The sequence below is a fragment of the Myotis lucifugus genome, unplaced genomic scaffold (genome assembly GCF_000147115.1).
Source record: "Myotis lucifugus unplaced genomic scaffold, Myoluc2.0 scaffold_11, whole genome shotgun sequence".
In the NCBI taxonomy this organism is placed as follows: Eukaryota; Metazoa; Chordata; class Mammalia; order Chiroptera; family Vespertilionidae; genus Myotis; species Myotis lucifugus.
The window spans coordinates 13564172-13636260 of record NW_005871059.1 but is presented as its reverse complement, the minus strand read 5'-3'; the positions used below and the strand labels follow the sequence as shown (position 1 = coordinate 13636260).

General features: G+C 39.3%; 1 long non-coding RNA gene across 1 annotated transcript; it reads left to right on the top strand.

Annotated features, from left to right (window-relative positions):
- The first annotated feature begins 38433 nt into the window (after nt 1-38433).
- Nucleotides 38434-67827, top strand: LOC106696303. Its single transcript, XR_001347227.2, has 3 exons — nt 38434-38555; nt 62807-62941; nt 67574-67827. It is a non-coding gene; the product is annotated as an uncharacterized LOC106696303 (long non-coding RNA).
- The last annotated feature ends 4262 nt before the right edge of the window (nt 67828-72089 follow it).

Below are 72089 nucleotides of genomic sequence, written 5' to 3'. Positions count from 1 at the left end.
GTTTCTCTTTCTTTCTCCCTCTCCCTTCCTCTCTGAAATCAATTAAAAAATATAAATAAAAAGACAATGATGGTTTGCACCAAGACCCTGGAGATCAATAGAAGGGGATTTTTTTTTAATCTGTTTTAGAGATAAACTCAGTAAGATGGGTCGATGGATTGCATTGATGTTGGAAGAAAAGAAAGAAGGATATTTGTAGGTTTCTGGTTCAAACAAGTTAGTAAATGACCGTTTTATTTATTGAGCTGGGGGAAACTGGAGAAAGAACAATGCTAGGTAGGGAGGAAGAACAGTGCTCAATTTTGGACGTGATGGGTTCAAGGTGTCTGTGAGACATCTGAAGGGGGAAATTAAGTAGACAACGGGGAATAGGCATCTGGCATTCAGAGAACTGATGAATTTATGGAAGTTTACGGATTGTATTTAAAGTGTGGGAATGAATGAGCCTGTGTGTTGCTGGGAAGGAGGCAGTGTCTGGGAAAGTGAGAAAGGTGGAGAGCCAGAGTAAGAGGGAAAAGAGAGAAAGAGATGGTGGGGGAATGGGGCTCATTAGCCAGGGCTTGAGCCTCAGACACTCCTATAATGGAGGCAGGATAGAGCAGAAGCCTGAAAGGAAACTGTCCAATAGCCCGGAGGTGGGAGAGCCTGGGGAGTCTTGTGCCCCAGAAACCACACTGAGTTTCCATGGTGGGAGTGATCCCCCAATGAGGCAGGCAAAAAAGGGAATCCTGAGGGGAAAAAAAGTGGATTTTTCACCACTAAATTTTGAGTATTTTGTCATGAAACAATAGATAACATAAATTTAGTACAGTTGATACAATTTGGAAAAATCGACTAGATTTTGGTGGGACAAACTGAAAGCATTCCTATACTTTTTACTTTGAGTCCAAGTGGCTTATGTTGTCTATCTGAGATAATAAGTCTACAGGTTAAAAGTTAGCTCTGCTGCAGTAGTTAATTTCATCTGGTCTGAAATAAGCATTTTCAAGAAGAAAAGTTAGTAGAGAAGCACTTCATACTTTAAAACTACATTTTTTCTATGTGTACCTGTTATCATAATGGTAATGCATTAGTATAATGATGAACTACTTTTAATATTTGCAACTAGACCTTCATAGTTGCTCTTTGCTTTTTTAACTAAATGCCTTTTACATTATTTTTAAAAACATCAGAAGCAGTTTACAATGAGATACACATTAACAACAGAGTTAATAGCACAAGATTAAAACCAAATTCAGCAACTGAGAGTTATTTCTAATGATGTGTCTAATTCGTTCACTAAATTTCCCTTTAAATTTAGCGTTGAGTTTCCTGGCAACTGAGACAGATGTGTGGGATTATATCAGGCTAAATGTAATTTCCTTCAGAAAAAAAAAAAGCCTTTAAAGAGGAATTTATTATGTGGATCTTTTCACGAGGGACAGTAAATGATAGAAAACAATGGCTTCAATAGAGGTCTCATTCTCATTTAGAATACAAAGGTTCCTCCCACATGGAGTCTTAGCAGATGCCCCTGTTTAAAACAAAACAGAACAAAATTTAAAGGACTTTTAATTTTTATGTGGGATTTTAGATCAACTCCCTTTCACTCTCCCTTTTAGATCAGATTTTCATAGATGTCCTCTTTTTTATTTGTTTCAACAAAAATTTATTGATGACCTTCAGGAGCTTGACCCTGGGGTGTAAATGTACAGAAAAGCTCTTGTCCTCATAAAGACCATAGTTTAAAAGGATATTGATTAATGTTAAGGATATTAATTAAAGGCCTATAGCAATATGTGATTATAGATTGACTGGTGCCATAAAGAAAAGTACAAGGACCTATAAAGAGTGTATAACAAGGAGATGTGATCCAAGTTCCTAGGGATGAGGTAGCTGGGGAGAATAAAGAAAAATGTAATTTCTCATACCCCCACTCCTATCATAATGCCTGTCACATGTAGGTGCTCAATTCATGTTGGCTGTCCATGCTGCAAATAAAAAAGAAAAAAAAAAGGGAAGGGGTGGAGTTTCAAGACTAATTCTGAACCTGCTGTTTAAAAGTTAATGACTTTAGGAAGGAAGCCACTGTTATAACTTTTCATTGCTCTATCTTTTGGAAAAGAATGAAGTGTATCACACAAGAACTGACTGTCAAGATATCAGATGAAAAAAATTACACATTCTGAAATTCCATCTGAATGAGGTCAGGTCTCAAGGGTTACTCTTGACTGCCTGATTTAAGGTGTGGGCCCTTTTACATAAAAGCTGGCTAGTAGACAAATAGATATGACTACTTCATCAAAACTGATAACTAAGGCCCCGAATACAATAAGTGCCGGCTCCTACTTCTTACTATGTAACAGTTAATCTTTGAGGTCAAGTAGTTAAAGGAGAAGGCAATTTTTTTTGTATGTTCTCTACTGATGCTCTTTAGAGAACTTCTTTTACAGATTGCTATTAGTTAGTTGCAAGCTCTTAAGTGCTACATTAGACATCTCATCAATGTAGCTCCTAAAGCTTCATTATATAACATGGAGCAGTGATCTTTTTCCCAATTACTATTCACTTCCCCTTGAACCACATTACCGTTTTTAACATTCCCTTGCCTGCCAAACCTCTGTCTTACCTGATATTCTGCAGTGTTACAGATTTTCTGCAATAATGTTTCCCAGAACTTCAACATTTTTAACAAAGTAAAAAATACTACCTTAGAGCCCATTCTCTTGGGGATGCTCCATTTCAGATAGAAATGAGGCTTCAATGGCAAGGATAAACCTTTGTTAATAGTTAAATTGTTTCCACCTCCAAATTTATATGCATTTGACCCTTGAACAAGACGGTAAAAAATCCGAGTATAACTTTTGACCCCTTCTCACCAAACTTTATTTTTTTATTATTGTTATTTTTAAAAAATATCTTTTTGTTTATTTCAGAAAGAGGAAGGGAGGGGGGAGATAGAAACATCAATGATGATAGAGAACCATTGATCAGCTGCCTCCTTCATCCCCCCTACTGGAGACTGAGCCCACAACCCAGGCATGTGGCCTGACTGGGTATTGACTCGTGACCTCTTGGTTCATAGGTCAACACACAACCACTGAACCACATCGCCTGAGCAATACTCACAGTTTTCTTTCTTATGATTTTTTTTTTCTGTATATAAACCAAATTAGTACTGGTCTAAAAAGATTCTGGGTTAAAAGGAAATATGGTCTTTTTCAGAAAAGATTATATTTGTGAGTAATAAACATTGAAAAAATATTTATACCCAATGAACATCCCCCTCCCTTGGCATATTTTAATGTTGATCCTATAAAGACTTGCGTCTTAAAATGTTTTAACAGTTTTGGGAACCTTTTCACCTTGCTATTCCTAGAAACAAAAATCTTTGAATGGCCAAGGTGTTCTATATTGGGCGATTTCACTCTAACAGATTCAGGTGGTAAGATGTTCCTGAAACCACTGGGTTAGAAATAACACAAGCTCTCTGTTTTCTAAGGAGTAGGAGTCTCGGGGTATTTCACGTCAGGATTTTCTCTGTTTTGCCTTAATGTGAGCTTATCCTCCAGAGATGGGGTGGGGAGGGGGGCTGAGGGAAAGACAGAGAGAGAGACAGAGAATGGGGAGGGGAGATATTAAAAAGAGGAGAGGAAGGAAAAAAAGGACAGAACCATATGATCAGTCATTCCCCAAGCAAATGGCCTTTTGGGTGAATGCCCTGACCTAGGAAGGGAAAAGAAACCAAGGTGACCCCAATGCTATAAAAATAGCTAAGTGGACTCTTCCCAGGAAACTGTCCCAGCAGGCTCTGGAAAGCAAATAGAGGAATTTTGGCATCCTGCACTACCAAGGGGAAGATTCTCCCACTGCCCTAGTTACAGCCGTGCCTTTTATTTTCTTCTGCTGTAAATACTTACAAAATTGTTATAGAATGTTGTGAATAAATAGGTGTGAAAGTAAACAAACTCTAACAGAAATCCTTTCTCCAACTGTCGGAGCAGTTGCATGAGGAAGCCAACGTGGACCCTAATGTGACTTGCTGTTTGCTTTTGTCCTCCTCCTGCCTCCTTCTCCTCTTCCTTCTACACATAATCTTCTAAAATTTGCCAGCTGCACTGTGCGGTCAGTCTGCCAAAGAAGCCTGGCCACTTGCTGGGTATGCCTGCTCTTCGACCAAGGGCAAGAGTAGGTGGCTACAAATGCCCTTCTAATTTGGGGGCCAGGAGGGTGCCCTGAGGCTAAGGGCCAGAGAGTTTGCCTTCCCAATAGGAAGAACTTCAAGAGATCCAAGTGCTTATTCCTTTTGCCCTGTGAACTTCACTTTCTTAATCCCCACAGAAGGAATAAAAGTCTTCGTCCCCGTGTTGGTGTGGAGCCAGCAATTCCACACTCAGACAAGCTGACAAGCTAGGAACTGAGTCTTGAGTCAGCAGGCAGGAAACAGCATTCCACTGGCAAGTCTGGAGTTCTGGCCTGATCTGCCGGTGTTAAGAATGCTGATATTTACTATTTAACTTTTTGAGCTTGCTTCTAAAAAAAGCAACTGGTATGCATTTAAAGAAAACACCACACTTTAAAATATGCTTTCACATCTGTCTGTAGCTTGACCTAAATTTCTAATTAATCTTTTCTATTGACCCATTTCTAATTACAATTCTAACACTTATGCTTTTCTAATCAGAAATCTCCAATTGAGGACATGTATTTTAATGGCTCTCCCCACCTTCCTCCATTTTAGATTTGCTTTGTCTTAGTAAGCATTGACAAAGCATCAAATATGGGTGAGCTCAGGCTATTTCTTACTCCTGCGTTACATATGAAACCAATACTTCAACACCAGTTCTTAAAAAAACAACATAGAACTTTCAAAGAACTCTGCTACAATTTTCACTCAAAACATGTCCCAGGTACTACAGCAGAACGAGAGCCTACCTCAGACAGCTGTCTTGAGAACTGCGTAGGTGACAGAAGAGCTACTACCCGAGAATGGCTTCTCACCAGTGTTCCCAAGCAGTGCCAACCCTAGCCAGACAAGGTCACCCTGCTCTGTCCATCCAAAGCCCCCAAGTCTTAGTGGTGGAAGTGGAAAAAGCATCTGGAGTTCAAACTTTTTTCATACTCGGTGGCTCCTAAGACCATGTTGAAAATGAGCGAAAATAATCATTGGAAAGATGTTTTTAGAACTCTAGGTAGAATACATAATGCAGAGCTGTATAGGATTGAAGTCAATGATTTGTGTTAATATAAAGCAAAAAGAGATGAATGAATCAATATTATGTCTGTCTTGCTTGGCCTAACAGGAAACACATTATCGTGAAGTTGTGGTATGGGCGTTGGATGAGCAAACAAGCTAAGGTCAAAGTCTCCTAAGTACTTGCCAGCTATTAAGAATAGTGACATTTGTCTTTGAATCAGATTTATTTTATTTTTCAAAGCCTTTCTTTATATATAATCCATATCCTAACATCGAGAGAACTAAAATGCATTAGATTCCTAAGCCATTTATTTGTTTCAAGAAGGAAGAAGGGAGAGGAGGAAGACAAGACAATGACTTAGGGAAAATACAATAATTCATTCATTCATTCATTTAATTCATACTTTCATTTAACAAATGGGGTTTGACAAGTATGGGATACAGTGGACAAGGGAACAGGGGACCTCTGTCCTTAGGACTCCAGCAGCAAGCACATGGCCCCAGTCACACTGTACTGTGATATCAGAACTGTTGACTCACCTGTAGCTCCCACAGGTGTGCTGTGCTGTTGGAGCACATACAGGAGGGACTCAGCTCAGATTTTAGCTACTTCTGAAGAAAGCACAGTAGAAGCTATTGAAGTAGCCACCATGGTTCCAGAAAGTATGATCAACTATATCTTGGAGAACTCTAAGACAGACTTCTGATTTGTTGGGAAGCACTGTTACGGCCCTCAGGAGTCCCTCGGGAAATGTATCTCTCCATAGCTGTAGCTACCAGCCACCTCCACCCTCAGTCGCCTCTGGATCATCTTCACAGGTAGTTTCCAGTGGTGAGAGCCAACCCTGCTCCTGTGTTAGCATCATAGAAGTTCACTCCTATGATGCAAATGTGAAGATTGGTGGTGCCAAAGCTGACCGCCTGAGTTTGAATTCTGGCTCTATGGATTCTAGCTCTCCCTAGCACTATGATCTTGGACCACTTACCTCTCTGACCCCCAGTTTCTTTGTCTGTAAAATGGGCATAATGCAGTGATTATGAGGGTTACACTAGTAAAGTACTTTGAACACTGACTGACCCTCAGTAAACAATAAATTCTAGAGCCTCTGAAAAGATATGGAGGATTTCACATAAGTAAAGGACCTTTGTTATCATTCCAATTCAGATGCTTTTAAGCAGACATAATAGAACAGAAAGGAAAAATAAAATGCAAGGGCATGCTACTGTTCATGGGACAGTTATGGAAAATAACCACTTCAGAGAGCTTTACTTCATTTCTCAGGTCTGTTAGAGTGAACGTCATAACCGGGCTGAAAACCTTTGCTTGCTTCCCCATCATGTTTAGAGAAAGGAGGAAGCTGGAGGCAGTCATACCTTTTCACTTCCCTCTGACCAGGCGGGGTTGTATAACGTCAACAGGCAGGATAGACAGTGGTTAAGAATATGGACTCAAGCTGGGCGCTTTGATTTAAACCCCAACTCTGCCACTAACTAACTGTGTGAATTAGGGCTAGTTCCTCCACCTGATACGTCTGTGAAATCAGGACAACAATAATATCTACCTTCGTGGGTTCTATTTTTTTGTTTGTGAGAACTTAAATAAATAATATACTTAAGCCTCTTAGAACAGTGCCTAGGAATATTAGTGCTATATAAGTGATTGTTATTAGAAAATTTATTGTCATTAAAGAATAATACAAAGAATTGTTCACAAAATCATAAAATACCACCTCAAGACAGAAGTGTCTTACCGAAGTTGTAGTCACTAGGCAATTAGCTCTATGAAGACAAGAACTGTACTTTCTTTCTTCTTTTTGTTAAAAAAATGCATGAGGCATTTTTTGAGAGCAGAATGAAGAGCAAAGCACACCAGATCTGGAAGTGAGGTCCAATGAGAGGATTTCTAAGGTTCATTCCAAATCCAAAATTCTATGTGGCTAGATGCCCTTTGACATTTTACAAAAGCTAATGTAATTATGGCTGTGGAAGTCTTTTTTACCTACTGTGTTTACAAAATGGATGATCAAGTTGAAGAGAATGTCATTTGTTTGTGTTTTCTGAGTTACTGTGCAAGAATCTGAATCACAAACAAATCTTTAAACCCATGAGAATAAATTATTTGTAGCACAACTGATAACTTTTAAAGGGCTTGGATTGTGACACTAAAACTGTTAAGGACATTTTCCCATTCATCTGAAATGATTTTTTAGAGACTCCAGGAATAAAACATAATCCATAGGTATCCAGTGCTTATTAATGCGTTAGAGAATGAAAGTAGAACTCTTACCGAGTTTAGCTTAGCAATTCTCAACCATATGAAAATAAGCTGGTTTAGTTGAGCTTTTAAGACATGAAGGTGGAAAGCACGAGGCTTTGGGGGAACAAGTACCAGGACTGCATTTCTTCAGACTGTGTCCCAGTATGCCAGGTTCCCCAGAGCTGCCTGGTCATGGTCATTGTCACAGTCACTACTAGGGCTGAAAGGAGTGTCCAGAGGCTTGTCTGCCTTCACAGGTCTGATAAGCCAGGTAGTGGCACAAGAATTTTAATTGGGGGGAAAACAAGATTCTGTTATGGAAAAAAGGAAGAGAGGGTGATTTGAAATAAAAGTCTGGATTAAGAATATGGGTTTTGGATCAAACAAGGTTTAAATGTTAGCTCTTTCTCATTTTGGCTTATTTCACTTAGCATAATACAGTGGGGCCTTGACTTACGAGTGTCCCGACTAACGAGTTTTTTGAGATACCAGCTGTCTCTCTGCCGATTTTTTGCATTGAGTTGACAGAGTAATTTGAGTTAACGAGCTCCTTAACAAGCTCGGTCTCAGAACGAATTAAACTCATAATTCAAGGCCCCACTGTACTTTCCAGGTCCATCCGCTCTGTTCCAAAGGGTAAGAGATCCGTTTTTTTATAGCTGCATAGTATTCCATAGCTTTTTTATCCATTCATCTACTGATGGGCACTTGGGCTGTTTCCAAATCTTAGCTATTGTAAACAACACTGCTATGAACATAGGTGTACATATATTCTTTCTGATTGGTGTTTTGGTTTTTTTAGGATATATTCCTAGAAGTTCCATTTTTAATTTTTTGAGGAGACTCCATACTATTTTCCATAGTGGCTGCACCAATCTGCATTTCCACCAGCAATGAACTAGTGTTCCATTTTCTCCACATCCTTACTTCACATGATCTCACTTATTTGTGGAATCTAATGAACAAAATGAATTGACTAATAAAATAAGACCCAAAGCAGGGAGGCATGGAACAGAATGACATATCTCAATGTGGGGTTGGGGGGACGAGAAGAGATAAACCAAAGAACTTATATACTTATATGCATAGCCCATGGACATGGCAATAGGGTAGTGAAGACCTGGGGCGGGGTAGGGGTTGGGAGGAGAGGGGGGAGGGGAGAAAATGGGAGATATCTGTAATACAATAACAATTAAAAAATACATTAAAATAAATATAATTTATATCCAAAAAAGTAAATGTTAGCTCTGCTACTTTTTAGCTACATGACCTTGCTCTGGTTGTTTAAAGTCACTAAGCCACACTCTTCACATACAATTATTTCTTCCTACTTCATAGGGTTACTATGAAGATTAAATAAATAATACATGCAAAGCACTTGGCCCATGATGTCTAACACAGAATAAACACTCAATAAATGAATGGTAGCGTCCCTTACTCTCCTAAATGAATGACAGGGGCAGATAGTCCATATTCTCTTTGGGTGAGCTTCTCATGTTCCCTCTGGAATGTCTCAGAGGCATCGGAAGCACTATCTAAGCTTTCTTTAATCAAAATTTGGGTTCAAACCTCAGTCTTTTTAGTAAGTCCTAAAAAAGCTATGATTTCCCCCTCACCTCCCCCCCCCACCCCCAAGATCCATTCACGGTTTTATGTGGGCACTGAACAAAGGGTTCATTTTGTAAGACTGTCCAGCTAGGTTAAAAATAAAATATGCAGAAATGTGTGTAACTTTAACAATGAAATGTAGGAAAAATGGATTCTTCTTAGCTGAAAACAAAGGCATCCTAGAATGTGAGTGAGTATGTAAGTTCACAGACAAGGTCTGGAAAGCAAGGGCACCAACATGGTAACAGCAGTTACCTCTGGGGAAGGAAGGAAGATCGGGAGGAAGATTGGTATTATCTTAACAGCTATTTACATATTATTTGTGTAACTAAAAGCCAAAGCAAACAAACAAAAAAGCAAAACCCAAAACAAAGTAATGGTTCAAACTGAACCAGTAGACAAAAATCGAGGAATTTATCCCTGGGGTTGTCATGACTGGACACAAAGTCATATTTTGCGTAGTTTGCCATCCTTGAGGAGTAAGAAAAGCAGGAAGAGGGATTCCTGATCCTATCTCTAGCAAACGACAGACACAGGTTCAAGGCAGATGAAGCTGCCTGTCAGATCTTGCTGTAAACTTCTTTCTCATGTACTCAGATCAGACCTCAGCACCCAGGCTAGTTCTTTGCAAAATTCAATGTCTACAGAGGCACCAACTGAAGGCTATTGGTAAAATTATGCTTTTAAGGGGGAGGGACAATGATAAATTGGTATATTAATTAGAACATTTCAATAGGAAAAAAAGAAACAACTTTTAAAAATCTACTTGACAGCCCTGGCTGGGTAGCTCAGTTGGTAAGAGCATTGTCCTGATATGCCAAGGTCGTGGGTTCAATCCCCAGTCAGGGCACAGAGAGGAAGCAACTGATAAATCAATAAATCAATAAATAAAATTTTGAAACAATCTACTTGACAAACACTTGGTCAATTAAAGATCCCTACTGAGGAGTTTTAAATTATCACACATCCCTGTGTGATAATCCCCCCTCCCCCAATACCACCAAATAAATTCATTAATTAAAAGAGTAAAGAGTTTAAGTACTGAAGTATGGGCTATGACAGTTTTTATCCACAAAACATTTGTTTGCCATTGGAACTTACTTTTCACAAAGGGCCCTTTCCTTGGAAAGAACTATTTGGGCTACAGGGAAAACTAAGAAACACCGGAGCTCTGAGAAGTTGCATGGCCTCGCTTTGATTCGGCTTGCTGTCGGCACCAGAGAGACCGACCTCGCCTGGCACTCAGGCTCCTGTCCGTGAGCAGCCGCCAGGACAGGGTGGTGTTTGCTTTGGTTTTAACACATACGTTTTGGCCATGGACCTGAAGGAAGATTTTGATTTACTGAGCAGAGCTCAGTCAAAGGCATGTGGGAGCCTGTGCTGGCCCTCTGGCTGGGCCTGACCTGCTGTTGCCAGCACGGGTCCATTTAGTGCAGGGAGGGTGTCCAGCCCAGTCCGTAACTCACTGGGTCCTGCTTGTGGGTTAAGTGAAGGACTGTGTCAGGAGCAGCATAGAAAGAACCTGAAGGAAGTACCAATGAATGGAGAGAGCCATTTGGATGGAATTGCCCTGGGTATTAAATAGGCCGGGCAGCTGGGGGCTGAAGGAAGCTTCTGTTGCTTAAGAAACTCTCCATAAGAGTGTCATTCATCAGCCCATTAACAGTTATTCATTTCGTACCTCCCACTAGTGTATACATTTGTAGATGTATGCAGAGCGCCAGTGGGACCATGACAATGAACTGTTTATTATGAAAAATCTTTTTTTCCCTCCTTCATAACCAATGTAACATTAATGCTATGACTGGACAAACAAGGAATTTAAGTCATAAATGTATACAGCAGCATGACCTGATATTACCACTTGAATTCAGACCGCCCACTGCTCTCTCTAAGAGATAGGCAGTCATACTAGACAACATTAAAGCAACTTGAGATAGAGGTTTTAAAATGCTGGATCCCATCCTTTCTGGAAAAGGTCATTCCAGTCCTCTGTTATTTTTACCGTGGATACACTCAGCAAGTTCCTGGCGAATGGATTTGGGAAGCCAGAAGCTGCTGCTTCTGACAATGAAGATAATGCAGCACTTGAGACTGAGTGAATGAAAGGGGTGGAAAAAGTTGAATCCTTCAAAGATAAGAGAGAGAGCTGCTGAATTAGTCCCTGACTAAATTCTAGCCATAACTGTATCCAGGCCGTCACTTTGAAGCTGCCTGTAGTCTTGGGGCTTTGATTGAGAAATTCCCATTCGCAACTCAAATCCTCCTTAAGGCATCCCAGTCCAACCCCCTCTCCCCAAAGCAACTCTTCCTGGGCATCCCACCCGACGCCCCCAAATTTGCATCAAGGCAGGTGTAAGTCCCTGCTGGACCCCTGCCACCAGAAGCAGGGCTTTCCTTCTGGGCTGGGCAACAAAACCTTAGGCTTCCCACAGGCCAGCAACCAAGGACGTTGAAGAGAGGAGCAGAACACAAAAGAAACAAACAAGACCTGCCCTTACCCGCTTCTTAAAAAATTGGAAGGCTGAGCATTTCTTGACTGGGAATCCATTCATGTCTTTGTTGACCATTTTCCACAGCGGGAAGTTCACAGTTACGGATCCAGGGTGGCACTCGCCCGGTTAGTGCATCTGGTTCCCGAGTTCCCTCCTGGAGACCGCGAAGGAAGACGGAGCGGGATGGAGACTCCAGCGGGGCCCCGCAGGTTGTCACTCACACATTCTACGGCAGTGGCGACTGCAGCAACCTCTCCCCGCTTTCAATGGCCACCGGCAGAGGCTTCTCTCTTTCCATCATTGTTACGAAACACACGCATCATTGCTACGGGACCCTGGAATGCCGCGGACTCCCAGGAGATGCTGTGGCTGCTGCAGAGAGCGGGAGAAGGACCCCCCCACACACCCCTGCCGCGCCCCCAGCTACCTGGATGCTCTGCGGCGGGTGCAAGCGGGCGATCGCCCTGCTCCAGGTGATGCGCTTCTGGATGCTGCTCGGGAGGAGAGCTGTTTTTAATTGTGCAAGTTCCACTGGGAGCCGTAGTTAAGCAGCTGAGAGAAGGAGTAAGAAAAAGCAGATGCCAGAGGGAGGGAGGGAGGACCGCGCCAGAAAGGCACAGGGAGAGAGAAAGCGATGCTGGAAGACACCGTGATTCATGAATATCTGAGTAGCGGATGGAGAGAGGGCATCAGCTCAGGACGTGCTGGCTGAAAAGCACTTGACTCCCCGCGGGCGGGCGGGAGGGCTACTTTAATAGCTTTTTTTTCTTTTTGTTGTAAGGAACCATTGACATCAGAATTTCTTATAAAATGCAGATCGTTTTTATTTCGTGCTCATTCAAATTCTTTGGATACCGATTCCTGGAGAAAAGCCTCTTGATGGAAATTTCATCAAATTTATTCCTGACCTGTCCGTAAATGGAGAAAAATGAAAAGTGCAAGCATAGGCATGACAATGGACGCGCTCTCTATGTGGAGCCTTTTCGAGCATCCCTCCCTACTTGTCATAACAGTAGCAACAGTAAAGGCGATTGTGTCTCTTCCAATGAAGAAGCCTGTTAAAAAAAGAACACGATAGGCATATCCAAAACTGTCTTATGAAGAAACACAAAGAGCAAAGTCCATTTAAAGGAGGACTGGTGAATAAGAGGAAAGTATTCTTCTTATCACGTGGAAATCTGCCCCTAAAGTCCTTACCTGTGTTATATTTGCACACTAAATTCGTTTTTTGAAAAGCCACTTCATTTGTGCCTGTCCTATTTTTCCATGTTTCCTTTTTAATGTTGATATTTTATGGGGACATTTAAAAATTAGCGCTGGTAGCTAAATGGAAAGAGCAAAGAAAACAAACTTGGCATCCGATCCGGCACTGCCCCCAGGACAGCAGTGTGTGGCTTTCTGCCAGTCACCTGACCTCACTGCCTCTCAGAAGTGCCTCATCCATAAAATGGAGGCAACCACTCATTCATTCCTTCATTGACTCCTTCATTCATTTAGTCATTCACTTGTTTGCTGTGTCATTCCATTTGCCTATCTGATCCAATCCAAATGTAGCAACTGTTCCCAGGCTGTACAGCCTTTTCACAGTCACCACAAGGGAATATAATCAATAAATAAAGGGTAAGCACAATGCCTACTTGATAAAAACAACAGCCAGCTCATTAAAAACAAGCTACCTAACATTGTTAAAATATTTATACAACAGTCTCTGGTAAGAAGAGAAACCTACAGGTTAACTGGGAAAGAGATGTATTGATTTTATTAAATTGGAATATAAATATTTATAGTTGGACCAGGTATTTTTGTTGTTGTTCCTTTTTTTTCTTTAAAGAGCAGTGAATTCTTATTTGCTAAATGCTTTGAGGTTTCCAAGAGAAAAGTACAATACAACCAAATGATGGCATTATGATCAAGGGAAAAGAAACTATTCATTTTGGAGAAATATGTTAAGTTGTCCAAGATGCAAGGGTCTGTTAATCTGCAACATTGATAGGTTTTGTGGTTTTTCTAAAGAATTCACTTAAAATTCTGGTAGCTAAAGAGAGAATTTTTGGGTATAATAGAAATGTTCTCCATAACAACTATGGTGGAGGTTATATAACTATCCATTTGTCAGACTCATCAAACTTCATACAAAAAAAAAAGAATTTTTTTCTGTATGTAAATTATAGTTCAATAAACCTAATTTTAAAAAAAAATCATGGCCATTCAAATTCTTTCCAGTTCCCCATGTTACCTTTAAGATTTATTGAGTTTGAGTGATAGGTAAGAGTGGCTCTTTAAGCATCTGGTAGGAAGCCAGTGCTGGGGCCTTGTCCTGATTCCACATGGCCTTAGCAAGCATATTGGGATTAAGTACTGCATGTTAATTCAGGGTGAAGAGGTAATGGTTAATAGAAATTATGAGGGAGGAGGTTATATTTAAATTATATTCCTCCTTCTCCTCCTCCTCACTATATGCCACCCCTTGGAGATGCTGCCACTGTCACCTAGTCTATGCAAAGTCCTATGGAATATCCTGTGAATGTAAACATCAGTAGTTTTGTCACTAAGAGATTCACATCTTAGAGAAGAAACATACTGTGATAAGAATAACGTGTGTGTGTGTGTGTGTGTGTGTGTGTGTGTGTGATATATAAGCATTAACTCTATCTTGGCTTAGTGGGGGGGGGGTATGGTGGCTTAGAGTGGGTGGGGAGGCCCACGGAGGTTTCCCCAAAGTAGAGGTTAGAGGTTGGCAGATGAAGAAGCATAGGGCAGGGGCTCTGACCAGATCAGGTAGCCTCTTATTTTGGGCTATATTTTGGTCATTGCAATCACAGAGAAATGTGTTAAGTACAGTGTGTTGGCTACTCAGGGTAAAAAGGCATCTCTCATCTCACTCTTACTTCTATTTTCATAAATAAAGCTGCCTGCACATAGGCCCAGAGTGACTGCTATGCACTAAGTGCCTCCGTGACCAGGTGTGTTAATACTTACAAAGAAACACAGACTACTGCTGATGGCAAAACAGAAAATTGCCTCTGGACTCTGACAACATCCTATTTGCACATTGAACTTGTTTTAATTTAATTAATTTATTGACTTACTTCCTTTTCTCATTAAACACCCTTATTCATTTTTGTAGTCCCAGCATGCAGTGGAGTGCTGGGGCCATGCCAGGTGCTCAATGAATGCTTTTCAAATCAACTAAATAAAAACTATGTAGAACTACATAGACCTGGCACCAGACCATTTGTAGGAATCATTAAACATCTTTGATATTTTTTTAAACAATCAAGTAAACTTCCATCATAACCAATGTGCTGAGCTCTAGTAAGAGCAACTGACCCTCAATCCTTACCATTTCTTCTTTAGGCTTCAATGACATTGCTACCCTGGGAGGATACACTGTTTTTATGGAAAACTCTAATGTTAAAAACAATCCCTTGATTCTTAATTTTTTTTGTAGTATATTCACTTTTTCTCCCAACAATATTGTTTAAACTTTGACACAAAGAGAAAAATGAGGTAGCTAGGTAGGACTGAGAGAGTGCTAAATTGATTTGGAAGATCTAGTCACGGAACTCTCTTTTCTAATTGTGTGACCTTGAACAAGTTCCTTCAGGTTATTGAGCCTCAGTTTTTTCATCTGTAAAATAATAATAAAATGCATCCCATCTACCTCATAAGGCAATTGTCAATACCAGGTTATACATGAAAGAGCCTTGTTAAACAATGAATAAGATTACATTTTGATTTTATGAAAACAAGAGACATATACAATACTTTTATAAAAAGTTTCTTTCCTTAGACTAAAGTGTTTTTACATTTAGTTATTAAGTGGAATAAAAGCTTTTTTTTCTTACAACCTGGAAAACATATGAGATAATAAATAATAAAATATCTATGTAGTGGCAAATGTCCTTAAGGAGAAAGGGACACAAATAGACCACATCATAAGAAATGTTTTATGTTCCCCTTTAGCCTGGATGACTGTGACTTGATCATATGCTTAAAAAAAACAGCCACAGTGGGAGTGATGGTTGTAATTAGGAATTAGGGAAGCTCATTGGGGATTCTGGGTTTCTTTTTATACATGTGAAAGATTTCTTAAAAAATTCTTTGGTTTAACCAAATTAGATTTAATTCATGTATATATCAAGAAAAGTTACAAAAGAAAAACCAAACTTAAAAGATCAGTTCATCATATTTTTTCTTTCAAAGAAGGAATTACGTACAAATAAAAAGAATCAATGGATTCATGACATTTTTCAGAAAAGATGCAAGTAGCAATGGCATGTCTTCCCTTTTGTAGATGAGATTAAGTGCTACATATTTGTAATTTGTTTCCATTCTCACTATGTTAAAAAACAGTCCTTCATTTTATAAATATACAGCTTCCTTATAGAGTCAGTATTTATCAACTATCTTCTAACTGGCAAAAGGTAAAAAAATAAATAAATATTTCCAGTGTTAACTGACTTGATACTGTTTATTGAAAGTCAAGTATATGCTAGTCATCACACTTACAAGAAAGATAATAAACCAATAAAAAGACCAGAATTTGTCTTGGCAAATACAATTTGATAGTAGCATTTAATTCATATTTAAGGTATTCAACTTTATTCTAGGCCAGTGATGGCGAACCTTTTGAGCTCGGCGTGTCAGCATTTTGAAAAACCCTAACTTAACTCTGGTGCCGTGTCACATATAGAAATTTTTTGATATTTGCAACCATAGTAAAACAAAGATTTATATTTTTGATATTCATTTTATATATTTAAATGCCATTTAACAAAGAAAAATCAACCAAAAAAATGAGTTCGCGTGTCACCTCTGACACGCGTGTCATAGGTTCGCCATCACTGTTCTAGGCTATGGTTTTAGCTAGATTACCAAATAAACTGAAATTTTATTTATCTCCATTATAAAACATCCTATATAATAAAAGGCTAATATGCAAATTGTCCCCTCAACCAGGAGTTTGACCAGGGGGTGGGTCGGCCGGACCCCACTTGTGCACAAATTTGTGCACTGGGCCTCTAGTTTTATATAGAATTACAAAATTTAGTTCCTCAGTTCAAGAGAAGCTGTAACAGCTGATTAAAAATTCATCCTGCCTACTTGTATCTCTGCTACTTTCTTTTTACCTGGACCTACTCACCCACACGGACACCTACATACACACCCCTCTCTCTTTGTCTTTTGTCTCATTGGTACTATATTATAAAATGTTACAGAACATATTTATGACATGGTCTCTTTTGACAGAAAGACATAAAGAAATCCTCTTTCTGTGGCAATGTGACAACATGTAGCCCAAGGGGACAAATCAATTTGAATATTAGTGATAATTCATTCAACATAAACAGTGAATTTTACAGCTTTTCCACATTTCACATGTATGCATTCATTTCCATTCTCTTGTTTAAATCATACAAAGGATTTAGAACCTGAAAAGATAGTTTACTTTGAAGAAAATATATTATTTTGAGCTCTTTTTTGAACCAACTGTCCTTATTATAGTGATATTTTATCTCTTCAGTCTGGGTATTTCCAATGTTGTAGCAATATTTTGACATTATATAAATCTCCTTAATGGAGACCTGGCAAACATAAAGATAGACAATTCCATACACAATCACACATGTACATGGTCACTGGGAATGAAGAGAGCAGGTCAGCAGAGCATTCTACAAAGGTCATTTTTTTATTATTGATTTCAGAGCCGAAGGAGAAACATCAATGATGAGAAAGAATCATTGATTGGCTGCTTCCTGCACACCCCACACTGGGGATCGAGCCTGCAACCCAGGCATGTGCCCTGACCAGGAATCGAACCATGACCTCCAGGTTCATAGGTTGATGCTCAACCATTGAGCCATGCAGACCGGGCTACAAAGGCCATTATTATTTACTAGAAGCCCGGTGCACGAATTCATGCATGGGTGGGGTTGGCCGCCCACCCTGATCATGGCTGATGGGGCAGGGCAGGCTTGGGGGAGGGGATATGGGAGATTGGCCAGCCAGCCCTGCCCCCGATTGGGGTGAGAGGGGCAATTGGGAGTGGGGCCTGGTTGAGGGGACAATTTGCATATTAGTCTTTTATTATATAGGATGAACTGGATTGCCTTCTGAATGACTGAGAAATGAAGGAGAAACTAGGTTGTAATGAATTTTATAGCCTTTTTATAAGATGCATTTTTTTTGGTATTTTTACTGATTTCTCTCTCTCTCTCTCTCTCTCGCTCTCTCTCTCTCTTTTCAACACTCAATCTTTCAGATCAGGTTTAATATAATTCTTTAAGTGAGGCCAGGAGGTCACATTTTTAACTTGACTTGTCCATAAGATGTTCATTAACTACTTTTTTATGTACAGCACAAATGAACTGTGGTGTGGGAGGGCTGCTCCTGTCACTGTGTCACCAGGCTGTGCACGTGATAGAACAGGCTATTGTGATTAGTATTGATTGAAAAGACATTAGAGGAAAATTGGTAGCCTGGTACCAGAGTCTTGTTTTCTATAAGCATGACCTTTGGCTTTATCTCTATGTGCACCATGAAATGAAAAGCTTATTTTTATAATACCTATGTAACAAATTTTCATGAGGAGTTACAGCTACTCATTTTGATGATTCTCCCCATTATTAATTATAAAATCAGTCAAATAGCCTCTCCCTATAAGTAACCTTCATAATCAAAAGAGATAAACTCATCCAGACCTGATTCTGGTAGAGATGAAGAATTTGATTGAATTTGAGTCATGAGATTTACATTAACCTTTCCATCATTTCCTAAAGTAAAGAGATCTATCTGTAAGGAGTTGGATGAACAGTTTACGCATTTCCAGATGAATTAGAAAACATAATTTTTAGTTAAAAATAGAATAACATTCTGAAAAGAAGCTGGCTACTTTGGAAAGTTATGTGCAACCAAAGTGATTTGAATTGTGAAAAGGCAGACATTGTAAATGATTAAACACATTTTAGTAATGTGTTTCTCCTTCAGTTTGGCTTTTCCTTGCACATTATCTTGTCATTGAAGTACAGACTTGACATTTTGGATGGAAGCTGTTGAACACGATAGGGGAAGACCAGTATGTTCTTCTAAAATTCTCTTGTTTATTTAAATTTAAAAATACTTAGTCCTTATCTAGCCTATCATTTTATATTTCTATTTTTAATTTTTAATATAGGGTTTCACTAGATAGTTCTGCCTAGAATTCCTTCTCAGCTTTGGCTGAACAGAGTACCAATATTTTAGCTCTTCTGGAAGGGCTGAAGGTGTACTTAAAGTAGAATGTTCTTATTTTTATTCAGTATGTGCTATTTTTATAATGAAGTGGGCCATTGAAAGGTTCTTAAAATGTAATATAAATTAATGCTTTATTGAAGATACTCTATATAAGAAACAAACATGAAATCTTAAGGAAAAAGAAAGAATCTAAAGTAAAACTTCCCCTCTATTTGTAAGGGTCTATGTGCTAAGCTGTATTTATTTAGTTTATTAGGTATTTATTACTACTGTTTGGATGAAAAAGGAGAGACAATCTAAATAAAGGACATGAGTTTCACCTCTTCATCTCAAGGATTCAATATGCATATTTAAATCAATACCAGAGTAATAATAGCACAGCGGGTTACTGCATTAGAAGCAGTGTGGTCTAATGGCCAAGAATGATGATGCCTTGGTTTGAATGTGTCCACCACTTCCTGGCTATGTGACTTGGGACACATTATGTAAGCCAAGTTTGTTTCCCATCTTTAAAGAGGTGACAATAGTTGTACCTATGTCTCTGAGTTCTTATAATAATGAGAAAGTATACTTTGTGCAAGTTAAATTATTTAACAGAGTGTGTGGCACACTCCAGGATAGCAGTAAGGGTTGGCTATTGTTATTGCTACCTGAAAACATTCATAGAGAAGGTTCTCATTGAATCCAGTGACTGGGAAAGAGCATGCGGAGTGTGGAAGGCATGAAGAGTTTTGAATGTCCTGCCCAGTGTTAGTACTTTCAGAGGGCAGTGGACCTAGTTTCCAAAGAGGTCTTAGGGTATTAACCCACAATAGCCTCCGTAAGAATTTTCTTAAATAATTATGTTTTCTCTTTTGAAAAATTCATGCAAATTTTGAGTTATAGTCCATAATATATGCTGGTAGTTGTTACTATAAGAGTAATGTGCCTCCACCTTGCGCTCCAAACCTTCAAATACAATTTCTGCTCTTGGGGCTGAGACCTACTTATTCTGTGGCTTCTGGCACTCTGTACTTTATGCCAGATGGAGAAACACAAGGAAAAGCTGAGAAAGGGGTCACATGCAGGTTGGAGGCAGGAATTTCAGATTTGTGTCTGGAGGTAACTTTAAAAAAAGATGTTGAATGAAATATTGTAGTACCATTTACAACAGTAGGTACTATGTTGTGAGTGCTTTCTGCATGCCAGACACTGGGTTAGGCACCTTATAAATAACTCATTAACTACTCACAATATCTCTGAGCAAAAGTGATTGTTTCTGCATTTGCAGAGAACATTGCATTGGAAAGATGGGAGTCCAGAGGCACTGTGATCATTTAGTAGGAGGTACTTGGCCAGATTTTGACTGATAATAATTTAGCTCAAGAGGGTAACAATACAAAGTTTTAAAAGCATAAATTTTATTATCTTATTCAACAAACATGGGTTAAATGTTAATGTACCTCATAATGGTGAAAAGGATACTCTCCTTGCTTTGCAGAAAGGTTGACAGTCAATTGCAGGGCTGTTTGATGAGTGTTAAGAAGCATAGGGTATCTGGGAACCCATAGGCAAAACCAGTCCAACTTTGGGAATCTAAGTGGCTTTAATAGACAGATGTTGTGAAGAATAAAATTTTTAACTGAGTAGATGCAGAGCATGGAAGCACACTGGAGTCAGACTACTTGGGTTCAGTCTCTCACTCCACTGCTTACTAGCAATGTGATCTTAGGTAATTTCCTTAACCTCCAACCCTTAGTTTCCCCATCTGAAAACAGAAATCAAAATAATCCTTGCCTCATAGGGTTGTTGTGCAGATTGATGTGAGGTAATATATGAATTGTGAAATAGTGCCTGACATAATAATAAGTTCTATGCAATTGTTTGCTTGTTTCTATGGGAAGTAGAAAGAGAAGGAAGTTATGAGTGCAAATAAGCAAGAAGCCGATGCTACAATCATTGATGCATTCATTGATATTTTTGAGGTTTCTCTCACTATTATAAACTTCACACTCTCACCTCCAGTGTTTGGGCCAGAACTTAAAACTTGTTAAGGCCAAGGGGGTAAAGGAAATGACTGGAGAGTTGGGCACTGCCAGGAACTGAGTTGAATGGGGCCGTCTGAAAAGGGCAGCTGCTACTCAGCTCCAACCAATTATTGCCACACGGAAATGTCAGTCCAGTGATGCCAGAGCTTCTGACATTTTAGAGAAGCTGCAAAACCAAAACTATGAGTCAAAAAAAAATTGTCCATTGGCTGGATTTAGCCTTTTGAGACTCTTTTTAGGTTCTCTGTTGCTTCGGGGGATATATAATGGCCTTTTCTTTCAAGTTCTGCACAACAAAGAGGGAGGAAGAAAGAAGTTGCTGGGCTCTGGGGAGACAATTTCAAACAGGCTGTGGTTTTCTCCGGTCTGGGTCCTCCCTGGGTTTGAACCCTACTCCTGCAGGTCCATTTTCTACCTCACCCCCAACAGAGGGTGTGTGTGTGTGTGTGGGGGGGTGGCTGGTTATGTTATTGAATGGCCCACGATGGTGATATTTATTATACTTAAGTGTCAGGGAGCAATTCATATTTGTTACACGTGTAAATGACTAGTTTTAGTACCATGCAGACTCCTATCTTTTCATCCTCAGATATATTTTGCAATATGGAAGAACCAAATTTAGCTTAGAAAGGATGACATTTATGATAACTGCTGCCAAAAGTAACATTCAAGTCTGTAATTTCAACCAACATTCATTCTATAACTCTTTATTGAGCATCAACTGCATGCTGCTCTCTTCATGCTCCTTCATCTGGTCTTCCTGTGCCAAGCAGTGTGACTATGTGAAGGTACAATGAGTGACAGTGAAGGCATGTGGATTTGGGTGCATAGACTTTGTCCTAATGAGTCCATGGCTTTGTCAAATGATCCAGTTAGCAAGACCTCATTCAGAAAACTAAACACCAAAACTGACCATAATTTTATTACTATGTTTCAAGTAGAGAATAAAATGAACTACCTATTGGTAATTATATTTACCCTGGCTCTAGAAAGAAATCAACAATCAAACCAGGTTGAGAGTTCTATACTACTTTAGTTTTTTTCTTATTTGATTGAGTCCTATAACTCCTTAAATTTGAATTGCCAGGAAAAAATCAGATTAAATAACAACATTTAATAATCCTATAGAATAAAAGGCTAATATGCAAATAGACCGAATGGTGGAACAACGAAACAACCAGTTGCTATGATGTGCACTGACCACCAGGGAGCACATGCAGAACATGGCGGGTGTCAGCCGCGGCAGGATGGTAGAGCAGGTGAGCAGGGGCACCAGACCAAGGTGGGGCACTGGTCACTGTCATCAGGGTGAGCCTCTGGTGGTTACTGAAAATTCTTTATCTCATGCAAAAACGGTCCCGTCCAGCACTTGCACCTGCTGCTGGCACTGGCGCCGGCCCCACTAACACCCGCTACTGGTGCCGGAGCCGCCGCTCGCACCAACTGCCGTACCCTGCGCCAGTCCTGATTGCTCGACATCGGCAGTGGGTGCCAGCAGCGGCTGCCGGCCCTAATTGCCCCTGAGGGCTTCTCCACCTCACACCCACTGACAGCGCCAGCCCCAATCACTCCGTGCCTTCAGGGGGTACAAGTGGGGCTGGCGCCATCAGCGCATGGGAGCAGTGGTGGTGGGAGTGGGGCTGCCAGGAGACAGGGGACAGGGGGCTGTGGCAGGAGGGGTCGGGCGGAAGCATGGAGGATGGGCTGAGACCTGCCCCTGTGCCTACCACAGCCTCGTGGCCCACAGTTCCTTTCAAGGTGCACGAATTCATGCACTGGGCCCCTAGTCAACAATAATGACAGCATTTTTCGTATCCAAATTTACACCTTTAATATGTTTTTTGAGGATACACTGTGTTTTATTTTCCCCTACCACAACAAATTCATCCTGCTGCCTCTCCACTGGCTTGTCCCAGATCTGGAATTTAATTTACATTCTAAGTAAACACAGTGCTGACATTAGACCATGCATGACTCAATAATCAAACCCTCTAGACTTAGCTAGCCACTTCCAATTTGAGAATGTGTAATTCATTTCTACTATAAATGAGTTATACCATACAAAACAGCCGTATGAAGGAACAAAGGAAGAGAAATACCTTGACTGCTCGTAACAGACACTATCCCAGTGCTAACATATATCACAGTATAGTCCTTCTTGTCTTCAATTAGTTTCTCCCTACACACAGTTCCTTCGAATCTTGTACATCTTGGGACTCAAACTGCATTATCCTCTGCTTCATCTAATTGAGTGGAAATCCTTTTCCTTGGCAATGGAGAGCTTTAGAGCACTACAATATGCAAATGCCCTTTTAATATTACACAATGTGCTGTTTCCCCTGGGGTGAGTATTAAGACTTTTAATGGGAAATGACACTAACTGGAAAACTTTTATCTTTTTCACTTTCTATTTTGCTCTTTCACTTTGAACCTATTCTTTTGTATCATACACAAATGTTTTCTACATGAATATAGAACACGTAGACTATTTGTTGTAAGGATTAAGTTAGCTTATACATGTAAAGGACCTAGAACAGTATCTGGTGGCATAGTTAATAGTCAAATATTTACCACCATCATCATTATCATCATCACCACTGTCAATGTAAACTTCCCTCTAGACTCAAGAGTTTTGTCACTTTGTTTCTTTAGGCAGTGTAATTCTCATCTTGCATTTTGGGTCATGACCTCTAGTGACAATACTCAGGATAGGAGGGTTCCCCTATCTCAGACCTCTGGAGCTAATTTCCCTCCTCTCTTAGCCATGTGTACCTCATAGATGCTTCCAGACTGGGACTTAATCAATGCATCAGCAAATTTTTGGTGACTATGTGTTGATGTAAGGCACAGTGGCTTATAAAATATCTTTAGAAACCTTCCTTGCTCTGAAGGAGCTGATAATGTGTTAGAAAAACTAAATAAAAAATTTATTAAAATACAACAAAACAAAAATTGTACTAAGGCCGAGTGTGCTCAAGAGAGACAAATGAGTGGTGTAGACAGAGTGATTCTGAGGAATCACCTATTAGAATTACTGCTATTAGAATCACCTTTACCTATTATAGTAGAGTGAGAAGGTCTCAAGGAAGAAGTGAGTCTTAGAGTCAAAGATGTGGAGGATTTCATTCAGCATGCTAAAGGGTTACGTCTTGAAATATTAATTTGTGCATTTTCTAGATGTATTCTTCCCTGTGGTAATTTCTTTCTCTTCCAGCCACAGTGAAGCAAAAACAAAGGCTAATAGAACACTTCATCCTAGGCCAGAGCCTTTTAGGGTACATGGAACAAAGTTTTATCTCACGCTTTTAATAGAACTGGATCTGCAGAAAAGAGAGGAGAGTGCTGATGAATCATTGAAACTAGAGAGAGAAGAGAAGGAATGGGGCAGGGAGCAAAAGAAGAACCTTCAACCTGTACAGTCAGGGAGCTGAGAAGAAGCTGATTTGGTGCAGGTTATCATCTAATGAGGACTCCACAGAGCCTTTGAATGGTGGCCTACTGTTTCCCCTCCTGCTCATTGCCTGTGAATTGCCTGCCATCTTCAGGTGCTAAACTCCTGTAGCTCCATTTTATACCTCACCCCCAACAGAGGTGAGGGGGCATGGACATCTTATGAGGAGGAAGAGTATCATGTAGGACCCTCAGATCAAAGTAGGACCCAACATGACCAATCAGGAATCCCCCTTTGAGTGAGGACATTGGTGGCCACAGTGACCCTGATACATATAGAAAAGAACAGGTATAGGAACTAGCCCCTAGTCCATTTAGAATAGGTAAATTGGAATAATTCTTAAGTTCGTAAAAAAATGCCACTGACAGTTGGGCTGTTAACCACATACAGAGTCCGCCCCATTAGGCAGAGACTATGTTCAACCACACATAAAGACTTGAGACACCCTCCTCCCCCGCTTCGACACACATCTTTATTAATTCCTTTAATCTCTTCTTTTAACCAAATCATAAAACAGTATTCTTTTAGGATTGCCTCTAAAGATCAATACCACATGGCTATCCTGAATAAGTAAAGAAAATTAACAGGTAGTGTTATTATCAACACAGGATTTCAGGATTGAAATGGTAGTGTTGGCTTGTAAAGCAGATTTAAAAACTGCCACAAGCAGAAAGGGAAGAGCTGAGAAGTCAACTTGTCCTTTGTTTACTTCTGGACCTGTATTCTCTGGGTCAGATTCTAGCCAACTGAAAAAATTCATGAGTTCAATGATTATCCATCCAACTACCCATCTATTCATCTATCTATTCAACCATCCATCCATCCATCCATTCATCCATCCATCCATCCATATACACATTTATGAAATGACTACTATATACTAGGGATTCATTGAAGAGCAGAGATTTTAGCAGTGAGAGGAAAAAAAAAACTCCCCCATCTCATGATGCTTATATTTTAGTGGGGGCAGATAGACAAGAAACAAAATAAATTGGTGTAAAATAAAATAAATTATGGAGAAAAAGAAAATGAGAAAGGGTCATTGGAATTTCAGGGTCGGTAGAGGGAAGGCTTATTTTTAAAAAAAATTTTAGGTCTATGAATTTATTAATAACTGTAGATTTCTTTCAGAGCATGAACAATACTGAAAATAAGCAAATTTAAATTCTTATGATAAAACATTTCCACTTCTCCTGAATGTAGTTTTTCCTCACTGGTATTAAAATCAGATGATGAGTTTAATGGTTCTTTAAATTGAAACCAAGCATTGGTTTTCATCACTGTGGTAATGTTCTTTGCCTTAGGATCATATTCAAATTGCTTTGATCTCTGAAAGAAACAGAAGAATTCTTTATGCTGGGAAGCAGCATCAACCAGGAGACCAATTCTTGGGAAGTATTTTATCACCCACCATGGGTACCCTTTGTACATGGTTTAGATCACTTTGTCAAGGCTTCCATTTTTAAAAAATGGTCAGGGAAGGCCTCTCTGAGAAGGTGACTGAGTGAATGCCTGAAGGAACCATGGAGGGATAACTTGGGGAAGTATTCCAGAGGGGGATTCAGGGACAAAGGCCCTGAGCTAGTTTATGGTACATGAAGGCTATTATGTAGGCAACAAACTGAAATTTTCAGATTTTCAATGACTCTAGTAGATTTATAACAGCAAATGACACTGATGAATCTTTTGGTCAAAGCAAATTTATATTTCACTCTATGTGGATATAAATTATCTACTGTCAGAAAATGCTTAAGCTAAATATTGACTAATTTTTCTACATAATATATTCTTGTTTGGGGAAAATCTAAATCACTCCAGTAGGATTGGCAGTTTCTCTAATACTGGCTCCTAGGAAGTTGGTGATGATGGCAGTCATTTGTGATTGCCTATTGATAAATTAAAACAGAAATTGTCATGACCTGACCTCATTCTAATGCAAACCCTTAACTACCAGAGTAACAAGGAAACTCTTGTCAGTGTCATTGCCCTCTTCCCAATTCCCCCTATTAGATTTGCATAGTTTTGCCATCTTTCATGGAGGTCAATACTCAGCATGTTTGGCTTTTAACTGGCATCATTAATCAATGTGACATTAATCCAGGAAGAATAGCTATCACCCTGGGGCAAGTGGTAGGAACTAGCCTTGTTAAGGTGACACTTTTGATTGCAGAGTTTATTCATCCTTATGCACTTTACTCCCTTGTCAGGTCTCATGAGACCTTTTGCAAGGGCTATCTTCAAAACCTTTCTCAGCCTCACTCCTGCTAATAGAATGCAATAATAGCCGGGCCTTCGGGCTAAGTGGACATTTGAGATCTTCAGATATCTAGAGACAACATATCATACCTCAGAGCAAGAAACAATTGTCTTCATTTGAAGCAACATTCCTGGTACTAGCAGGGAATTTTGTTTGAGTGCTTTTATTTGTGGAGCAAAAATTGCAAAGACATTTGTCTTTTCATAATTGTAATCTATACATTAGAACAATGGAGGCTAGAAACCAAGGCAGAACTCAGTCGTCCTTCCTGTGAGCCAATTTTGGGACCTACCAGACCTCCTAGTTTGTAGTTACATTATCAGCGAGTGATCATATAATTTATTTCTCACGGTGCCTGGAATGTTTATAAAGAACTCATGTCATATAAATTACACATCTGGCTCCACACGAGCTCATTCCTCATATATCTTTTTTTCGGAAGTGAAGCATGTGTGTGTGTGTGTGTGTGTGTGTGTGTGTGTGTGTGTAAGTGAATGGGCAGAGTTCAGAAGAAGGGAAATGGGTTTTTCCCCACCCTCACCACATCGTTACTGGAGGTGCATTTCTTCATCCTTCACTTAATCTCTCTGTCTCAATTTCTCATCAGTAAAAGGATATCTTTTTCTTAAAAGGAGATAAAATGAACCAATATATGTGAAAAATGTAGATTCTCTAAATATTATCACAGTTTTAATAGATTGATGATCATGAGTGCAGACAATCTTCAACACCCTTACCCTCAGGGGTTAACCCCAAACTGCTACTCACCAGGTATGGGAAATTCATATTAAAAATTATCGCAGTTACTCCACGGGGCGAGGAGGGCATGTATTATGCACATATGCAGCACATTGCCTGACAACAGCTCAATAAATAGCAGTATTGTGATTTGTAGGGGATGTGAGGAGTGTGCCAGAGATCGGAACAAGCCAGAGCCCAGGAACCCAACCTTGGGAGACCTCAAGCTGTGCTGGAAGGGTAGTGGTGTGGCAGTCTCCTGTCCCCAGGGGCTGTGCATCCTGCACTGGCTCCAGTGCTGAGGACTCCGCCCTTTCCTGGCCTGGCGAGGACACTGGCCTAGGCGGCAGGCGCCAGGGCGGAACCCAGCAAGGCTTCTTGGACAACCCCGCCCTCGGAAATGAATTGCAATGCTTAACTGCAGATTTCATTCATCTTTAACAAAGGACTACTCCTATTCAGTTTGATTAAAATAGAAAACGGACTTCCTAGGAATTATCAATGTGCAGTCATATGTGCCACACATTCGCATATGTGAGAAGCCTGAGGAATAGCGAATTACTATTTGCAGTCAGTGCCTGGAATACTTGCCCTTCCCCTGGTATTTCACACCAGGACTGTTGTCTGATCACGGAGCTAAAAAATGAGAGACTTGTGTACACTATAGGAACTTTAAAAAAAAAACCCAAGTTGTTTCCTTTTTCCAATCTGTGCAAATTTATTGAATAATATGTAAATAACTGCACAGGGCAAAAACTTTTTTATTATAATTTGGTAGTAAATCAGTTATCAGCATTTTATTTAACCTATTATTGGTCAGACAAGGGCTAGATTGCACACAAAATCATCATATGTTTAGCATGTGGACAAAAAAGGGGCTCTGTAGACAGTAACTTCACAGGGCGATCTGCTCATAAGTTCCTAACTGAGCAGGTCATGGTAGTCATACCGCAGGCATATAACTTTTTTAGTAAAAGGTTTATCTTTGCCTTAAGCAAGCCCTGTCTGTTTTTCCTGTGTATCTAGTTAACACAGCTTTGAATGAAGAATAATCACCCCCAAGAGATCACACAATCTTGTTACTATACTGTAATCTGACCCTTCCTCCCACCTTCATTTTCTCTTCCTACTTCCCTTCTTAATCTCAAATTCATAAAAGAAACTGCAAAACTGTTAGTCTTCAGATCCCACAAGATCTCGCTTCCCAACAATAGTCATCAGTTTTGGCTCAAGTAAACTCATGCAAATTCTCTACAGGCTTGGACATTTCTTACCTCAACAAGTATATTTAAGCAAACATTTATTGAATGCCTGCTCAGTAACAGGCACTGTGCTTGGCATTGAGGAGACAAAGCTTGTGAAATGCGTTGGGGGTGGAATGGGTGAGTGGGGCACAGCAAACCGATATTTCATACGTAAATGTGCTGGGAGAAAACTCAGCCGGCCATGGAAGCCAGAAGTGGAACTTCCAGTCTGAAAGTTCTGAGAAGACTGCCCTGGGGCCTGAGTCCAGTCTCAGGAGATGAATGGGAGCCTCAAGCAAAATTGACGGAAGGGTGGGGGAGAGAGGGAGGAGTCTGTGGTTGGGTGGTGGCGGGGTCACAGCATAGAGATGTGAAACAATACCATGCCTGCAAATAAATGTACGAGGAAAGCAAGAGGCAGAACGTGGAGAAAGATGAGTCTGGAGAGGAAGGTAGGCAAAGTTGGGTCTCGTGCTAAGAAATTTGGGCTTTACTTTAGGACAGGTGTTGGTTGGAAAGATTGGGAGTGGCTTCCTTCGCTTGGCCCCATCCCTAGAGGATCTAGGAATTTTTGAGATAAAACTCCTAAGGCCACGAAGTGCAAAGGAAATGTCGGAAGGGCCCACACCTAGGAAGTATGCATTGATTTTAACAGCTGATAAATATTGTGCCTTCCACACATTGCTTACGTACAATGCTTGCTAACAAACTTTTTTTTTTTTTCAAGTTTCAACTCCAAGTTTTTATAAGTACTGGGTTGGATTCTTTTTAACACAGTGCTTTACGATTTTTTTTTTTTTTTTTTTTACAATTTTCATGTTAAAAGGATGACAGCCCACACTAGGATGAAAAGATAAAGCTGCTCTGAGCTGAAGAGAAATTGACCCTTTACACACCCTTCTCTGGATGCTTCAAGGACAAGGGTGGAGGACAAAAGCCATGTCTTGGGTGGAAACCATTTGAGGTGGAACCAAGAGTTTGGTTGGAAGGCTTTATTTTCACATCTATTCCACAGTCCTCTAATTCTTCAACTCTAATGTTTAATAAACAAGTACACATTGTACTCAAAATGACTTAGTAAGTACCTACTATGTTCAGGCATTGGACTGGGTAACAGGGATGCAATGGGGAGCAAGATAAATTGGGTTTCTGTCCTGAAGGAGCTTAAAGGTCAGTGATGCTGGTGGTTGGGGAGTGAGGTGGACTTGGGGAAGTACATAGGAATTACTACGAAGCACGCCAACACCATGGTGGGAGCACTGTATCTGGCAGCACATAACAAGAGCATGATCCTAGACTGGCCATCAGAAAAGACTTTGCCAAAAGGTACATTGGCAAGGCAGGTAAAAGTTAGGCAACTAGTCCTTAGTCCCTGAGAAAAAAGCTCAACACATGCTTTAGTCACTGCACCTGAGGGCATGGGAGCTGAAAACCACTTCCTGTCAATTTGGGGCTGAAGACCACAGTGGGGCGGTGTTCATTCTCCGACACTTTCAATCAGCTACACAGGTGGGCAGGTGGGTTTTTGGTTCAGAAAATACCCTCAGGTAAAGGAATGCAGTGTGGAGATGCGGGCATTTGGAAGGCTGGTCAGTGTGCACTAAAGTGCAAGGGTGAGGACTTGGGCCCACACCACAATATCTGCTGCACTCTTCTAGGGCCCCCAACATCTGTGCCCAAATTCTGAGCCCTTAAACCACACCACATTGATTGGATTTCCATCTGGCTGGCAGGTGGAAGACATACAGTTGTAAAGTCACAGATCAATCTAGAATTCTATGCTGAAGCCTCAGTAATTCTTAGGCCTATGGCTCTAGGCCAGCTGTGGGCAAACTACGGCCCGCGGGCTGGATCCGGCCCGTTTGAAATGAATAAAACTAAAAAAAAAAGACCGTACCCTTTTATGTAATGATGTTTACTTTGAATTTATATTAGTTCACACAAACACTCCATCCATGCTTTTGTTCCGGCCCCCCGGTCCAGTTTAAGAACCCATTGTGGCCCTCGAGTCAAAAAGTTTGCCCACCCCTGCTCTAGGCCCGTATCTCCTTAATCACAGCACAGACTCCAAAAATTCTTTTCTTCACTCTGGAGTCTTGATACTAAAGGAAAACATGCTATTTTGAGGGGCCTAGTAATTCAAGAATGTCAAGTTTAACTGGGGAAATAAATGAGACTCCACAAAATTAGAATTTAGTCAGGCATGGGGTATTGAACAAGGTCAAACACTTAGCTTCAAACAGCTGGGTTAATTAGGGTAAAGTCATTTGGTTTGGGATTTTGGGGGCAATATGACTCAGAATTTTTCCAGCAATAAATGAGTCATAAGATTTGGAAATCTTATATTTAATAACTCAATTTTTAGAGCTAAAAAGTTCATAGTAGTTTATCTTAATGACAATTTTTCTTAATAAAAGACTGGGACAAAGGGAAGAACAGTTTCTGGTCTTTCCTTTTCTTCTTGGATTTCTCTCCTGATCAAATATTCATTGTAGTAGGCAATGTGGATTTAAATGTCAGCATCATGGTTGAAGTGCTCAAGGGTTTCATAGTCTAGAAGAAGACAAACAGATTAGGGCACTCTAACTAACAAGCTTTGGGACCCTGGGACAGTCTGTCAGCCTCTCTGGGTCTCAGTTTCATTGAGAAGAATTTTGATGAATGAGATCAGTGATTCTCAACCTTGGCCATCCATTAGAAACATTTTGGGGAGCTTTGAAAGAACTCCAATGCCTTGGGTGGCCCCACTCTCAAAGATTCTGTCTAACTTGCTTTGGGGTAGGGCCCTGGCACTATGTTGTTTTGTACTTTTCCTTTTTCTTTTAAAGCTCCTAAGGTGATTCAAATGAACAGCTGAGATTGAGAACCACTAAAAGATAACTTTCAAGGTTTTGGAAACTGTAGAACTCATGCTTTTTCTGAAGAGGGTTTGCTTCCTGTGTAAGTCAGCAGAAGGCGGAAGATAGTAGCTAGAATTTACATTCCCGAGTAAAAACAGCATGAGGGCAGTGAAGCTCTGGATTAGGTAACCTCATGTTGGCCAGTACTTGCACTCTGAATAGTTTACCTCAAGAGGATGCATAGAACCCTCATTCCAGAAATAACAGGTACCCACATTTCTTTTTCCCCCAGAAGACACATCCATAAGGCCAACAACTAATTATCATACCAAGAAAACAAAAACTGTGAGGGAGAGCAGAGGCGGTTGGCAGCACCATCGCGTTGTACAAACCATGACTCACTCTTGTCCTAGGCTAAAGCATCTTTGTAGCATTGCTCTGAGAAGTACCTGGTGGTTGCTTTGCAAAAGAAAGAAGGCAACATACTTTGCTGTGGGCCAAAGGAAAAGGAAAATCCCCAATCTCCTATATCCTCTGATGGGCTTCAGACCATACCTCTCAGTGAACTTTCCATGGTCGGAATAGGGATGTGGCTTCCACATCCCTGTTCTGGCTTGTTCACTACACTAACAACCTCTTCTATTATGTACAAGGCAATTAAAGGATGAGCTTAGAAGCTGGCATCTTTCCTTTAAAGTAAAAGCCAGAGCTTATGTTGTGCTAGTGACAGTTTCCTGTAAAAGCAAATTTCTTATTAGTGATGACATAAGAGCCATTGGAACAATCTCAGTTCATGGTTCACTTGGAGCCTGCCCCACGCCCTTCTGAGGCTCTCTTTCTGATATGTATATGGCTGACAAAACCTCTCCCTCAGAGTGCCAACACCAATACAGTTACCTCACCTTGGAAGAGTCCATAGTTCTCAAAAGGGACTGATTCCTCAGAGCATGTTGAGGAATGACTTAGAGGCATGTTTAAGTTGCTTGTATTTTTTGCCCGGCCAGCGTGGCTCAGTGGTTGAACGTCAACCTTTGAACCAGGAGGTCATGGTTCAATTCCTGGTCAGGGCACATGCCCAGGTTGTGGCTCGATCCCCTGTGTGGGGCCTGCAGGAGGCAGCTGATCAATGATTCTTTCTCATCATTGATGTTTCTCTCTCTCTCTCTCTCTCTCTCTCTCTCTCTCTCCCTTTTCCTCTGAAATCAATAAAAACATTTTTTTAAAAATTGCTTGTACTTCTTCTTGCTGGATGTGAAGCCATCATTGCTCCATCTAAAGCAGTGGTTCTCAACCTTCTGGCCCTTTAAATACAGTTCCTCATGTTGTGGCCCAACCATAAAATTATTTTCGTTGATACTTCATAACTGTAATGTTGCTACTGTTATGAATTGTAATGTAAATATCTGATATGCAGGATGGTCTTAGGCGACCTCTATGAAAGGGTCGTTCGACCGCCAAAGGGGTCACGACCCACAGGTTGAGAACCTCTGATAAAGGAATGTCTACAAAAAGCCAATGGAACTTCATTCATTCATTCATTCATTCATTCATTCATTTATTGGCAGATACACTTCCTATTTTATCTTCTACAGCAGATCTTGTTTGAGAGAACTTTGTAATGTGTAGTGACCACTTAGAATGGGCTTGAATTAGTCAGTTGACTAGAAAGGGGCCCTTAATTTAAAAGAGGGAGACCGATATCAGCTCCATGAAGACCTGGGTGGGTTAAAATTTGGAGTAACATAATCAGCAAAAATTAGCTTTGTAATGTGCCATGTGGGTAGGCAACAAGGACACTAACAAATTGAATATATATATATTTTCTATTTAAATTATATTATTGTTTGATTTGAAAAGCAATGTATATTCCTATGTAAAATACAGAAAATGCAGGAATAAGATTTTTGAAATCACACATATTCCCCAAAATAATGAGGAGGGCAGCAGCTAATTATATTTTTTCTGGTCTTAGTTATTTATTTTTCCAGGCTAGCTATTCTAATCAAATTATAATGAAATAAAACTCAAGTCTTCTTGAATGGCTTGCCAAATAAAATGCAGAATTCCCAGCTAAACTTGAATTTCAGATAAATAACAAAAATACTTTTAATATAAGCATGTCCCAAATATAACATGGAATATATTTATACTAGAATATTATTTGTAGTTTATCTAAAATTCTAATTTAACTTGATCGTTGTTATTTCTATTTGGTAAATCTGGCAACCCTATGAGTATGGTGAGAAAAAGGAAGAGGATCTGTCTATCCTGAATAATTGATACTAATTTTTCACAAATAAAACGTTCGTTTTAATTTCTTACGAACAATCTACCATTTGGTAACAGCTAAGTGAAAGTGAAAAAGAAAAAAAAGGAAAGAAGAGAAAAATAGGCACATGGTATTTATAGTATCAAAAAGGTAAACTGAAGTAATCATATTACACCTAACCAAAGTTATTTAAAATGTATAAAACAGCAGAAGGTATTTATGAGTAGCTATTAGTTTTATGTGTTGAAAGTACTATAGGAAATTCATGTTGGTTTTGTAGATGATCATCAACACTGTTTATGTTTATGGAGCAGTTCCAGGCTTTTGCCTTTTCAGATTGAATATAATTTATGGTAGCTCAGGCTTGAAAAGACTTGGGAAATTCAGCTGAGAATTTAGCCAATAGCAAACCATCTGTTGTCAATTCCAGGAGCAATGGTACTAATCAGTGAGGAATGGAGACTCTCCCTAGGCCTCACCTGCAGAGGCCTCTCCCCACCATTTGGACACCAGTGGGGTTTCCCATAGAGCTTTACACAAGAAGGCATTGTGAGACCTGTAAAGCCTGGAAAAAACACAAAGGATCATTTTTGAATCTTTTGCTGATATTCAGTGGGTGCTATAGAATTTGCATATTGGAGGGGCTTCTAAGAGCCGCAGGAAGCTGAACGGGGCACTTTGTCTTGTCTTGAAGCTGCCATTTAGAGCAAACACAATGCCTTTACTTAGATGCAATGTTTATGTGGACTAGCTGAAGGAGCAGGTGAAAAGGATGTGGTGACAGTCTTAACCACCTACCCCCACGCACATATTCCATGCCATTGCTGCTGACATTATTGACAGTTGGCATGGGGTTTGAAGCATCAGAAGAAAAGAGAGGCTAGTGCTCTTAAATATGACTTAACTGATTAAAACAATATTGGGGAGAAACATTTCTAACCAGACGGTATAAACTTCATGATGTCACTATAGTTTCTCTCATTTTGTTTGCAACCAGAGACATCTATCCAAAATGCAATTTTGACCATGGCTCTTCTGACAGTAGGTATAAGGTGGCCCTGGGCAGCTGATGACCTCCAGCAGTATCTGTTCCCATTGTGCCCAGCACCTGCTTGCCTCCTATCATCTTGCCCATCTACTTCTCTGATAATACTGACTTTGCATTGTATAGGATAACATACTATTTCATGCCTCCATTTGTACCAGCTATTTTCTTTGCTTCCAAGAAAGCCCTAGCCCCCTCAACCCTCTCCACTTTCCCTTACTCTAAAGGCTGTCTGGTGACCTCCAATTCCTCCTTCAGAATCACCTCAGATGTCAGTTTCTGCAAGACCGTCTCTTTAGGAATCTGACACCCCCAGGGTTAAAAGCTCTCTCCTTTAAGGTATTTCTGGATCCTTCTCACACTCTGTGACATCAGATTGTTCATTTTGTTTACATGTTCTCTTTCCATTCTTAAAGTTACCTTATTACTTGTCTTGATTTCCCTCATGCATCATAAACAATCGCTATGGATGATTTGTTGGATAAATAAATCCTAGAGTTTAGGTTTAGCAATTATCCAATATTCAGTTGATGTCAGTTTATTAAATTAAAATAAATTATTCAATACATTTTAAAAACCTGAATTCCCATCTGTACTGAAGGGACAGTAGTAGTGATGCCCTTCCTAGGTCTATACTTTTGAGATGGAAAACAGGGCTATGCACAATCATTTTAGCTCCTGGCTAAGCCTTTGACTCTATAGTTTATGGATAATTACATGTTTTGAATTTCCATTATATTGCTCTTGTAAACTGTTCAGCTTAATCAGGCAAAGGAAGCAAACACACTGAAGTCTGATTTAAACCTTTTTGATCTCTTAGGACTGGTGGTCAGATAAAGAGAGGTTATAGGACAGGGAGATTTAGTAGGGCATGAGATTTTCACAGACAGTGGTTAGACAACACAGTCAGTGGTAAAAGAGAAACAAGAAAATTCTATGTCAGAAACATCACAGTGCTCACATTACAGAGAGCAGCTGCTTTCACACTCTCTATCAACACAAATCTTTGGGTGCCTGCTGATCTTCTGATTCAAGTCTTGTTTTGATGTGAAGTGTTATAGTCATCCTCTCTCCTTAAACTCAAGCATAAAGAAATCCTTCCTTGGAAACAGAAACGGATTGCTTGTCAGTACCCCTCAGAGACTTCCCTCAACGGGGAGTGATTCATTATATGTGGCATCTACTCTCTTTGACTAATGCTTAGTAAAGTTGTGCAAGTGACTAATCGATGGGAAAGTTCTCTGAGAAAGTAACTTGATTGTTTGTCTTGAGTCTGTGTGAAGAATCCCTCTGAGCTGTTTTTGAATTGTTGTGTTTTCCATTTTGACCATATGTTGTTAATTACAAAATGGCTTAAAAGTGATCTACAATTTTAGGTTTGCTCAAATTTTAAACAGAATTTCCGCCTTTAAACAAATTTTATAGATCAAGAGTATATTCCAAAATTAAGCAGCAGTCTCTGGATTTGTGACTATTTTATGAGAGTTGAAATGGAGGAAACGGAGTTTGCAATACCTAGAACAGCGGTTCTCAACCTGTGGGTCACGACCCCTTTGGCGGTCGAACGACCCTTTCACAGGGGTCGCCTAAGACCATTGGAAAAACACATATATAATTACATATTGTTTTTGTGATTAATCACTATGCTTTAATTATGTTCAATTTGTAACAATAAAAACACATCCTGCATATCAGATATTTACATTACGATTCATAACAGTAGCAAAATTACAGTTATGAAGTAGCAATGAAAATAATTTTACGGTTGGGGGTCACCACAACATGAGGAACTGTATTAAAGGGTCGCGGCATTAGGAAGGTTGAGAACCACTGAACTAGAACATGGTTCCTGTATTGAGACATCTTGGGAATAGAGGTCCTTAGGTGTAACTGGCATTTTCTTACTTCCCTCCCCCATTATGCAGCTCTGCTCCATTCCATGCTTTGGGTCAGTAATGTCCTCACTGGCTCCATTTGGAACAACATGGTGAGCCTGATATCTCAGTGTAAGTCTAATACCTACTTCCCTTACAAACACTGACAAAATACTGCATATCTTCCTTCTCTCTCTAAGGACCCTAGATTAGCACTCCAAAACAGAGGGGGGGTTAGAGGGGGGCAGGCTCTAGGTCATCACTTCTAAGAGTAGCCCATCTTTGCACGCGCGCGCACACACTCATGTGCACACACACACACACACACACACACACACACTCAAATCCATGCGTTCATACTGATACCTCTGTTTCTGGTCCAATACTATAAGATACATTTTACCTAGCCTTTCTCTTTCCTAGTTTGTAACTCCTTTTTTTTTGATACTGAGAAATCTTGCTTTCATTATCCATAGTAGATTTACTTATTGCTCAATCCTAATATACACATATAATAGTTTCAGAATTATTAACCCATACCCATGAGAGACATGGTTTACTTGAGTATATATTTGTGTACAGTTATTTTGTCTATTGCATTTTAGTATATAGACCAAATACTATTTCAAAAGTTACTTGAGTTAACTCATTTCTTTCCCACCACTTGCAATGTGATTTTGTTATTCATTTATAATACAGAGGTTCATTTGTTATTGTTTGTATTCCATTTTCCCCTACCCTCTATCACTAGCTTTAGAGTGTTAGTTATAGTAGGATTGGGATTATGGTCAAGTTGAGCTGGACTGATAGGTAAATTTTAGGTTTAGTGAAGAAGGTAATGACTTGTATATACATTATCTCTTCTATTCTCAATTAACCTGGCTTCTGGAGAGAAGTCGCTCTATGACAACCTGAAAGCCACAGCCACATCATATTTGCTTTTCAACCTCTTCTCTTTACCATTTCCCTGCCCTCATTTCCTGGTCTTGTTTTCATAAGCATTCCTAATTAAGAAAAAAAACTGGTTTTAAGGCTCCTCCCTAATCCTTTTAATTTAGGATAAAATGTAGGTGGTGGGTGGGTGGAGCAACAGTGGCCAGGTGCAAGAATCATCTATAAAATAGAGAATAGAGATTTCAGGAGAATAAATGGTCTGGGATATCCATATTAATTTAGCAGTAATACAATGAAGAATGGGCATGACCTGGGTTGTTTGGTGGGGCTCCATCAGTGCCAGGACACACAGCCATCAAGCCAAGATGCCACTAAGATTAGCAGATTCTTGTCTAAGTAAGTCTCTGAGATTGGCAGGGCCTCATTCCCCATAAAGTTTAGCTACATGTCTTATTTCTGCTCCTTTCTTAGTGTGTTCATTCATTTAACCATCTGTGGACAGACACAGACCTGAGTTCTTACTCTGAGTGAAGGACTTTGTGGGAAATGTATAATAGTGGGATCTCTTCTAGCCTCCAAGAATCCTTCTGCCCAGTGCCACTCTTTCTGTTTTGTGACCATCCTCATAGTAGATGCATTCACACCAAAATATTGGGGAGGTAAGCAAATAGAAGTCATGGAATTATGCTCAGAACCAACCATACAAGCAAAAAAACTCAACCCTCCTGCAGAGGGAATTGTTTTGAAAATCTCATGCCACATGCTTCCCTCCCACCTAGACTTCAAGGAGAGAGCTAGCTACCCAGATGCCTTTTGTTAGTGCTCTTCCCCAAAGCAGTTCAAACAGCCCAGCCCAGACATGTATTTGAATCTGCATAAACAGGCTTCTCCAATTAATGGGGGAAAATAGTGTTGTGTCAGTGCTGGGAAACCACAGGCCAGTAGACCAAGAGTGATTCATCAGGCAGGTCACAACAGGGCCAACCCAATTCTAAAATGTGTGTTTCATTTGAATGCTATTACTAGCATAGTAAACAGGACTACAAAACAATTATGTTAATACTGCAAACTAAAAGAAAATGGCAAAAGTGTCCAAGGTGAAGGAAGAGAAAGTTATCATAAACACCTGAGACAAGGATTTAAGGTAATATTGAAGAGTAGGATGAAGTTTCAAACTTTGAAGAGTAGGATGAAGTTTCAAACTTTACAGTGTAGATATTGGTAACATCAGTTTGTTAGTAACATGTTTCATTGAATGTGCTTTATTGGTTTTCTAAATTGGCTTATGGTCTTTGTGAGAGGATTGGGCAGTTTTCACCTCTCTCTCTGGATTGGGCAGTTTTCACCTCTCTCTCTCTCTCTCTCTCTTCTTTATTTCTTCCATATAATGCACTGGGGAAAGGAACTCTTATTTTGTTTTACTTTGGAGTATTAAAATGAAAATACTTAATTTTGCAAGGACTGGGCAGTGAATCTAATAGTCCCTTTTCTCAACAGACTAAATCTTCTCTGTTTTTGTTGGTAATCTTATATATTTTTCCTCTGTTTGACAATTAAAGTTAGTATTTGAAATAATATTCCCAATAGAAATGTTATTTGTTACTTCTCAGGGGCTTGCATTAAAAAAATGTTATTTCAGTTCCTTATTTCAGCATTTCATGGTGCAGAATCTATATCTACCCAGTGGCCTCTAAAGATTAGGAGGAAAGGTGTTTCCAGATGTCCCTATCTCATCTGAGCCTCACCTGAGTTATGCAAGGGCCCCACATTTATGCATTCAGGTTGGATGTTCATTGGGGAATATCTCACATAAGGTTGTTGGTATTTCCTGCTCCTGTTAAGTCAAAACTATTGTAATAACAGCTTTTCTGCCAGGATTCAGGTACCTTAGCTTCAAGCCCAGACCAGAATCAGGAAATGAAGAGGTGTATGTGTAAAGGAAAACTACTGGGGTAGAGGTTTGGGTGGGGAAAGGGGAATTGCTCAATTTTTTTTTCTTGGCATCAAAATGTTCAACATGGATAAGTCATTAGACATAAAAAGACCTAGTCTTAGTGGAAATTACCACTGGTCAGATTCTCCATGGTAACTTTTGATTCTGACACCGCGTCAACGGGCTGGGTAGATCTGAGAGGCTGCTAGGATTGTCAGACTAGGAGTTAAAATACTTAGTTTCTTTGCAAGAATTTTGAGTGCTTATACAACTGGCATAGGTCTTATTTAAGAAAAATATACAAATAAGAAATACCAAACTAGGTATAAAAGTGAATATCTATAATGAGAAAAGAAATACTAAGAATTATAAATCTTAAAAAGCTGGCAAATGCCATGTGTATTACAAAATCCCTAAGAACAACACAGTGTTTTTATTAGCCTGACACACTTCTATAATAGTCTTTTCTCAATAATTTTTGGCTGCATAGTCTTCAATAGTTTCTACAAAAGATAATAATTTTATAATATTTTCTATAAAGAATGGAATGATAATCCAGTCTTTATATGTGAAAACTTGTTTCTCTCCCACTACTCACACCCATATACCTCCAGTGCAGGATAACCTGTAGCCTTTGATTGAAACCAGAGAGTTGTTACAGATTATGTGGTGTGTGTGTGTGTGTGTGTGTGGTGTGTGTGTGTGTGCGCGCGTGTGTGTGTGTGTGTGTGTGTGTGTGAAAGAGAGAGAGAGAGAGAGAGAGAGAGAGAGAGAGAGAGAGAGAAGGGGGTTGGCTTGGCGAGTACATGCCTCAAAGCCAGTCCTACACAAGGAAGTTTTGTAATAATTTGACTATACCAAAACCCCCACAAAAAACAAAAACAACCCACCAAACAATCCAATTAAAAAAAATAGACAAAAGACCTGAATAGACATACAAATGGCCAATGGACATATGAAAAGATGCTGAGTGTCACTAGTCATCAGAGAAATGCAAATTAAAACAAAAATGAAATATCACCTCATACCTGTCAGAATGGCTATCATCAATAAATCAACAAACAACAAGTGTTGGGGAGAATGTGAAGAAAAGGGAACCCTCATGCACTGTTTGTAGGAATGCATTTTGGTGCAGCCACTGTGGGAAATAGTATGGAGTTTCCTCATCACTGCTTTCAGCCTTGCATACATTTTCATTTGTTTGTTTATTTATTTATTTATTTATTTATTTATTTATTTATTTATTTGTTGTATTTTCAAAGCTATGGTCTCTGAGCTCCTGCCAACACTCCTGTATTAATTTGCTAGGGCTGCAATAAAAAAATACGACAAATTGGGCGACTTAAACAAGAGAATTTTATTGTCTCACAGTTCTGGAGGTGAAAAGTATGAGATTAAGTGGTTGGTTCCATCTGAGGACTGTGAGAGAGAATTTGTTCCATTCCTCTCTCCTAGCTTCTACCTTCATCTTCACATGCTGTTCTCCCTATGTGTGTGTCTGTCGTCATGTACAAATTTCCCCTTTTTTTTATAGGACACAAGTCACATTGAATTCATAAGGCTCACTCTAATGGCCTCATCATAATTTGTTTAAATCTGCAAAGACCCTGTTTCCAAATAAGACACGTTCTGAGGTTCTGGGGGTTAGGACTTCAACACATCTTTTCAGTGGGAAACAATTCAACCCATAACAACCCTTAGCTACACCCAGCCAATAATCACATTGAAAGGTGGACAATGGCTCTCACAGCTGTGATTTATTTAAGTGTGTCGTCCTTGCAGTATTTCCAGTGATCTCAGTTGATGATACTTGTTTTCTAAAGAGAGAAAGGTTAAGATGTCTATAAGTGTGGCCTTCATGTTCAAATGGCTCCTGCAGGGTTGAGTACTGTTGGAAAAGAAGTTCAAGTGCACTTAGTATTATTTGGCCAGTTCATGCGAGAGTAAATGTCCCTTTATGCACCATGTGAGTTCCATCTCATTTCATTATTCAGTCTGGGTGAAAAGCAAGAGAAAGAGCGACAATAAGGGACAAAAAGAACTCTCAGAAATTTTAGCTTAAAATGCAAATGTTATAGTTTTGATATTTTTTCAAAACTTTTATCACCAGGTGACTGTTGATCATAAGTTTGCACAGAGAGTTTACCAGTAATAACATGCACAACATGAAAGGTCTCTTTGTTTTGCTTCTTTGGATTCTGCTCTTGATTAGTTGTTCATCACTTATTCCTGCCTGAGGCACAGTGAATGATCAGTACTCACCCAAATGACTCAACTAATAGCAAACATCATGCTGGGCACTGTGAGATGACTCAGAGACGAAGCTGAGATCAATCAAGAAAGCTGTTCCTAAAGAATTTGCTGTAAAGGGCATGAAAAATCTAGGTGCTGAGAATACCAAACTTTCACTGGAAAATTCCTCCAACTTTGCTGTCTGTTTGAAAACTTCTATAATGAAATGTTAAGGGGAAAAAATAACATAAATCAACCCCCGTGAATAACTTACTTAGAGCGAAAGAGCAAGTGCTGTTAGCATCCATTTGTTGTAAAACTAATTAGCAAACACTCAGAAATAGATCAGCGCCAGCTTTAACTCTCTTGTCGATGGCTGGGTAAACAAAGCATTGTCACTTCAGGTTTTGATATCTGTTCTCTCATGATCAATTATTAGGATGTGGTAAGCAGCCTTTTGGTTGTATTTTATTTTGTTTTGTTGAATTAATAGCTGCCAGATTCCTCCAATCTGCACATTTACAAACAAGTCTATCTCTATTTTTAAAAATTATTTTAAAGACTTTTGAAGTGATTTTTATTTTTACAGAGAAGGAGAGAGAGAGAGAAAAAAACATCAATGTGAGAGTGGAACATTCATCAGCTGCCTCCTGCACACTCCCTACTGGGAATCAAGCCAGAAACTGTGGCTTGTGCCCTGACTGGGAATTGAACCGGCAACCTTTTGGTGCACAGGGCGATGCACAACTGAACCACACCAACCAGCTATCTCTACTTTTAAACTGTCTCCATTTATTTGTTCCCTAGGTATGATTATGAATTTGATGGCTGGGGTACAATAAGATGCATATAAAATAGGGCATTCTACTTTGTGAGCCATCTTTTTTTGTTGTTCTAAACTAGAGCAGTTAAGTATGCAGTCTCTGGAGCCAGATTGCCTAGCTTATTAGAAATTTCAGCTCAGCAGGGTTTTGGGCAAATTACATAAACCTTTTTGTGCCTTATCTTAAAGTGCAGGTAGCCTGCATCATGTAACTGACAGTGCCCATAGCAAGAGCTCAGTGAATTTAGCTCTCTCTCTCTAGAAAGCTTCACCTACCATTCTCTCTCTCTCTCTCTCCAACAATAATAATAAAAGCAATAATAATACTCTCCATTAAGTTAAACTGGTTTATATGTAGACATAGGTTTTAAAATGCAAATTGCAAGATCTCTAAACAATGTGTTTGTGACCAATACGTAGGTTAATGAAAAGTTAAGGATCGAAACGTTAACCACACTGGATATTGCTATACTGCCCTGTCCTATAGCCAAGGAGGAAGACATAGAATACTTGATTGGGGGAAGGTGGGAGTTGGAGCACGGGGAAAGGAATTTGCAGTGGTGATGGGAGGGCCTCATAGACATCCCTCAGTGGAAGATAATGATTTTCTTACTGTTGCCTTTAGAGCAGTGGTTCTCAACCTTGGCTGCGCATTAGAATCACCTGGGAATCTTTTTAAAATCCTGATTTCTGAGCCTCATCCTCCGGAAATTCTGTTTCTTTGTTATGGGGTGGGGCCACAACATTAGTAACAAAGAAACAGAATTTCTGGAGGATGAGGCCCAGAAATCAGGATTTTAAAAAGATTCCCAGGTGATTCTAATGTGCAGCCAAGGTTGAGAACCACTGCTTTAGAGATTTAAGCTGGGCTGTAATGTCTCAGAAACATATTCATATTGTTCTCACCCTATATAATAAAAGGCTAATATGCAAATAGACAGAATGGTGGAATAACCGAACAACTGGTTGCTATGACGTATGCTGACCACCAGGGGCCATGTGCGGAACATGGCGGGCATTGGCCGCGGTGGGATGGTGGAGCAGGTGAGCAGGAGCACCAGACCAAGGCAGGGCACCAGTTGCTGTTATGGGGGTGAGCCTCTGGTGGTTACTGAAAATTCTTTGCTCCCGGATTCCACCCGGTGCTCACTTGCACCCACTGACAACGCCAGCCCCAATCGCTCGGCGCCATCAGTGGGTGCAAGCGGGGCCAGCTCCATCAGTGTGTGGGAGTGGTGGCGGGAGCAGGGCTGCCAGCAGACAGGGAGCCAGGGATTGTGGGGGGGGGTGGGCAGGGACACGGAGGATGGGTTGAGACCTGCCCCTGTGCCCACCGCAGCCTCACAGCCCACAGTTCCTTTCAAGGTGCATGAATTTGTGCACTGGGCCCCTAGTTAATTAATAAAGTCCTGCCTAAAGGGATCCTATTCATTTTCAGGAGACCATTGTCAGAGGTAACCAATACTGTCTGTAGTTATTGTCCTTGTGCTCCAAATGCACAAACAGGGTCCCTCTGCTCATCTTCCATCTCTGGGGTCTGAGGACTATCTACTACTTGACCTGGGGTGTGTATGTCTTAAAATGCACATTCAAATTCAATAGGAGATTTTGACATGGCCTAGAGAGTAAGGGCCACTGCCTTCTGAAACTTGTGCCTAAGTAGGACCCACTTCCTATCTTGAGAAGCTACACACACAAAATGCCATAATAATGATTCATCTATCCTATCACTTCTCAAAATCATTTTTAATAGTGTGGTGATGTATCAATTAATTCTAAAAAGAATTTTCTGGAGACATAAAATAACAGTAACTCCTCAGCTAAATCCTATGGGTTTGATTCAATTCTTTCCTGGAAGCAGATGAGGACCTCATTTAGGACCATGAACCCTGCTGGCCACAGTAGAGATTTGAAAAGTAGAGTCAGCCAAAGTCAAGGGGAGACCTCTTCACCAGTGTCCTAATTCTTACTGATTAGTTGAGCTCTGTGGACAACGGAGGAAAGGTACTGGATAAAGATAATAGTGTCTTTTTGGTATAGAAGGCCTCACATATCTCTTTAAAGACTTACTCCTGCAAGGCTAAGGGGAGGCTTGTTTCTTTCTGTGTTTTAGTGAAGAACTTTTGTGGATCATGAGCCCACAAACTCACCTCCCCTCCCACCTCCCCTGCCTCTGGGACCACCTGCCAGGCTTCCCTATCATCAAATCCCAGCTTTCTTCAGAAAAGTGCTCTTAAGAGATCCCTTTGCGCTAGGCCTACTGTGCTACAATCACACAGTCCACACAAATAAAATGCTTTGGCTTTCTTTTTGCCCCCAAAATGGCCATTAAGAGACTTGGATACGTAGGAATTTATTTGAAGTGCCTAGGATAGAGGTCAGTGTTGTTAATTAGGAGTTTAGTTCAGTTAATTATACTTTTTTATGTTTCCACACATAACACCTCTTAAAATTGCATTTCAGGCAATAGCTTGGTGGTTTTCCACTCTCACTGCATATTAGAGTCATCAAGGGAGCTTTGAAATATTCCAACACCCAGGCTCCATCCCAGGAAAGACTATGGGTAATGCCTGAGCATGATACTTTTTAAAGCTTCCAGGTGATTCTTAGTGTAGTAAATGTTGAGAACCATTGCTAGCTTTATGATATGACATACAAGTCAATTCTATTAAAATCAACCACTAATACCATCAAGAAAAATTGATTTGATGACATCATAAAGTTGAATAGGTTATGTAGGCATTATTATTAGCTTGAGATTTTTCTGGAAATTTGACTATATTTCACAATTTAAATGAAAGAAATAGAATTCCAGGATTCAGCATCTCAACAAGATAGATCTTCCTTACACAATGGTGAAGTAGTAACAGTTCCCAAATTCATATTTTTATACTGTTTAGAAGCAGAATTCATCAGGAAATTCAGTCAGCAAAATTGCTATAGAAAGCTTGTTTTCTCAATTTGTCCATAAAATTTCTAACCTCAAAGCTTTGGAGAATTTAGTCCCTATAAAGTCCAAAAAGTATAACAAAACCACCTGTGATGTTTTTGCAGTTAGGTTACATTCAATTGATTTTTGGGACTTTACTCTGGAGCAAATCTATGTCCACAGAGCCAGTCAAAGCTGTGAAATTTCCATTTTGCCTCATATGTTTATCTCCTTTCATAAGCAAGGCTAATAACACTTGTGAGAGTGATAGCGGGCAAGAATAATGCTGGCGTGGCTTTTAAGAACAGTGACTACCTGAGATGATGATTCCACCAGGTTCCATTTGATGGGAAGGACCACCCGCCAGGCTTCCCTATCATCACATCCCAGCTTTCTTCAGAAAAGTGCTCTTAAGAGATCCCTTTGGGCTAGGCCTACTGTGCTACAATCACACAGTCCACACAAGTGAAATGCTTTGGCTTTCTTTTTGCCCCCTTTCTTTTTGGACACCTGCCTTTCAGCTGAGAGGAGGGCTGTAACGTGCCCTTTCTATCTGATGTCGCTCCTGTCAATTTGATGGACTGAGTTTTATGAGTGGGAGGTTGGTGAAAAATAAATGTAAAGAATTTATGAGAGCTAAGTTGCTAACGTTTTGCAAAATATGAGGAATAAACATATATAAACCTTTCTGGATTGGAGGGGGCAAGAAAACCAATTGGGCAAAAAGAACAAAAGAAACCCAATCTTGTTAAGTGCATGCATTTCGATGGTGTCCTTAGCTAGTGTCTGCTCTTCTGTTGAACTAAAGGCGCTTAATATTTGGCTGCTGCACCTTTACCATGAAAGCTGGGGGGTGAGAAGAGGGCAGAAATTGAATGTAGTCATTGCTGACATCCATTTGAAGCCAAAGACACAAAGGGAAGTAATTGGAGTTAATGGAAATAGAGTTTTAGAATGAAAGTACACGGGATTCGATTTAGATAATTTAATTAAAGTTATACTTTAGATTACCTCATTTAAATTGCCTGTGTTTTCATTTATGCTCTGAATCCCTGGCCTTTACTCAATGAGCAAAGGTTCCCTAATAGAAAGTAATGATCTGTTTACCTCTCCTTCAGGGCCCTGCTGTATCTCATCCTCAGCCAGAGCCAACTGCCCCAGGTCCTTCCCAAGGCAACCTCTTTCATGCATTTGTTTGTCATAGGATGTGAGCACCTGAAGGCACCTGAAAAGCTCCAGCACTGCTCTAGCAGCAGTGTGAAGGCTTCACCTTCTGAGCCTCTGGTTGTTGGTAGCTATGGGAGCTTAGCCAGCATTATTGTGCAGCAGGATATATACTCTCAAGGGCAACCGACAATCCCGATGGCAAAAACCATGGGGATTTTACCAATACATCAGATGAGAACTAGATGTTCATTTCCAGAATGGAAATCAGTTTTGCATAGTCATACAAGGTACTTTATCCAGATCACAAAAACCAGCTAAATGAAACTAACTAGTGAGACCTCATGGATAGCTAGGCTGATGACACGGTGAATTCCTGCTGGTCTGCATCCAAACATCCCTGTGCCTTGGTTAGTGTTTCTCTCCTTTCAAAGTAGGAAGTGTGGCAGAGCAGCCTAGGCAGGGGGAAGGAGCAGTAAGGAAATGCCTAGGTAGAGGGAGGGAGCAGTTCCCCTCGTGGCTCCTGTGGAGGTCCCAGGAGAGGGGTGAAGTACACAGCAGGCCTCTTTATAATTCCTCACTCCTTTGCTCTCAGGAAAGCAAGGATGACTATAGTCATGAAACAATGCAGTTCATGATAGGATAATATGAACATATTTCCACTACAGGAGGAGATCAGCCTTTCTTGTCTCTCAGCACACCAGCTCTCAGAAGAAGCCTGTAATTACTGTCTCCAAGCACCTTATTCAACTCATTCCTCTTATTCCTTTGAAATTTTCAGAAAATCTGTGCTATGATGAATAATACATAGATTTTTGTTACCTTTTAGTAAGGCAGTGTTATTAGGATATAGTTTTCATTAATTTAAACATACGCATGTCACCATTTATGCTTTGTAGTATAATAATCTACTTTCTCCACTTTAGTTATTCTTTGGCAATAACTTACACATATATATGAACCATTGAATTATGGTAATTAATTCACTCTCAATAGAATAGGCAAGGCAGTAATATAGACAGTGATCTACTCAATAGGCATTTATTGGATAACCACTTCATTTAAGGCACTGAGCCCAGGTACTGTGGTTAGTATAAAACTGTAGAAGACTTGATCACTTTCCAAGGGGCCTCTACCCTAATAAAGGAGATTAAGCCTCAGGTACAAATAGTAATTCAAAGTATGGTATGAAGTGGTAAATGTGAAATACAAAGAAAGTACTGTGAGATTTCTGAGGACCATCAGATCATGTCTGACTTGCAGGTGGGTGGGTCAAGGAGTATTCTGTGGCACTGAGCTCTAAAGGAGTCAGAGGCTTGGACAAGTAATGGAGGGTGGGTGGAGATGGGGCACCCAGGTAGTTTGAATAGTGAGAGTAAGTGGATGGCCCCGTGAAAGTGCGGAACACTTTCTGGACCATAAATGGGCCTTTCGGTGTTGATGTAGCACACATCTGAAGGTAAGTTTTGCTAGAGCAAGATCTTGAGAGTCCTTGGTGTCAAACTAAGGAGTTTAACTTTACCAGTTAGATGTCCAGGTTCAGAGAAACGCTGATCTTAGTCTTTTCAGAGCAGGGAATACCCTGGCAGCCTCAGCCCTCCTTAGGTTGGACATGGTGCTTGTGGTGAGCTCCTAACACCTGGATGCCCTGAGTCACACCTTCCATAGTCACCCACATACACTGGCTGGGTGCCTTCGGGGTCTCCATCCCGCCCACTGGAATGTGACCCTAGCATCTATCTAGATCTTGTTGGGGGAAAATGTTCTCGTCCCACTATCTGATACCTGACCGCCAGCTGCGAGCTAGGACTCATGAGTAGGAGGTAGGTGGGCGAATCAGTCCAGGGCTCTGCTTCTTTCCACTCTACCACATCTGCTTCCCATGGTTTACTTTCCTAATGATGTTTTGTTGTATTATATGTGTAGGCCTCTGAGAGTAGGAAGGAGAACTTTCATCTTAGTAGTGCTTCTCCAAATTTGCTTTTTTGCTTTAAAGACATCTAAAGAGCCACATCAGAAGAAATACCAGTTGAAAGACAACCTTGACTCTTATTCATGAATACTTTTTTGAATAAATGAATACATTGAATGTTTGCTATCTGATAGACACTGTACTAAACCCCACATTTCATTAATCCTTTTAAGCTTTTAGTATATGTGAAGAAAAAACATGTTGAACATCAAAACAACACAGTCCCCTTATATTACCATTTATAGTTGCAAGAATTAAATGGAATAATGTAATTAAAAGTGTTAACACATTGCATACAGTAGTCACTATTTTATTATGACTTATAACTCCATACTCTATCAATGGTCTGGCTCAAAGAATTTTTAGTTGGATGTGATATATTTTGCATTTCAATTTCAGATTTTAATGTTTTTTATCCTCAAAGTATTGACACATCTTTCTGGAAAAGATTAGAGATTTGGTTTCAAAGTTATGACAATCATTGCAATGTGTCCCAGTGTAGATACTCTGGTTGCCAGGGACTGTATAAATCAGGGTAAAAAGTGGGCTGATGACAACCGCCATTTTCTTTTATTTTATTTTTGTCGCTTGGAAGGAAAAAGCAGTTTGGCAGATGTTGGGGCTTGTGTCTGAGACATCGGAGCAACATGGCGAAAATGAATCAGTCAGCATGATGATAGCAACCTTGTTTGACTTCTGGACTGATCTGCCATCCCACAGCTGCACTTCACGTTATTCATGGGAGTGTGAATGCAAATGCTTGTGTTAGAAAAACATCCATGTCATCAGTTCACTATGCAAAGTACCCTAGAGATTGTAGGGTAGAGCCCTTTCCCTGAACATAAGCAGAAATCTCGGCATGAAAGTTGATTTTCCAACACCACAAGATTTTGTGTCAATTACCCAAGGATGAAATACTCATAACATAGAATCTTAATATAAGTCTAGAGAGTTTTGAATCTAGATTTAGGGACATCATAAAGAGAAATGATTATCATGTTCAGAAAGGTGATTTTCATGAAGGAAATGATGTTTACTCCTAGTGTTTTATTTGTAGCATCCATGTCATATGAACATGTTTTCTACACAGTCATAGGGAGAGAAAAAAGAAGGAGGAAATTAATTTGGAGCCTAATTATACCAATGAAAAAAATAAGTTGAAAAAAATGAATTAATTTTAACATCAGAGTGCTCATCCAATTTGTCTTGTACAATAACAACAAAACACAAATATATCATATTGAACTGTGTATGAAAGTTGCAAAAGCTTGTCATTTCTTTTTTTTTAAAGGAGAAGCAAATGTGTCTGGCTTCCTCAATTTTTTCCTAATTTCAAGTTTTCAACTTTAAATAGGGAGACTTGCTGAGTCACAGCACTTAACTTCTTGGTTACTTAAGAACCAAAAATAATGCCACCAAGAAAGGACAAACTAACAATGAAAGTTATTTATATACAAAAGTAATATAATCTTATATATTTAGCTGTCTGTTAATTGTCAAAACTTGGCTTGAGATAATCTCTAAGAAAAGAATTGATTCTTAAAATACTAAACCAAATCAGCAATCTAACAACAGTTTTTGGGTTTGCAGGTAAAACCTCAGCTGATTTTTCATCTCTGGCAGGTTGGGCTCATGTTTTCATGCTCCCATGATACTTAGATTTGGCACTACAGCACTTAATATTTATTGGCTTAAGTATCTCTCTCCCCAGTCATGTGAATTTCTTGAGACTAGGGACTGTCTTGCCCACTGTGGTTTCAGTAAGTGAACCAAAGTCATATCAGCTGGAAGATAGAAGATTCTGTGTATGAGCTCTTGAGTTTTTACTTCAGGTTTTTCATTCCAGGGCTCAGACACCTGCAATTTCATTGTCATAATCAGGACTAAGAAGGAAGCATCCAGCGTATTCATCTAGAGTGAGGAATACAGTGATTTCATGAAGACAAACAGAGTTATTTAAATAATGTAGATGAAAAATTATAGGAGAGACGGGAAACCACCACAACACCTTCCTAACTGTCTACTTTCAATCATTGCAAGTGAGCTTTTAAAAATACAAGTCTAATGAATTCACTTCCCTGCTTAAAAACCTTCAATGCATCCAAGGGTACATGGGATAAAGACTCAAGCCCTCACCTGCCCATGAGGTCTTAAGTGACTGGCTCCTCTCCCAGCCCATTGGAGCCACTGTCTCCTTGAGCCTACACTCCACAATACATGCTCTCTTTCAGTTCATTATAACAGAAGGCTCCGTCCTGCCTCAGGGCCATTGCACCTGCTCTTCCCACTGTCTGAATCATTGGAGCAGGAGCAGCCTGCCAGGCCTTCTGCTGTCTTTGGCTGCAGACTTTGGCTAGCCCAGAGATGATTAAAGTGTGAATTTGAATACCTTAAGGCCAGTCAACTTCCTCCAGTCTGCCTCAGGCCTTAATGTTTCCAACAGTCTTGCCTCTGCCAGATGCATACCTGTGTGTTGTTACCTGCCTGCTGCCCTGAAGGAATTTGAGTTTGCAATCCCTGGACTAATTAATTCCTACAAATCAAACAGTGATCTGCAGGAATGTCACTTCTTCTTTTTTTAATTCTTTATTGATTTCAGAGAGGAAGGAAGAAGTAGAGAGAGAGAGAGAGAGAGAGAGATCGAAACATCAATGATGAGAGAGAATCACTGATTGACTGCCTTCTGCATGCCTCCACTGGGGATCGAGCCCACAACCTGGTTATGTGTCCTGACCCGAAATTGAACCGGGACCTCCTGGTTCATAGGTTGACTGTTCAACCACTGAGGCATGCTGGCCAAGGCAGAAATGTCACTTCTTAAAGGAAGTCTTCACAAACCCACACTCTGAAAAGCATCCTGTACTTCCCTTCATGGCACTCATCATAATTGCCATTAAATAATTTATTGTGTTATTAGGGGTTTAAAACCTATCTTTGTGGCAAGGACTCTTGTCTTTTCACCACTGTATCCTCAGCTCTTTAAATACGGGAAGGCACTCATTTATTGAATGGATGGATGGATGATAAAACTAGAGTATCCTAAAACTTAATAATGTAAATAACTCACTAAGAGCTGTAAATGTGAATCATGGGTAAACATCTGTGAGATTTACTAGAGCCTAATCCTTCCAGTAGACACTGCGGTCCCCTAACTCTGAGATGATAATACTGTGTGAAGCTTATAAGGATAATGATTTCGTACTAATGAACCGTGTTCCAAAGGACAGAGGGAATGGGAAGCAGAGGGCTCCAGGCTCCCTACACCTAATGGAACTTGAGCATCTTTGCTCTTTTCATTATTCATCTTCTACCTTTTATGTAAATATAATGGACTTCTGTGCAAGATTTGTCTGAACAAAGCTTTCATCAGTATTGTGACAAAGCCTGTCTTATAGACTGTGGTATCAATAGCCCCAAGAATAAGGCCAGACACCAAGTGAGTGATCCATAAGTATTTGTTGAATATTATCTATGTATGGTAACCAACTTGTGGGGGATGATACATTTTCACATCTACAGATGTACAGTGTGTTTCAGAATCAAGAAATGGCAACGCTGTTCCATTGCAGGTAATTAACTGCTGTACTCTGAGTGTTTTTCCCATCCATCCAATCCAATTGCAAAACCAAACCAAGTAAGTACTCACTTTCCAAACTATGGTAACACAGGCCGTTCAAATGCATTTTAAAAACTTTCATCATGGTCCTTCCCTAGCTACATTATCTTCTCTGCCTATATTCACATCCAAAAGGCAATGAATGAATGATCTTCACAAATACTTTATCTTATTTTCAGAATGTGCCTAGAGAATGCTTCACTAATGTGTTTGTTGAGAAAGTTTGATTTACTGATACTACTATTATTATTATTATTTGGCCTCGTTATATCTGAAGCTAACTAAAATAAAGTGGACAATTTTCCATAGTGATAAGGTAATTTTTTTTAGTGTGGTAATTGGCAGTAAGAAGTGGGAAAAAAGAAATTATATGGAATAGTGTGTGCTCTGTTCACTGTGCCAGATACCTTCTATTCCCACCCCTACCCGCACCCCAGCGCTCCTCACCCTCTGCACCCTTCTCTGCCCTGTAGGCAGACCTTACACATGACTGTAACAGACTCACTTGTTCTCTGGTTTCCGGCTGGCTTGGCCCATTGGGAAGCCCCTACGGGAGGTCAGAGGAAAGGAGCACAGTAAGGTCAGTTTCTGTATTTCCTTGCTTCCTCCATGCAGGGTGGCCTTGGGCTGGCTGTATAAAACCACAAAGGTCACCGCTCCTCTGAAGGTGACCTTTTCCACGCTCTCCCACGGAATTCAGTTCCCTCCTCTTATTCCTTTAGGCTTACAGGTTGTAACACCTGGTATGACTAGCCCAGGGACACCTCAGTCTTCTTTGTGGTTGCTCCACACCTACCCATACCTCATAAATAAACCCTCCTGAGTGTGCCACTTCCTTCCCGTTGGGTCCCTGGCTTATGCATCCATCAGAGGTTCCATTTGCCGTCTCTGTCATTTTATTCAGGAATCAGAGTTAAGGTGAGAGGCCTGGCATCTACTGCTTTAACTACTTTTTTTTTTAAAAATTGCTTTAACATATTTTGCTTTCAGTAAAAACAGTTCTGCCTTATTCTTTTAAACAGCATCATATTGCAGCATATAAAAGTTCTCTAATGTATTTATCCAACACCCTATCATTGAGCTTCTCCCCCTCAATTTTCCTGTTGTTTTTTTTTTTGCAGTGTACATTCTTGAACACACATCTTTATATATTTGTGTGATTTTTTATACAAGATAAATTCCTAAACGGGAATTGTTTCCAAAGGATAATACCACTAAGCTATTGTGACTAAGAATGCACTGCATTGAAGAAATTAAATTTTAAAGATGTTCACCAATGAATTAAGACTTTTTTGCTTTTTATTCCCTAGACTTGAGTAACATAGAACTTTTAAAGCAGAAAAAAAAAGATCTTTAATTCTAAAAGAGTTTTAGCTGGAAAAATACTGGATTACAAAGCACCTTATTTTTTTTAAATTGCTTTCAATGACTAGTTCACTATCAAAGAAAACCTATTAACATATCTGGTAGCATCTACTTTTTAGATTATAATTATACAAACACACCTACATTAAAAAATTTCTCTGGAATTTATGAACCCCTGGAATTCATCCATATAATTTCAAAGGAAAAGAGAACTATTTTCCTAATTGCTTCACATTTACCCAGCATTTCAATTTATCTCACAGAGCCCTGTTTTTGTTTTCTCTTCCTCCCTTCCTCCCTTCCTTCCTTCCTTCCTTCCTTCCTTCCTTCCTTCCTTCCTTCCTTCCTTCCTTCCTTCTTTCCTTTCACTGGGAATTAAAAAAACTGAGCTCCAGACCTCTCACCTGCCACACCTGGCCTATGTGGACCTTTAGGACACCATTACCAAGGACTGGATGACATGCTTAGTCAAGGACCCTCTTCCTCATCAGTGTCCGCCTAACTGTGGTGGTAAGAACCATGGTAGGAGAGTGTATTGTCTCAAACACATGAGTCTCAGTGAATACCAACATGGCTATGATCTTTTGGGCGCAGCTTGTGTAAGAGGTGGCAGAGATGAAATAAGGATTTCCTCATCTGGGAGATTTCTCCAAGGTCCCCGTTATTCCCCAACTCTTTTCCTCATGACTTATTGAGGATTTGCATTATGCTTGGGATTGGGAATAAAGCACCAAACAAGGTAGAACTATTTAGAGCACCAATTTTAAAAATGTTTTCTAGTGTACTTCCTGAAGTAATTTTGAAAAATCATATGCCCTCTTGCAGAGTTTTAAGTTGATATATATTATCTTAAAATCAAACTGGTAAAGGGTGTAATTTCTAGCACTTGTGACTGGGTAACAAATCCATTCCTCGTGTTAAAATGCCACTCTTGATAACTTTCTTCAAGATATGAAACTTTTCATCCTAGCTACTCCATTAACTTAGCATGTATTAATATTCCAAATTCCTAACAAGTTTTGATTGAAGAAAAACATAATGGGGCTTTTCATCTAATTAAACAGAAATACAGAAGGGCTGCTTTAGTCTTACCATTCACCATCCTAACTGTACTCAAGTTGCTGAGTCATTTAAGATACCTGCTCTTCTGTTGTAATGCTTGAGTTCAGAGTTACAGGATTTTAAAGTAAGACTTTTATTTGTTCCAATTTTCTATTTTCCAATGGAGAGAAATGAGACCCAGAGAGGCAAGGTGACTTGCCAAAGCCATGCAGCTGGGTGGTGAACTTGGGATCCTTGGTTATCATTTGGTGACCTTTTCATTCCTTTGTGATTGGAAATGCCACAACCTCTGTAGTAGGTTTAAGTAAAAATTAATAGGAGCCAAAAACAACGGTAGCAACTATCACAGTCCTGTGTTATATAAGAACTAGAGGCCCAGTGCACAGATTCGTGCACTAGTGGGATCCTTGGCCTGGCTGGGGAGGGACTGCTGGAGGTTGACTAGCCAGGGAGAGACAGCTGCAGGAGAGCTCCAGGGCATGTCTGACCCATCTTGCCCAGTCCTGATCGGCCAGACCCCAGCAGCAAGCTAACCTACCTGTTGGAGTGTCTGTCCTCTAGTGGTCAGTGCATGTCATAGAGACTGGTCAAATGGTCAGATGGTCGGACACTTAGCATATTAGGCTTTTATATAGAGAGATGAGACAATGTCCCAAATACAATAATTTCTTTTTTAATAGGAGCAAATAACAACAGCAATAGTAATACTGTATTATACATGATACAATAATATCTTTTCATTTTCCCTTGTATTTTTTACCATTTTATTTTTTCCACACTATCTATAAAACATTTTATTTATTGTTTTGAATTAGTTTTACCTGTCTATTTGGAATAAATTTATCATCTTTCTTTTTTGATTTTTACATTTATTTCACTGAGAAAAATGGAATACATTTAATTTTATAAAGGTAAAGTCTAGGAAGATTAATTTTCACCACTTAGTGTCCTAAGTAATACAGAAAGCTTGACAAATGATGCGATCTTTAAAAATAATTTTAAGATGCACCTATGAGCTAATCAGTAATAGTTTAATAAAGTGGTTAGAAGCTTTTAATAACCTGTTATACTAGTAAAATAGTTTCATTCTGTCTAGCTCAATTATTATCAATTATATAACAACTTTTTAATATTGTCAAAGTTTTATTTTAGTTTTCAGTTTGAAAACTAAATAAAGCTTATAAACAACTATGAAGATCCTATAGGAATACTTTACTGTGTTACTATTCAAATTAGAAAAGACTTCAAACATAACTGTTCCTGTTTGTGATAAATTTTGGCAATGAGAAAATTAACAAAAGGAACTATGTTATAGAACTTTGTAGCTGACTATTGGTATTGGTATCCAAATTTGCTACTTTTCATGTAGATATCTTTATTAGTTATAGACTCTGACATAAAATAGAAACTACTGTATTTAATACTGCATTTAGTATATATCTTTATGTTTTCCCAGGACACTGAAGTTAACATTTAGGGCAGATGTTCACTGAGAATTAAACTAGATTATACATACATTTATGATATGAAGTGGAATTTGTACTGAGGGTTCCTTATTTGAAGAAAACCTAAAATAAAAGCAAATCTAATAAAAAGGAATAAATATGGAGTGATAATTCACACCACTATTTTTTTTCTCTAAAATAAGAATGCCTCAAATATAAAAAAGAAAATTGAAAATCCCTTTGAGGGTAATGTTTGACTAAAGGGAAGGACACCAGTTTTATTTATTTACTTATTTAATTTTTAAAATATATTTTTATTGATTTCAGAGAGGAATGGAGAGGGAGAGAGAGAGAGAAACATCAATGATGAGAGAGAGTCATTGATTGGCTGCCTCCTGCACACCCTGCAACCCAGAAATGTGCTCTGACAGGTAATCAAACCCTGACCTCCTGGTTCATAGGTCGATGCTCAGCCACCAAGCCACACAGACTGGGCTTACTTATTTAATTTTTAAAAATTAGGTAAAATGTTGTTTGGGTCTCCTCAGTAGTCTGTTCTCTAGAGCTCATCTTAACCTTATTTTCTCTCTACTGCAAGTCTACACATTCTTAATCCCAATACTTTGTGGATCAGAGTAGAATTTTTACCTTGATCCCAAACAAAATTCAAGGCTTATCTTCTCATTGCCAATATCTGATGAATGTGCTCAGCTAAACACAAAAACAAAAGGACCTTCTCTTTAGGTCTTTATCCTCCAATCTCACAAAAAAAAAAAGGCAGAAACTTTGAAGTTAGAGCTTTTCATTAAAACCACGCAGTTCTAAAGAGGACTGGCTGTCACAGAAATCCCTAAAAACGGAAAGGAGGAAGTCTCAAGATGTACTCTTCCTCACTACACAGGAATTTCCCCAGCAGTGGGAGTTGGGGGTGACAGAGGAGTTGGGAGAGTTCAGTGCACTGAAATGTACTTCACGTGAAATGTAACAAAGCTGTGTTTAAAAGCTATTTTTAAATCATAGTAATATTATGAACTGAGGTACACTTTAAAATCTGTGCTATCCTTGTGAGTTCATAGCCCAGCTCTCTGATATGGAACTATTATATGCAAGTAGAATGTCAGAGATGCGCAAAAGCTGATTGTTAAGTTTTCAGGAATTGTGCTAGCCAGTTGTCCAGCACAGTCATGATTAAAAATAAAATGATATGAATTTAAAATATAAATTATATTCAAAAGAAAGGCAATGAATACTTAAAACCTGTCATTCATTTTACTATTATCTATGCACTGGAGGTTATTTATGTCTCTAGTATTGATATTATGATTGAGCATCCAGATAAAATTCAGGATGCCCAGTTAACTTTGAATTTCAGATAAACAAAGAATAATTTTTTAGTATAAATATGTCCCAAATATTCATGGAATACCTATATTATACTAAAATAATTACTTGTTGTTTAACTGAAATTTAAATTTAATAGAGCATTCTGGCTTTTTACTTGCTAAATCTGGCAGATTCTGTATGGAGGAAATACTATGTAGAGGTACATTACAGTGCGTTCTAACTCCATGTTTTTACTCAGCATCCATTGATGACTATAAAAATAAACACATTTTAAATAATTTCATAAGTATTTTCTCTTTTGAAATCCAATGAAATCTTGATATCTGCTAGTATATTCTTACAATTCACATACTTACATACCTTTTGAGTTAGGATAGTATGAAGAATTGTAGAGAGAGGACTAAACTTGGGATACCGAGTTATTTAATGTGAGGAAAATGTCTAAGAAAAGCTATGGTTTCTTTGTTTACTCCTCTCTGTTGTGGGACCTATGGATGCTTCTCATTACCATTAATAAGTGTTGTAGAGGATACAGCAGGCTAAGTACAGTTGTTTACAGGTCAATTCATTGAAAATATTTTCACTTCCCCCACTCCCAATTAAATGAGTGAAATGAGAGAATGGATCAATGAATCATTTTAGTAGCTGGGCTCTGGGTAATCGAGGTCACTGACCTTGGTGGGCTGATAAATGAATTTGATCCCAGAGACGACTGGCAAGATCGGGTTTCTGGCTGCCTTGTTTTAATCATTTATGTGTGTCCTATTATTCATACAGAGATGTACAGTGCTAGCAGCTCCAGCTCAGGTTCATCAATATTACACAACAGACGTGGGTGTTTCCAGGACAGCTAAGTCAGAATATAACTTCCCTAGGAAATGGGAAACCCAAGGTAATTGTCTTCTAAATATGCAACAGGCACAGAAGTGCATATTAGGATTACTTTAGCTGAAAATTTCACCTGGTTCTCATTTGTGTCTTTCCATACTTTGCAACAAGATGATTATTCTCCTCCAATTCCTCCTCTTTTCCCCTCCTCCTTTTTTTTAAATTTCAAAAATTAAATATTTTAAAAGAATGGATAGTCATTTTCTTCATGCAGAGTTAAGCTAAATGCCTATGCTTCACACACACTCTTGCTTACTATGGACTGAATAAGTCTGGATTTGAAAAAGGCTCATATTTTAGTCAGATTCATTTTCTTCCACCAAATGAGATATGAAGTTTTGTCTCCACATGCAAACTGTTGTATAAACAGAAACTGAGTAAATTCTAACAATAAAACATCTGGTTGTTTTGCAAATAGCAATTTGAATGAATGAAATAAAATAGTCAATGGATTTTTTTTACCTGAATTGAACCATTTAAAAAATGGGTCTAGAGATATCCTAATGTTCAATTTCCAATAGAGCAGGAATTTTTCAGCACCCATAAATAGTGGGTGCGTTCAAACCCAAAGAAAACAGTATTGAGTCTTCTTTTTGTAATGTTAAATTCTGGTAGGTAATTCCCCTCTACCTAGATAATCCTTCAGTTTCCAGATTCCCTAACTAATCTTGAGGACGTGACATTTCAAGGATGGGAAATATTATTCTGACTGTTTAAATAATATGAGAATAAGCATATACTAACATGGAAACCTTTGGCATCATTTCCCCTTCTTTTTCTACATACACACAGGACTAACATAAATATTTAGAGCTGGTCCTTAAAAGAATTATGTCTTGAGAAGTGATCTAAAAAGAAAGAAAAGATGAGAGAAGGGTTTCCAAAACATCCATTCAGCTTGAGAGGAATACGGCCGTACAGCCAACGCAGAGCCATTTATTTGAACTTCCAAAATAGCGTTGAGCCTGAAAGCTTGAGATGTAAAGGTACCACCTTGGATCATTGTGGTCCAATACTCTTTTTTTATTTTTATTTTTTTATTGAGCTTAACTGTAACAGTTAATAGTATTTTACTTTTATCTAAGATTTTATAGTTCATATATGTTCATAGAACAACATGAATGTATTTAGTATCGAATGTGTCATTTTCTTAATTTACACAGCAATTGCATGAAATGGATTCTACTGTCCTAATTTTATAAGCAAAGACAGTGAGCCCAGAGAGAGGAAGTCACTTGCTTTTTAGCCACTCTGCACTCACGCATCTCTTAGTCCTTCTGACAAAGCTGTAAGATAGATTCTATCAGGCTTGCTGAAGGGAAGAGCAATTGATGATCAGGGAGATTAGTAAATTTGCTCAAGGTCATTTGGCTAGTAAATAGTAAAAGGGGGCACCAAGCCAGGTTTCTAAATTATTTCCAGTTGCTTCCGGTGACATCTTTGTGACTAGAAAACATGGGAGAAGCTGATGAAAATTCAGTTGGCTGGTGATCATTTTTGTGTGAATCTACAAAGTCTTTGAATGTAGTTGCAAGACCTATATAATATGTGGATGCAATAAATGTAATTTAATTTTAACTTTATGTAAGTGCCTTTAGGGCAGCGGTTCTCAACCTGTGGGTCGCGACCCCTTTGGGGGTCGAACGACCCTTACACAGGGGTCGCCTACGACCATCGGAAAACACATATATAGTTACATATTGTTTTTGTGATTGATCACTATGCTTTAATTATGTTCAATTTGTAACAATGAAAATACATTTCATGTATTTTTCATTGTTACAAATTGAACATAATTCATAAATATTTCATCTGCATATCAGATATTTACATTAAGATTCATAACAGTAGCGAAATTACAGTTATGAAGTAGCAACGAAAATAATTTTATGGTTGGGGGTCACCACAACATGAGGACCACTGCTTTAGGGTGTCACTTATTCTACCCTGTCCTTTGCTACTGTTGTTCTTGCTGAAGGGCCTAGCACTATGCCTGGCACACAGCATGTGCTCAATATGTTGTGAATGCTTCATGAAAGCACATCCCTGTATGCAAACCATGGGGACAGCTTCTCCTGACAGTGCAGGAGTGGAGATTCAGATTGCCCTTGGGTGAGTGAGGAAATAAAGTATCAGGGGCCATCTGTTTGGTTCACCTGCCGAGCTGCCTTTGCTTGTGAAACGGAAAGTCTGCGGCATGAAGTGAGATGTCTGCTCAGTCTGCCCCCAAACAGCAGGCCTGACGAGAGGCAGAGTCGCAGCTGCTTAAATTTCTTTCTTTCCAAAACCCAGAAAATTAGAATCGAAGACCCTATAAAACTCACGGCTTCACTTCATACAATAACAAAGTACACTTGATTGATGGACGAAAATCTGGGTTGAACCCCAGCAGGTCACTTCACCACATTTTTTTCTCATCAGTAAGATGAAAAGTTCAAATTATGGGGCCTGCACATTCCCTCCAGCCCTAAAACCCTTCAGTGTAGTATTGCCTGAGGCAATCACATACTTGAACAATATATACAGGCTCACCTCAGCCATGCCTTTGCAAATGGGATGCTTCAAACAGTACGATCCACACTTTCTTCCTCTGTTGTGGTAGAATAATCATAAAACAATAGTGAGAAATGTTTCCTGATGATATATTGGTTAACTAGCTACTTAGTATTTATTCTAATTACTGAACAAACAAAAATTTTGATGACTCTTGTGATCTTGGTGGGCTCAAGTGAATTGGATCCCAGCAATGACTGGCAAGATCAAGTCTCTGGTTGCTTAGCTTTAATCATTTATGGGTACCTGTAAGCTGAGTGTGTGAGTGTGTGTGTGTGTGTGTGTGTGTGTGTGTGTGTGTGTGTGTTAAAGTCATTTAAGATGAACATGGATGAGGTGCAGAAACAAAGTTGTTTAACTGAATAGGAATTTGTTTTGTTTACCCAAAACTAAATTGACTGTCATCAGGGTATTATTTGGAAACTATTATTCAGATATAGAAATAGCAGGTCTGGCTTTTAAATTTGTCAGTGGAAATATAATTTGGTGATGGATTCTTTTTGTCAACTGGTTTGTGTCTTGTTGTTAAATTTTTTTTCAATTGATTTTCTTTTGAGTTTTTTTTGGTTTTGTTTTGTTTTTTAGATTTGGGAGCTATCTTTTACTACATGTAGTTGTTGATTATGCACTGAATATGCTTATTTTATTTTCTGAGCAAATAAGAAGTAAATGTCACAAAGTGTTCATCTTCAAAAATACAACATTGATCTTAACAAACATAAAAATTAGAGCAGAATAATTGAGGCAATGCATAGATTATCTATGGATAAAAACTACCTGGAAACTCTACTTTAAGACTGGCATTTAGTAACAGGAGTATCAATTTATCTTATGAGGCTTTTTGACCAAAACCCACAATAAGAAACACATATTTCTCATTGTGATCCAGTATATGTGGTGTATCTGAAGAAAGGTTTCACTAAATAATAGGTTTTCTTACTGTGTGTGATGTGCTCTGATGTTTTTATAAAAATATGTATTTTTATTAATTTCAGAGGGGAAGGTAGAGGAAGAGAAAGATAGAAATATCAATGATGAGAATCATTGATTGGCTGCCTCTTGCATGTCCCCACATAACGGGCATGTGCCCTGACTGGGAATCGAACCATGACCTCCTGGTTCATAGGTTGACATTCAACCACTGAGCTACACTGGCCAGGCTGCTCTGATGTTTTTTTAAAAAAATCTCTATTTTAATTTTTTAAAATGATGGCTGTAATTCAGTAAGTTGATCTGTGACCCACTAATGGTCAGTGACCTGCAGTTTGAAAAATACTGTTTGAAGGCAAAAATATACTATCAAGCTCATATATACTATATGCTATATACTATATACTATATACTATATACTATATACTATATACTATATACTATATACTATATACTATATGCTATATGCTATATACTATATGCTATATGCTATATACTATAATATATATGATTGACCTCAGAATAGGTACATCCAAGTATCAGTGAACCATATTATAATGAAGCAACTCTACTGTGGATATTTGCTTTTTAAAATCACCAGCAATATTGATCCTTTTTCATAGTCAATAAAGGCTTAGGCCAGGAGCCATTAGTGTCCCTTGCAAAGACTATTCTTTGATGTCAATGGCTTCCTCTGGACCCAGAGTTTTTGTGAGAGTGGGTTTACCTGATCTGACTTGGAGATACAGGAGACCCTTTTTTCCATGCCCCTCTCCCAGCGTGGGCTTTGGGCACTGAAATGAAGACAGGGAGAAGGGTGGGACTGTGGACAAAAGCTCCACTGAGATGGACTGGTTGGCCTGAGACACTGCTGACCTGGGAGGAAGAAGTATTGTAAGGTTCCATTCCTGTTCACCCACTGACACTCCCTGGGAAACTCACTGAGATAGTCTCTCTCGTTGTTTCTTGTTTGCACAGCACAGACTCAGCTTTTTCAGAGATTAAGATGCTCATCAATATCCAGGCTTTTCTCTTCTTTCTGGGCATATAGTTAGACCACTTTCCATGGCAATTAGATGTGGTTATGTGACTGAGTTTTATCCAAGAATGTAAGTGGAAGGGATGTGTGTCCCTTCCAGGCTTGGCCCATATAAACCTTCCACCACAACCTGGCCCTCTTCCCACAAATGCTGCTTGGAAAGGCGAGAACACTGATGGTCAACTGTCAGTCCACACTGTGCTGTGACATGAGCATGGAATTCTTCTTTATTATGGTAAGTCTTTGAAATTTTAGTTGTTAAAGTACTTTTCCTACCCCCAAATGTTGGTTTCCTTCAACAGTCTCCTAAGTGTGTATTTGAATCCCATTTTGCCTTCCTTCAATCCATTCTTCATAATGTGGCTTCAGTGGTCTTCTCCTATGAACTAACCATGTCAACTCTGCCACCTCCTTCTTGTCTTCATCAAGCCTAAAATTCAGATTTCTTCTAGGATAAAGCTAAAACTACTTAATACAAATCTCAATGGTTTGGGCCTGCCTATCTCTCTACCTTCATCTCTCATCATGTTTACCATGTCTCACCATCTTTCACCTTACTCTCCCCACTTTGATTATATAAGCCTTCTCAAGTAGTTCCCATTTTGTCCTCTTTCTGGCCACAGGGCTTTTTGCATATCTTATTTCTTCTGCCTAGAATACAGGCCAATAAAATATTTTTCTTTAAATGATAAAGTGGTAAATATTTTAGACTTTGCAAACCATATGGCATATGTCCCAACCAACTACTTGAATTTGCCATCTTAGTGCCAAGGCAGCCTTAAACAATATGTAAATAATTGGGTGTGGCTGTGAACCAATTACATTTTATTTATAAAAGCATGTGATGAGCTGGATTTGAACCATTGGTCATACTTTGCTGACCCCTGGTGCAGAATGTTCTTTCTATACTTTCCCCCCCTAATAAACAGTCCTATAAATCCTTTATCTCTTCCCCAAGGCAGCCTTCACTGATATCTCCGACTAGATCAAATCCTTCTAGTGTATGTTCTCATAATACTTGTTATGGTGGAAATTTTACATTGCCCATATTAGTCATCAGAAGAAGCTAGTAAGCCTCTTGTTTATTTGTTGTTATTCACTGTTAACTGAGCAATAAGTGGGCACCTCTGATTTGTTGTCCATTACATAGGACGCAGTGAAAAAGGTGATTGTCCTAGCCTCTGTGATTTAAAATAATGTATTCATCTATTTGTTCAATCGACAAATATTAATTGAAGTTCTACTGAGTTGCAAGGAGGATTCCAAGGTGTATAAAACATGAGACATGAAGCTATTATTTCAGATATCTTGGTGCTTATTCTCCCATCTGAAAAAAAAAGATAAATTAGGAAGGGAGAATGCAAAGATGGGAGCAATAAAGATAATGCACTGGCACCATAAGTATAATATTTTTATAATATTTTATGGGTGTAGAATTTGATTTGCAGGATACTGTTGGTTAAAGGTGATATGGAATGTTTTGCTGACACACATAATTTTCTCCTTCCTACATGCTGTTCGACCTGGGCAAGTTTCATAGGTTTCTTTTTGGCATTTTAAACCCAAATATCTAGAGCCTTTTCCATTACCTGCCAGACCTGAGAAGTTGCTGCACCACAGAAGCAGAAGCAGATGCTGCTCGGTCCATATAGACATTGGTCAGAGCCAGATGTGTTCACCCAGCTCTCTTGAATCTTCATGTTTCATGGCAGCTCTTTTCTGAAAAGAAGCCCAGGAAAAACAATACTCCAGAGTCAGACTTTCCAGATGCTTCTGGGTGTTCCTGGCTGTGTATGTAAGTTTATATGTACGGGAACTCAGAGCGCCTTGAGCAAGCTCAACATTATTGCCACGTTTCAGCTGAAGAGTGAAGCCGTTGCTGAACACAGACGATGTCAGGCACAAGTAAGCATACATTTGGCCCTGATTGATTTCAACAGGCTGGAAGTGAAAATTATCTTAAAGGCAGAGTTACTTTAAATCTAATGCAAAAAATCACATGTTCCTCTCTGTCTTCCCCCAACCAGCTGCATCTGGCCCTTAGATTTGTTTGGTTTGGCTTTCACAGTATTTAAACAACAGCAACAACCAAAAATTGGATTTGTGGATGTGGGAGATTTCATGTAAAAATCTGAGTTTCTGGCATCTGGGCGATCTGGCAGGCCTAGGTGCCATTCCAATGTGGCTGGATACAGCCCTGCTCAGATGAGTCATGGGCTTGCCAGGACGCTGACCCTAACTGACCGCCTTCACTCACTTATTTTACCTTCCTGGCACAGAGTTTGCCTTTGCCCTTGTCAGATGGAAAGGAGGATCAGTGGCACAGAAATATTTTTATAAAGAAAACAACTCTTATTATTAAATGCTACTGTGCTATTTTCGGTATTTGTATATCACCTTGTATTTTTTATAGTATCTTCCCCTCAAGGAACTCAAAAGATCTTGCTAAAGTTCAAGGGCAAAAAAGCCATGACCCCTCTTGTCTGGGTGGACTAGTGTCCTAAAGATCTGCAGAATCTGGGGAAGTGCCTGATGAGAAGCATGTGCCTAAAAGGGCATTCTGCCCGAGACAAGGTTCTCTCAAGGGCCCTGTGATGGGTACTGAGCAGCTGAGTCAAGTAAGGATGGGCAGAGGATCCAGTGGGAGCAGAAATGTCCCATTCAGCCTACAGAGGTTTGTTTAGGGATCTGGCCACCTGCATGCACTGGGCAGGTCTAGCCCCAGAAGACCTCGCTTTGGAGATAAACTTCAGAGGATAAGTAGCAATTTACCAGATGGAGGTGGACTTTAGAGAGCACGTCAGCAGGAAGGAAATGAGCTTTAACTTAGAAACATGAAAAACAAGATTGGGTTGGTGGGTGGAATGGGGACTGAGTTTATGAGACATTTTTATCCAACCTCTGTCCCCTGTAATATGGGAGCATTCAGACCAGATACACTGTTATGCCCAGAACCCTTTCCGAGTCAGCTACTCAAAGAGTGGTTCATGGACCAGTAGCATCAGCACTTATTGGAAGCTTGTTAGAAACAGAATCACAAACCTTATTCTAGACCCACTGAGTCAGATGCCCAGTAAATAATATAATTACTATTACTTTTTTTTTTTAAGAACTAAGTCATTCTTTTTCTAAAAAAATTGAGTCTTGGTTTGCTCATTATTATTATTATTTTTTTAAATCATGTAGATAGTAGTTATAATAAAGACCAGGTAGAAATAGTCTCTTAAAAAAATAGAGCCCACTCTTGCCCTTTGGACTCAAACACTAATAAAACAAATTATTGAGTTATTTATTACATTCATGAGTTACTTAAATTCCAGTTTATGGCAGGAAGCTATGTATAAATACTCTCATTTTTTATTTAATGAGTAATGAAGATGATAAATTAATGGCTTTGTAAGATAAAGATATCATTATTGAATGGGTACTGTGTGTGTAACTCTTTACATACTTCACTTGTTTTCCATACTTCAACCAGCCTTAATTTATAAATGAAGAATTAAAGGTTATAGACATTAAGTTGCTTACGTAAGATCATGCAGTTATTGCTTTGTAGTTAATATCTAAACACACACTTGAGTCTGAATCCCACATTATTTGCCTTTCCCTACAAGTACTCCTAATGAACTTTAGATTTTTTAAACTCTTCTGTGACCTGGCCAGTTGTTGTTGTTTTTTCCTTTTGATCTTGATTGTCAAAATGGAAAGGTCCTGTTCTACCTGATTTCATCTTTTCTACTTAAAGAAAACAATTTTTAAAAATACTGATTGTACTTTCAGTGAAAATGGTAGTGAGAATTATTCTTACATTATTTCTTTTCTTTTTTTCTTTTCTTCTTTTTTCGATTCTTTGTCCTTCCTTCTTCCCTCCCTTCCTTTGTTTTAATAACACTTAGTTGCTTGATTTTACTCACCAGAATCAAGTTAGACTAAAACACATATACTATTTTAAGAGAAAAAAAGAAGCCTAGTTTCATAGCTCCAATAAAGCCTGCAGGCATCTCAAAACAATATGCATTACAACTTCAAAGAAGAAAGATATTGAGTGGTGAGAATTTAAACATATCACAGGGACTTTCAGGTGGCTACTTTACGATGTGAAACACACTTTTAACTTAAAAAGCAAGATTTTTATAACCTAAGCTGTCTCTTTATGCATTCATAAAACCATGGAAATTTTATGGAAAAATAAATCTTTCCTTTAGAAAAGAACTTAGAAATTTAAAAACTATAAGTTGACATTTGTTTCCCAGAGCTGATACTGAAACAGTAAACAGGAATGAAATTGCTGGATGACATTAGAGAAGCAATAATGGTAACTTTCTGAGGTCAGCCTGCTGGAAATAGGAAGTAGACACTTCTGCAATTGAACTGACAACTGAAACAACTCAGGAATCCCAGGTTTGCTTAACTAGACCAGTCTGGCTGCTAACAGAGCTTCCTAACAAGTAGGCCGTGGAGCAATGGAGACCAACAGACAAGATGCCAAAGCCACCAGCAAGGCCTGCCATTGGACCCCTGAAGACCTCGCCGTGAGTGCTGGTATTATCACTGAAACTGTACACAGCAGTGCCAAGACCTATGTGATCATTATCATATACGTATCTCATTCTGCTCCCCTGAGATTATTTTATTAACGAGTGATTGAAAAAAATATAGGACGGTGGTTAAAAACAAAATATTTGGAGTAGTTTGAGGGTTGAACTCCAGCTCTGTCATGTATTATTGTGGACATTTTGTGTTTTTTGCCAGCCCAGCATCCCCTCCTCCATCTTCTGAAAATACCACCTTCTTTTTCCCTTAAGGAACTTCTCTTCCCCTATTTTGTGTTAATAATCAAAATCCCTGCTTTTCCCCTACAAAATAGGAAGGCATGTGATCCAAGATGGGCCAAATAAATTCATTCTTCCAGAAGTTCAAACTGTGAGCCATACCAACAGCAACTGACCAGAGTTGATCATCTCTACGGTGTTTTCCTGAAGAAACTGGCCCATTAGTTCCTGCTACTTAGATGCTTGGAATTGTTTTTATTTCTTATTCTTCCAATGATCCAGTTGTTCACTCTTGATTCTGTGAGCTTCTGCATACCCTTCCAATAAGTTTCAGTTCTACTTGGGTTAACCAGAATCTCTTGTCCTCGTTTGTCACTCGAATATGCTAAATAAAGTAAATCATAACTCTAACCTTCACAGACTTCAGCAAATGTAAAATATCTGGTTTAACCTAACAGCTTTATAATAATGACTTCAAAATACTTGACAGTTAAAAAATATTATTTTGGTAACTGTGAAATACTACGTATTTAATATTTCTAAGAAGTTATATGTAAAATTTGAAAATAAGGCCTACTTTCCAGATTTGTGAGAATTAAATGAGAACATGTCTAGAAGATGTCTAGCACAGTGCCCCCGAGAGTAAGCAATCAATTCTATTGGTCCTTACCACTCTAGGGTCTATAAACTTGAACATCTTAGTCCCAGGCAAGTTCAAACATTAAATGAGCTATGCTAATAGTTTGTCATTTAGCAACTTCTCTGAGTTTTTGGCAATGCAGGAATGACTGCTGGATAGTTTTATTTACACTAAAAAACTGGTAATTTGAACATTTTAGTGGGGCACTAATCAAATTGGCATTCAGTTAAAAAATGGATTTAACCCACCAAAAAAAAAAAAGGAACTTGTTTGAATAAGAGCATTTAAACAAGATTTTCACTTTGTAAATGAGTAGTTTTGAATTTCCCCAGAAATTTCTGGTATTTCATTCTAAATTATGAAGTAATCTAGTGGATAACATTTTTAGATTTATGTCAACCTAGCAAATGATTTATTTAGTCTTTACTGTACATATATTTTTAACATGGATGTACACATGGACACACAACAAAGCTACTCGAATTGCTCTTAACCTTTTGTAGAATATAGATGTGCAGAAAATTTTTAAAAATCTGAGATGTCCTCAGCCAATTGTTCTAATTGATTCACGTGCCTGAAGGTTTAGAGGTTTGTACAGCATTGGTCCCACTCTAGTCGGCATTTGGCATAAACACTCTTTAGGTAAAGCTTCTTTTGTTGAAACTAACATTTAAGAGTGTCAGGTCATTTGTCTCTGCTTCCTCAGCTTTTAAAATTTTACCCAATGTGTGAAAGTACATGGTGGTCTGTTTTCCCAAGAGCCTTCTGAATGAGCTAATACTACAAAAGTCATTTAGCCTGCTCTCATGAGGCAGTCCAATTTTGTTAGCAGAATGAGAGGAGGAAGGTATTGTGAAAGGTACTTGTCCAACAACCATTTTCTTTTTACAAGCCAACAGAATTATGATTTCGTGCAGATTCCTAAATCTCAAGGCAGGTGGTGATCTCCAGGGCATCACGTCTCATAAGTCTTAGCCAGTCATGGTAATTTGGTTCCCCATTTGCCAGTATTTGGTCTAATGTTCAATATATAACCAACTTCCAGCAGAAAAGACGTAAGGGAATCTGTTGGGGGGGGGGGGGGGGTGGGTGAAGGGATTCTAGAACAGATTTTCTTCCTGGTTAAAAATATAGAGATTTGTGAGAAGGGCCTTTGACTCTCTAAACTAGCTGTGGGCAAACTACGGCCCGCGGGCCGGATCCGGCCCGTTTGAAATGAATAAAACTAAAAAAAAAAAAGACCGTACCCTTTTATGTAATGATGTTTACTTTGAATTTATATTAGTTCACACAAACACTCCATCCATGCTTTTGTTCCGGCCCTCCGGTCCAGTTTAAGAACCCATTGTGGCCCTCGAGTCAAAAAGTTTGCCCACCCCTGCGTCTAAACCTTTCTTCTTCTCCTTCTTCTTCTTCTTCTTCTTCTTCTTCTTCTTCTTCTTCTTCTTCTTCTTCTTCTTCTTCTTCTTCTTCTTCTTCTTCTTCTCCTCCTCCTCCTCCTCCTCCTCCTCCTCCTCCTCCTCCTCCTCCTTCTTTTTCTTCTTCTCCTTCAATTTTTTATTGATTTAAGAGAGGAAGGGAGGAGAGGTAGAAACGACAATGATGAGAGAATCATTGATCAGCTGCCTCTTGCACACCCACTACTGGGGATTGAGACAGCACGCTGGGTGTGCTCTGAGCAGGAATTGAACTGTGACCCCCTGGTTCATATGTTGACGCTCAACAATGGAACCACACTGCTAGGGCTACACCTTTCTTCTTGTCTTGAAAGTAGCTAAGTGAGAACAACTTGCTTATATCTATATCACCTATTCTGTAACCACAAAGTCACAAGATGATTGAATAAAAAGCCGATGTACTAAAGATGGCAGAGTTGAAATATAAAAAGAGCCTGAATCCTAGGGGTCACTTTTAGCTACTGCCCTCAAAATGGAACCACAACTGCCTTCCTATGGCCAATTTGTTAGCTGAGGGAATTAAATGTCTTCATTAATTTCTGTTACTTGCTACTGAAAGCATTCCTAAGGGCATTAACACTTATACAACTTCTCTAAACTCCTTAATTTTAAATACTTTAAGTCACCAGACAAAAGGATTATTGTCTAACAATAAGGTGAAGAGAGGCGAGAAAGCCCTATAAATATAATCTTTTAAAAATGAGCTTGAAATTCTACTTAGTGTTTACTGCCAGATATCAGAGGGCTGTTTGTATTTGCTGGAACTGTCAGAGTAAATTCCTGCTAATACAGCAAGCTGGGATGGCAGAAGGAATTTTACAAGGGCCTGTGATATGCCCTGTGATGAAAACACTCAAAATTCCTCTTAGAATTTTAGAAACAGGATAAATCAGTTACTGTTAACTTGGAACTAAAATCATTTTTCAGTATCTGCACTTTAGGAGTGGGGCATTTGTTTGCATAGGAAGTGGTACAACTTTGAAAATACATTGGATATTAAAGAATAAAAATAATTGAGAAAGATTTTATTATTATAGAGGGAACTATAGTCTCTTGAATCATGTGGCCTTTTTTCCACAGATAGAGAATTATAGAAACTGTGACCATAAAGAATGCTGTACTATTGAGATGTCCTGCAGGCTTTCCATACTAGGAAGATTTCCTGAATGCATAATATCCATGTGAAGAAGTTTCTGAGGGGGAGCATGCTTTGTCAGTTAGCACAATGACTTTCATTTTTTTTTGTTCACTATGACTCACAGAAATAGATCAACATGTCTTGTATAAGTGAACATGTGTAGGTGTACACACATGATTAAAAGTTTCATATTAAGATACTTATTTTTTATTATATGATGCTCTCATATGTTCTATTCTAATCTTTCTGGGTTTTTTTGCCTTTATTTTTAATGTGTTGGTTTTAACCTATTAAACTGGTTTCACAACCAACTAATGGGTTATCACTTGTAGTTTGAAAAAGCAGTGAGTCAAGATAGTTTCTGCTGCAGGTTACAGCTCCTATTGGAACTGGAACCAAAGTTTGGCTACCTGCTGCCATGAAAGCCAAACTCATGAGACAGATGCTGGTGAAGAAGGAAAGTGGCTTATTAAAGTGCCAGACACCTGAGGAGATGGGGGACTCTTGTGACAAAGTCCTTCTCAGCATCTCAGTGCAAGCAGACATTTTTATAAGGAGGTGGAGGGAAAGCAGAACAAAGAAATAAAGGGGAAGGGGTGGAAAAGTTCTCCACATGCAGACCAGCACAGCCCATTCTGATAAGGACCTCAAAACTGGTCAAGTGATGGTCTATTGTGCATCATCCTGGTCTTATCCTGGTTCTATGTCATCCTGGTTATACAGTTGAAGTTCAGCAAATCTCCCAGAACTGGGATGACTGAAGGTCAGAGTCTGTACCTTCTGAAGTTAGTTCCTAGGATTCTTATACAAACATTCCATTTGTCTACAAGTTACATATTAGTCAGAGTCACTATTTACAGAAACAATGTCAATGGAATAGGGTAGGCTACTATTCCCCACTGTTACACTATGAATTAAACTGGCTTGTCCTACATGGAAACTTGTTGTCTTACAGAGCAGAAAGTCCAGTGATAGGGCAGACTCCATGGTTGCTTATCATGTCACCTAGATACTGTGTCTGTCTTCTGACTTCTATGGTAATAGTTTCAATCTTAGGCTGCCTTCTCTTGTAGCTTGTCATAGAGGCCAGTGTATTGAATGTCATCAGTTATTCCTTCAGACCCACCCTCTACCCTTTTGTATCTACTCTGTGCCCGATGAGGCCCACAGCATGAATTACATGAGTATGCTCCCTCATCTGCTGGCTTTTGCCTGGATCTAGGCAATGGGGAGCCCCTGAGGGAAACTGAGCAGAGAGAAGAGAAGAAAGCTGGCTCCCTCCCTGTGAGGACAAGTTGTGCTGACAATGTTCCTTAATGAAAGTTCACTGCTCTTCTCAAGGTGGCCCTATCTCCATCATACTCTCTAGGTTCTAG